General features: G+C 58.3%; 2 protein-coding genes across 3 annotated transcripts; one reads left to right on the top strand and one right to left on the bottom strand.

Moving 5' to 3' along the window:
- The first annotated feature begins 2,073 nt into the window (after window positions 1-2,073).
- On the top strand, window positions 2,074-16,771 carry GTPBP6 (GTP binding protein 6). Its single transcript, XM_087427888.1, has 10 exons — window positions 2,074-2,482; window positions 7,715-7,852; window positions 8,461-8,531; window positions 8,699-8,829; window positions 9,207-9,277; window positions 9,617-9,775; window positions 11,325-11,533; window positions 14,552-14,700; window positions 15,123-15,275; window positions 15,628-16,771. Exons 1-10 carry the CDS (start codon window positions 2,104-2,106, stop codon window positions 15,749-15,751), a joined length of 1,584 nt encoding a protein of 527 aa, XP_087284014.1. The 5' UTR covers window positions 2,074-2,103; the 3' UTR covers window positions 15,752-16,771.
- Window positions 16,772-19,157: 2,386 nt separating this feature from the next.
- Window positions 19,158-41,650, bottom strand: LOC147911590 (PI-PLC X domain-containing protein 1-like). Of its 2 annotated transcripts, none has more exons than XM_087427889.1 (7): window positions 41,597-41,650; window positions 34,980-35,138; window positions 31,121-31,257; window positions 28,051-28,179; window positions 27,207-27,362; window positions 25,549-25,732; window positions 19,158-21,490 (listed from the first exon to the last, which is right to left on the bottom strand). In XM_087427889.1, the coding sequence occupies exons 2-7, from the start codon at window positions 35,113-35,115 to the stop codon at window positions 21,252-21,254; spliced, it is 981 nt and encodes a 326-aa protein (XP_087284015.1). In that variant the 5' UTR covers window positions 35,116-35,138; window positions 41,597-41,650; the 3' UTR covers window positions 19,158-21,251. The 2 variants fall into 2 exon arrangements, with proteins under 2 accessions (XP_087284015.1, XP_087284016.1); XM_087427890.1 differs by lacking the exon at window positions 19,158-21,490 and adding an exon at window positions 21,497-21,831.
- Window positions 41,651-60,948: the final 19,298 nt, after the last annotated feature.

Below are 60,948 nucleotides of genomic sequence, written 5' to 3'. Positions count from 1 at the left end.
GCTGAGGCTGCATCCTACATACAGCAACTAGAAGGATGTGCAGCTATGACATACAACTATCTACTGGGGCTTTGCGGGGAAAAAAAAAAAAGGAACATTTCAATTAACATTGTTCTCCCGTGAAAACAAGAAGGCTCTAGTGAGGCTGGGATTCCTGTGACCTTTCAACACTGTACTTTCTGAATGTTGTCTGGAGAATACAACTGCCAGTCCCAATGGGAGGACGCTCCTCAGAACCAGCCTACCCTCGCTTTCTGATGGACCCAGAGGGCTCTGCTACCATTTCCCAAGCCACATCCACCAGGCATTGGAACTCCAAGGTAGAGCCTGGGACCCCAGGGGCTGCACTCAGGCTACCAATGCAGACTTCGGAGCCCCCAGGGCAGGACAGGAGACTCCAATGCAGGGTTCAGGACCCTGGGGGCCACACTCAGGCTAGCAGCAGATTGCAGAATCCCCCAGGGCCAGATTCGGAACCCCCAAGCAGAGTTCAGGACCCCTGAAGACCACATTGAATACCCAAGGCAAGGTCTGGGACCCTAGGAACAGGCTCAGACCCCCAAGAAAGGGTTCAGGACTCCCGGGGCCACACTCAAGCTATCAATGCAGATTTCAGAACCCCTGGGGCCAGGCAGGAGACTCCAAGGCAGAGTTCTGGACCCCAGCAACTGGCTCGGACCCCTGGGGCCACACTCAGACCCTCTAAGGAAGAGTCTGGGACCCCTGGGCCACACTCGGACCCACAAGGCAGGATCAGGGGCCCCCAGGGCCGCACTCAGACCCCCAAGGCAGGATCTGGGCCCCCGAGACCACACTAGGACCCACAAGGCAGGATCTGGGCCCCCCGGGGCTGCGATCAGACCCCCAAGGCAGGATCTGGGCCCCCGGGGCCGCACTAGGACCCACAAGGCAGGATCTGGGGTCCCCAGGGCTGCACTCGGAGGCCCCCCCAGGCAGGATCTGGGACCCCCGAGGCCACACTTGGACCCACAAGGTAGGATCTGGGACCCCGGGGCCGGGCTCAGACCCCCAAGGCAGGATCTGGGCCCCCGAGACCACACTAGGACCCACAAGGCAGGATCTGGGCCCCCGGGGCCGCACTAGGACCCACAAGGCAGGATCTGGGGTCCCCAGGGCTGCACTCGGAGCCCCCCCCAGGCAGGATCTGGGACCCCCGAGGCCACACTTGGACCCACAAGGTAGAATCTGGGACCCCGGGGCCAGGCTCAGACCCCCAAGGCAGGATCTGGGCCCCCGAGACCACACTAGGACCCACAAGGCAGGATCTGGGCCCCCGGGGCCGCACTAGGACCCACAAGGCAGGATCTGGGGTCCCCAGGGCTGCACTCGGAGCCCCCCCCAGGCAGAATCTGGGACCCCCGAGGCCACACTTGGACCCACAAGGTAGAATCTGGGACCCCGGGGCCAGGCTCAGACCCCCAAGGCAGGATCTGGGCCCCCGAGACCACACTAGGACCCCCAAGGCAGGATCTGGGCCCCCGGGGCCGCACTAGGACCCACAAGGCAGGATCTGGGGTCCCCAGGGCTGCACTCGGAGGCCCCCCCAGGCAGGATCTGGGACCCCCGAGGCCACACTTGGACCCACAAGGTAGGATCTGGGACCCCGGGGCCGGGCTCAGACCCCCAAGGCTGGATCTGGGGCCCCCAGGGCCGCACTCGGATCCCCAAGGGCGGATCTGGGATCCCGGGGCCGCGCTCAAACCCCCAAGTCAGGATCTGCAGCCCCCGGGGCCGCACTCGGACCCCCAAGGCAGAGTTCGCGACCCCGGGAACGGGATTGGACCCCCAGGACCGGACCCCGGCCTGCGCGGTGGCCGGAGCGGACCGCGGGGAGGCGCGGGGTGGGGCGCGCCCGCGGAGGTGGGGTGCGGGGCCCTCTCGCAGCGCTACCTGGCGCGGGGTCCGCCCGGATCACCCCGCCGAAGCGGAGCGCATCCCCGACGGCGGCATCCGGAGACCAGCCTCCCCGGCGGACCGCGCGCCAATCAGGCGGCGGCGAGCACGTGACGCGGGCGGCCAATGGGGAGCCCGCACGGGAGCACGCCCCCGGGGCCCCGCCCACTGCGTTCCGGCGGACGAGGAATGTGGGCCGTGCGGGCCGCCGTCCGCCCGGGGCCATGGCTCTCCCGCGTGGTCCGCCGCTGCCCGGCTCTCAGGGCCGCCGTGTCGCTGCCGCCGTTCCCGGGGCGGGCGCTCGCCGCCTTCGGCCCGGGGGGGCCCGGGACCCTGGAGGGGCGAGGGGGCGGCGGGCGGGGCCAACGGGCGGATGGCTGGAGAAGCCGAGCGGGAGAGCAGGAGGAGGAGGAGGAGGAGGAGGAGGAGCCAGAAGATGCGGAGGAGGAGGAAGAGGAGGAGGAGGAGCTGCTGAGGAGGGACCCTCTGCTGCCGGCGGGGGCCCAGCGCGTGTGCTTGGTTCACCCTGAGGTCAAGTGGGGACCCGGGAAGCCGCAGCTGACCCGAGGTGACCGGGAGCGGGGCCGCGGGGCCCGGAGCACGGAGCCTTGGGGGCGGAGACTTAGATGGGCGGGGCTGTGGGCGGGACTCCGAGGGCTGGCACTCATAGGGAGGGGAGGCTCCGGGGGCGGGGCTTATGGGGGCGGAGACACCCCCCCGAGGGCTGGCACTCATAGGGCGCGGTGGCTGAGGGGCGGGGCTTCTGGGGGCGGAGAGTCCGAGTGCTGGCACTCATAGGGCGGGGAGGCTCCGGAGGCGGGGCTTATGGGGGCGGAGACACCCCCCCCCGAGGGCTGGCACTCATAGGGCGCGGTGGCTGAGGGGCGGGGCTTCTGGGGGCGGAGAGTCCGAGTGCTGGCACTCATAGGGCAGGGAGGCCGAGGGGGCGGGGATTCGGGGCGGAGACTTCGAGGGGCGGGGCTTCGAGGGCTGGAACTCATTGAGCGAGGATTGAGGCTGTGGCGGCGGAGACTCCTGGGGGCGGGACTCTTAGGGCGGGGGCCTATGGGGGCGGAGTCTCTGGGGCGGGACTCCGAGGGCTGAAAGGCGTAGGGCGGAAACCCCGAGGGGCGGGGCTTCGAGGGCTGGAACTCGCACCGGGGACCCGGGGGCTGGGCTTTGGGGCGGGGCTCGGAGGGCTGAGCAGAACCCACTGCGTCCCGGTTCCCCCCAAACCTGCCCCCGGGCCAGCGTGAAGCAGCCTCAGCCCCTGCTGCCTCGTCTTGAAGTTCTTCCTGATTTGGGTGGGGGCGCGCCTTCCCCTTGCGCGCAGCAGCTCCTGGGCCCTCTCCGCTTTCCGCCTGCGCTCCTGGTCCAGCCCCCTCTCCTCTCCCTCTCCTCCGGCCTGTAGTGTTGTCTCCTCGTCCCCATCTTCGAAGGAAGAGAATCTCACAAAACTCCAAAACCTCTGTGCACGGTGTGTGTCACAAGCCTTAGTCTTTTATGGGCGAGCATTTTCATTCTGTCGTCACTGAACTCTAAACAAAGATCGTGCCCAAAAACGTTCAACGTACTCTTTATGCAAACTGTGAAGAAACAGCAGACCCTTGGCAGCTGCCCCTGAGAAGCTGCCTCCCCTGAGAAGCTGCCTCCCCAGGACATTCATCGTCAGCCATTCAGTGGCAGCCCGCTGGGCCTGCACCGTCAAGGCGGGGGGACAGCAGACACACCGGGCAGAAGCCCCGCTGGGGCCTAAGCGCTGAGGGCGGGCAGAGAGAGGAAGGTGGTCAGGAGCTTGCCCCCTCTCAGCAGGGTGGTCCTGCCTGACCCGGGAAGACCAGACCCCGAGGTGGAGGGAGCAGCAAACAAGTGGCTGGGGGCAGTGTGCAGAGGCGGGGCCTCGTGGGAGCACATCCCGGGGTCCCCCAGGACCCCTGACAGCTGGCTGCTGGGGGGCGGTTGGAGCCGAGTCACTCCCGATCCTGTAGGCCACGTCAGGACGTGGGTTTTGACGAGTGCACTGGGTGTTGAGCAGAGGAGGCACCCGATGGGGTGGGGTTCTATTTATTCTCTTCCTCTTCTCCCTTTTGTTAGAGCTTTACTGAGATGCGGTTCACACGCCATACAATTAACCATTCTGAAGGCACAGTCCAGCAGCAGCACATCAGTCTTGTGCAGCCACGCCTCTGTCTAGTTCCAGAACACTTTCCACACTCCAGAAGCAGACCCTGTGCCCTTAGTAGCAGACCCTGCCCACGCTCCCCCACCCAGGCCCTGGCAGCCACTGGTCTGCCTGCTGCCCCTGTGGATTTGCCGTGCTGGACGTTTCATCTCAGTGCAGTCAGATGGGCTGTGGTCTTTTGTGTCTGGCTTCTCTCTGACATGTTTTCGAGGTTCATCTATGTTCTAGCTGTGTCAGTGCTTCGTTCTTTTTTTTCTTAGAGACTTTTTTAAGAGCAGTTTTAGTTTCACAGCAAAATTGAGAGGAAGGTACAGAGACTTCCCATAGACCTTCTGCCCCCCACACAGCCTCCCCCATGATCAATATCGCCCACCACACGGTGGATTTGTCACAATTGATGAACCTCCATTGACACATCATGGTCACCCAGAGTCCGTAGTTTCCCTTAGGGCTCACTCTTGGTGCTGTACATTCTGGGGGTTTGGACAGATGTGTGATAACATGCATCCACCATTAGCATACCACACAGAATAGTCTCACTGCCCTAAAAGTCCTCTGTGCTCCTCCTCCTCATCCTTCACCGCCCCCCTCCCTCCCCCAACCCCTGGCAACCATGGATCTTTGTAATGTTTCCATAGTTTTGCCTTTGTTCAGAGTGCATACAGTTGGAATCATATACTATGCAGCCTTTTCAGATTGGCTCTTTCCACTTAGTAACGTGCATTTAAGTTCCTGCACATCTTTTCATGGCTTGATAGCTCTTTTTTTTTTTTAGTGCTAATAATATTCCATTGTCTGGATGGACCGTGGTTTGCTTACCCATTCACCCACTGCAGAACACTGTGGTTGCTTCTGAGCTGCTATAAACATCCCTGTGCAGGTTTTCGTGTGGACACAAGGTTTCAGCTCGTTTGGGTAAATCCCAGGATCGTACGGTGAGAGTATGTGTAGTTTTGTACGAGACTGCCAAACTGTCTTCCAGACTGGCTGAGCCATCTTGTGTTCCCACCAGCAAAGAATAAGAGTTCCTGTCGCTCCACATCCTCACCAGCATTTGGTGTTCTCAGTGTTCTGGATTTTGGCCACTCTAATAGGTGTGTGGTGGTGTCTCATCGTTGTTTTAATTTGCATTTCCCTGACGACGACATAAGATGAGGAGCGTCTTTTCACGTGCTTAGTTTCCATCAGTATGTCTTGTTTGGTGAGGTGTCTGTTCAGCTCTTTGGCCCATTGTTTAATCAAGTTGTTTTCTTATTATTGAGTTTTGAGAGTTCCTTGTGTATTTTGGAGAAGACTCCTTTATCAGATGTGTCTGCAGATATTTTCTCCCAGTCTGTGTCTTGACTTCTCTCTCTCCACAACATCTTCCACAGACGGAAGTGTTTAGTTTTCACTACTGTCATATCCTCAAGCTCAGAGATTTTTTCCTCAGCCACGCCCAGCCTGCTAGCAAGCCCGTCAAAGGCACTCTCCATTCCTGTTGCACTGCTTTGACCTCGAGCATTTCCTTTTGGTTCTGTCTTAGGGTTTCCATCTCTCTGCTCACGTTGCCCATGTTTTCTAGCCTGCTGTCTACTTTATCACGCATATCAGTCACAGTTGTGTTAATTCCCAGTCTGATAGTTCCCACATGCCTGCCACGTCTGAGTGTGGTTCTCACGCTCGCCTCTGTCTGCACATTGCGTCTTTTGCTTTCTGGTGGGACTAATTTTTTCTTGATAGCTGGGCGCGATGAACCAGGTAAAAGGAACTGCAGTACATGGGCCTTAGTGATGTGGTGAGCGGGGAGGGGAAGGATTCTCTAGTCCTGTTTAGGTCTCAGTCTTGCAGTGGCCTGAGCCGCTGGGCTGTGAAACTCACAGTGCTTCTCGATTTTCTTTTCCACGGAGCGGGTGCCCAGGGTGAGGAGGTGGGGTCTGACGCAGCCTTTTGACCAGACCCCAGGCAGGTGGCTGTGGGAGTGGCCTGAAGGAGCAGGGAGGGTGCTCAGTGACCCCCAGTGGAGCTGGGACGTGGCCCCATGGAGGTCGGGAAAGACAGCACCTGCAGGGTTTGCTGATGGGCCATGGGGGACGTCAGGGATGACCCCAAGGGCCTGACATGAGCGACCAGGAGGGTGGAGGTGGGGAAGACCGGCGGGGCCCATCAGGAGTCAAACCCCAGAAGATCATACCTCCCCTCAGCCCAGAGGATGGGGGACCCTGCCTCCCCACAGCCAAGGGGCTGGGGGACCCCGCTTCCCCATGGCACAGAGAATGGAGGACTCCCCCCACAGCATAGAGGATGGGGGACCCCACAGCCCAGGGGATGGGGGACCCTGCCTCCCACTGAGCAGAGCTTGAGGACCCCGCCCCGTGGTCTTGGATCCTGGCCTGGAGGCTGGCTCGTACTCACCAGCCTTGTCACTCCCATCCTCCTCTCCTGCCTCAGTTTCCTCATTGTGCCGTGAGCTCTGAGGAGGGTGAAGTGACCTAGCATTCACAAGGCTGCCCCAAAGACAGCAGCACCCAGAGTTGCTGAGTGGGGATAACGGAGCAGGAGGCACAGGAATGACAGGGCGGCTCCTCTGTGAGCTTCTGCTGCAAGGGGCAGCCTTATGGACGGGGCTGGGGGCGGTGGGGAGAGGGCCGTCTGGTTGTGAAGTGGGAGGGGTTAGGGTGGGAACGGCTCAGGATGGAGGCCCACCTCACTCGGGGCTCAGGGAGCACCAACTACGCGTCTAATGAGAAAACTCACCTGGAGGCCTGCTGAGCTATCCTCCCCGGTCACAGCCCCCAGGCTCCCATCCCCTCTAGACCCCGTCTCAGCCCCGTCCCCCACAGTGAGGGCTCAAAACCCCAGGACACGTTGGTGCCTGTTGTCCCTGAGCACAGCGTCTTGGGCTGCCCTGCACCATCTTCCTCCTCAGGAGTGACTGTCAGAAGGAGAACCTGTGATCGGGCAGCTCTTATGTGATTGGTCCTCAACCCCACGGCCCGGCCCAGGCCCCCTAGTGCCCTCGGCTCCTGTCACTGGGCACCTCCTGTCACCGCCTGGGCCGCTCCTGGAGCCTTCCCCATGCCCCTTGCCCCGTCCCACACTTCATCCTGTCTGTTCGTGGCTGTGGGCCCTGCGTGGATACTGTCTTCCCCGTGCCAGGCTCAGCAAAGGCAACCTCTGGGGCCAGGCTGGCACCAGTCTCTGGGAACTCCTGCTCCTCACCCACGGGGGCTCACAGCCACCCTCGGGGAGTCTGGCAGCTTCCCTGGGCCCTCAGGGGCCACCTCACAGGAGATGCCATGGAGTGGGTCACAGCAGACCACGGGCTCACTGAGCAGACGTCTGTCACCAAGCATGATGCCAACGTGAGGAGGGGCTGTCCTTGCATCCCGCTCGGCTCCGGCGCCCCCTCCCGCTCCCCTCGCCTCTGTCCTCCCCTGCCTACCACTTGTGCCTAGAAGAATAGTTGTCTTTCAGAACAAATGCCGATGTGGTGCTGTCGCAGAGGACCTCCACACAAGCATAGGCAGCCATCCCGGCCTGGCGATCTGGCCAGGGTGCACCAGGCAGGGCCGGACAGGGCCCGGGGCCGACCCCACAGGGACACGTCCCTCACACTGTCCCCATCTCTCCCCAAAGCCGAGTGGCAAGTGGCGGAGGCAAAAGCGCTGGTCCACACGCTGGACAACTGGTCGGTGGTGGAGACGATGGTGGTGCCCACGAAGACGCCCGACAGGAAGCTCATTTTCGGCAAAGGGACCTTGGAGCACCTGACAGGTGGGTCCAGCACACGTGTTCCCGTCCCCTCCTGTCCTCTCTTCCTCCCCGGAGTAACGGAACGACAGTGGGGCTGTCTGGGGCAGATGGAGGCAGCCTCACGGGAACCTGGGGAAAGCCGCCACCTGGATCAGAACCTCAGTGAGGCCCTGGGGGCACCGTCGGGACAGTTTAGAGGAGGGTGGAAGCTGCCTTGTGGCCCGCAGCCCAGCCCACCCTCCTTCCAGGCTGCACGCCACCTGCTCTCAGCGCCCCGTGCTGTGGGGCCTGCGTGTAAATCAAGCCCTCCATGGCCCCCCGACAGTCCCCACCCTAAACCCCTGTCGGCTCGAGTTCAGAGCAGCGAGCCCTGCAGACGTGCAGAGGGGGCATGCTCACCGCCCGTCTGTGTCACCCCGAGTCTTAGATGCAGGGTTGTGTGACCTCCGTGTGCGTGGCCCCACACCCCTGAAGATGGACCCTGGCCGACCCCTCTCCCACCTCCCGACCTCCCAAGTACTGTGCCCAGACTCGGGGATGTCCGTGAACACAGCCAATGACATGCAGGTTGGTCCCGTGACACGTCCGTGGGAGGGCAGACCTGTGATGGGTCCTTCTCTTTCCCCTAGAGAGAATTAGAGGATCGCCTGAGATCACAGCCGTCTTTCTGAACGTGGAGAGGATGGGCACGCCCACCAAGGTAGCTTGTGATCTCAGCGGGCTGAGGGAGTCGGGTCAGCCTCCCGCCACGCGGGGCAGACAAGGGCACAGGATCTGGGGACAGCGTCATGTCCGCCCAAGCCTGAGGTCCCGCAATGGGCCTGGCGTCCCATGCAGATCCCTCGCTCGCGCTCCCTCCTTTTCCAGAAAGAACTGGAAGCCACCTGGGGCGTGCAGGTGTTCGACCGGTTCACGGTGGTTCTCCACATCTTCCGCTGCAACGCCCGGACCAAGGAGGCCCGGCTTCAGGTGGCGCTGGCCGAGCTCCCCCTCCTCAGGTACTCAGAGGGCACCGGGTCTTGGGACAGACATGGGACCCCCTTCTCGTGTTCGTGAGTTTGACCGGTGCCCGGGTGCAGTAAGGACAGAGCGTGGCCGGCTGCGCCCGCCTGGACATTGTAGCTTGTCAGGTGTCCGAGCAGCACCCCCGCCAGGCGCGTGCCCCCCATGAGGACCTGCATTCCATTGTGGGACCTCCGTCCCCGACGGTGAAGGCCCGTGTGGAGGGAGGACCCCGGTGCGCTCAGTGTCCCCACACAGAAGCCCCACCCGAGTTGTGTCCTGCCCTCACCTCGGTCGTGTCGGGCCTGCTCCGCTTCAGCTGGATGGGCAGGTGCGTCGGCCCCGTCTACTGACCTGCCCCCTTCCACGTCAGGTCCAGCCTGAGAAACGACACTGCCAGCCTGGACGGACGAGCAGGGGGCTCGCGCTACATCATGGGGTCAGGTAATGTGTCCCCGGTCTTGTCACGGGTTGTCACATGACAAGGGGGTTGTCACGGAAGCCGGGCGGAGCCGTCTCTCAGAGGGGGAAGGTGTCGGGGTGGCAGCAGCCAGGGGGAGCAGGCTAGGAGGGTCGCCACGGCCCAAGTGTACCCCTGTCCACGTCCCCCATGCCACACCCCCGTGGCCCAAGCGCATGCCTGTCCCCATGCCCCACGCCCCACCCCGTGGCGCAGTCTGCTCGCCTGTCCACGTCCCCCACGCCCCACCCCGTGGTGCATTTGCTCTTGTGTCTTCTTCCTCCCATGTCTGCGCACTGACTCACCACCATGGGTGTTTTTAGGAGAATCCTTCGTGCAGGTGCAACAGCGTCTCTTCAAGGAGAAGGAGATGAAGATCCGGAAGGCCCTGGAGAGACTCAGGAAGAAGCGGCACCTCCTGGGGACACAGCGCAGGCGGCGGGAGTTCCCCGTGATCTCCGTGGTGGGCTACACCAACTGCGGTGAGCACAGGTCCAGGGTGGGACGCGGGCCCTCCCGCCCCGGTGCCGGGCTGCTGTATTTGAGGGGAATCTGCAAACGCGACAACCTGCAGGGTCCACCGAGAGAGAGCCGATAATGAGAACACACCACAAAGTGTGAACCACGTGTCCACAGCTTTTCGGGGTCCACGGCCCCCTGTCAAGTCACTAGTGTGTCCATTGAGTGTCAGACAATGGCCAGACACCCTTTTGTTATGGATGCTTCCCAACTCTGAGCAATAGAAAAAAATTGACATTTTCAGTCCATTTACAGTAGACGTGCTCTTAGAAGATAAAGGCAATTCAGATTTTATAGACTGTCACTTTCACGTACATTTTAAGGTTTATCTGAACACGCCTGTGAAGTGGAGTCTTACGGAGGAGACAGAACCTTGGGTTTCTTTCCGAGTCACAAAGCCTTGGGGTGACAGGCACCCTTAGAGGAATGAAGAGCACCCCAAGTTCACCTCTTCACCTTCGTTATTCACTCAGCAAGTGTTTGCTGAGCTCCTGTGCGGTCCAGCCCCCTCCGTGAGCTTGGAAAATACCGACACGATGCGACCAGCTCCACATCCTCAAGGAGCTTATGGTCTGCATCCAAAAGAGGAGGGTAACTTCCCACAAAACCTGGAACAAGCGGCTGTGGGTACATGTAGGCTTAAAACAATCATAAATGTGTAAATTCATACCTTTAGGAAATCTAGAATACTCCTGCCTGGCTGTGCCAGACAAATAGCTGTGGGCGTCTTCGTCATGGGCAAAGCCATTCTCTATTTCTGAGATGAGATGACGTGTCACCCAGCCAGGGTGCTTGGTGTCCTGTGACGTGTGTGGTGAACGTGCCCATGTGTCGAGGCTGAGCCGTCCGAGCTGGTCAGCCCAGGACAGAAATCACCCCCACCTTCTGGTCGACCTTTGGCAGGATTGAAGCCAGTGGCCACCAATAGGCCCCCGCTGGGCAGCCAGTTACTGGTGTGGGCCCTGAACACTGGGGTCAGGTGGACAGAGACGTCCATTTTGTCAGGAAGGCCGAGCAGAGGGGATGTCCTCTGGGGCCACCTGAGGCACACAGCCCCTGCCTGTCTACACCACCCCGCTCCATCTACACCAGCGCCCTCCGTCTACACGGACACCCAGCCCAGCTCATGCACACACTGTTCACGCCCTGACTCGGTCATCACCCTTCATCTCCGCCATCGCTCTCCCCCTCCGTCTACACCAGTGCCCTCCGTCTACACGGACACCCAGCCCAGCTCACGCACACACTGTTCACGCCCTGACTCGGTCGTCACCCTTCATCTCCGCCATCACTCTCCCCCTCCGTCTACACCAGTGCCCTCCGTCTACACGGACACCCAGCCCAGCTCACACACACACTGTTCACGCCCTGACTCGGTCATCACCCTTCATCTCCTCCATCACTCTCCCCCTGCGTCTACACCGTTGGACCAGCCTGGGGCCAGCAGTGGGCGGGGGGAGCCGTGTGAGGAGGGCTCTCGTGTAGCGTGTCCCCTTGGGACCCGACTTCCAGGAAAAACCACGTTGGTGAAGGCGCTCACGGGCGACGCCGCCATCCAGCCCCGGGACCAGCTGTTCGCCACCCTGGATGTCACGGCCCACGCGGGGTTGCTGCCCTGCCACATGACTGTCATCTACATGGACACCATCGGCTTCCTCTCCCAGCTGCCCCACGGCCTGATCGAGTCCTTCTCCGCCACCCTGCAAGACGTGGCCCACTCGGTGAGTGCGCGGTGGTCCGGGGCCAGGTTACCCTGATGACAAGCATAGTGGGGGGCCAGGTCCCCTCAAACACTATGTAACCGGGGACCAAGTTCCCTCAACATCAAACTACCCAGAGCCGGGTCTCCTCCAACACGACATCACTGGGGGCTGGGTCCCCCAGTGCAGGACACAACCAGGGCCTGAGTCCCCTTGCTCAGAGCACAACCAGGGGCCAGGTCCCCTCACACAGGACACACCGGGGGCCGGGTCCCCCAGTGCAGGACACAACCAGGGGCCGGGTCCTCTACCCAGGACACAACCGGGGGCCGGGTCCCCTCACACAGGACACACCGGGGACCGGGTCCCCCAGTGCAGGACACAACCAGGGCCCGGGTCCCCTCACACAGGACACACTGGGGGCCGGGTCCCCCAGTGCAGGACACAACCAGGGGCCGGGTCCCCTCACACAGGACACACCGGGGACCGGGTCCCCCAGTGCAGGACACAACCAGGGGCTGGGTCCCCTCACACAGGACACAACCAGGGGCCGGGTCCCCCAGTGCAGGACACAACCGGGGGCCGGGTCCCCTCACACAGGACACACCGGGGGCCGGGTGCCCCAGTGCAGGACACAACCAGGGCCTGAGTCCCCCAGTGCAGGGCGCAACCAGGGTCGGGTCCCCTCACACAGGTCACACCGGGGGCCGAGTCCCCCAGTGCAGGACACAACCAGGGGCCGGGTTCCCTCACACAGGACACACCAGGGGCCGGGTCCCCTAGTGCAGGACACAACCAGGGGCCGGGTCCCCTCACACAGGACACAACCAGGGGCTGGGTCCCCCAGTGCAGGACACAACCAGGGGCCAGGTCCCCTCACACAGGACACACCGGGGGCCGGGGGCCCCAGTGCGGGACACAAGCGGGGGCCGGGTCCCCTTGCTCAGAGCACAACCAGGGGCCGGGTCCCCTCACACAGGTCACACCGGGGGCCGGGTCCCCCAGTGCAGGACACAACCAGGAGCCGGGTCCCCTCACACAGGACACAACGGGGGCCGGGTCCCCTCACACAGGACACACCGGGGGCCAGGTCCCCCAGTGCCAGACACAACCAGGGGCCGGGTCCCCTCACACGACACAACCAGGGGCCGGGTCCGCCAGTGCAGGACACAACCGGGGGCGGGGTCCCCTCACACAGGACACACCAGGGGCCGGGTCCCCTAGTGCAGGACACAAGCGGGGGCCGGGTCCCCTCACACAGGACACACCGGGGGCCGGGTCCCCCAGTGCAGGACACAACCGGTGGCCGGGTCCTCTCACACAGGACATACCGGGGGCCGGGTGCCCCAGTGCAGGACACAACCAGGGGCCGAGTCCCCTCACACAGGACACACCGGGGGCCGGGTCCCCTCACACAGTACACAACCGGGGGCCGGGTCCCCTCACACAGGACACACCGGGGGCCAGGTCCCCCAGTGCAGGACACAACCAGGGGCCGCGTCCCCTCACACAGGACACAACCAGGGGCCGGGTCCCCTCATGCAGGACATAACCCGGGCCCAGGTCTCCTCACGCGGGATGTCACCCCACAGGGGCCTGGTCCCTCAGCCCCCTCAGGAGCTGGCGCCCACCCCCCCCCTCGAGTTTGGCCCTGCCCTGTGACCCCTTCCAAGAGTAAACATGGCAGAGAGGAAGGAGCCACCGTCCAGGGCAACCTGGACCGCCCCTCAGCAGCGATCCGTCAGGTCAGCTTGTGCGTGGAGCCTCGTGAGGTGATGAGGACACATTCCCTGTGGTCTTGCACCAAAACCATAGCCCTGTGTAAATGTGAGGGAAACCCAGACAAGCCCAGCGGAGGGCATCCCGCAGAATGCCCGTCCAGCACTCAAGAGTCACCGCCCTGCGGGGCCCAGGGAGACGCGACGACCACGTGTGGTGGGATGTTGGATGGCGTCCGGGATGCAAGGCTCGTGGGGGTAGGACTAGTGAAGTCTGAACAGGGCCTGGGGTCTAGTCACGAGATGTACCCCTGTCAGCCCCTCGTTTGTGACAGGCGCCCCTGTAACGTCAGAGGCGCCAACAGCAGACGGGGCGAGGGCCGCGTGAAACCCTCTGCACCGTCTTTACAGGCTTCCTGAAATCCAAAACTCCTGACATAAAACATTCATAAGAAAAATTTAAGCTCAGCTCCCAGAAGAAAACAGAACCCAGAAGTGAATACCCCAAAAGATAAACGGCACCTTTTTCCAGCGGCAGAATCACATGCAGCTTTTTCCTTCTTCTTTTCTGTATTTTCCAAATTTCGTGGAAGGAACCTACTTCTTTTTTTTCCTGTGTGTGAGGAAGACTGGCCCTGAGCTAACATCCGTGCCCATTTTCCTCCACTTTATATGGGACGCGGCCTCAGCACGCCTGACAAGCGGTGTGTCAGTGCGCGCCCGGGATCCGAACCCGGGCCGCCAGCAGCGGAGCGCGTGCACTTACCCGCTACGCCACGGGGCCGGCCCCAGGAACCTACTTCTAAAACGTTTAAAATTAGGGAAGAAAGCATTCTTAAAAATGTGAAATAACATAAGCTTTTTCTTTTACGATTTCACAGAGGGGTGAAACAGCCCAAAGCTTTGAGTGAAGCCCCTGGTGGGTGGGGCTGGTGGCGGTTGGTCACAGCTGGGCGCAGCCTTGTTGCGAGTCTGGGGGTGCAGAGCCGGTCCCTGTGGGGCGGCGGGAGGCGGTGCGGGTGCCCGTCCAGGTGTAGGAGGAGGAGGGGCCTGGCTGGGGCGGGACCTGAGTGAGGGGCGCTGGGTGGGCCTCAGTGCACCGTGGCCCAGCTGTGGTCTCGGGGAGCCCCCGTCCTCGGGTCCCACCCACCTCCACCAGGTCGGGGGCACTGCGTGGGGGCATCTCCCATCCCCCCCGGGCACGCGGTGCCCGTCGGAGCCCCGGTCCTGGGCCTGGGCCTGGGCCTGGGCGGCGGCTCCCGTGGGGCTGGGGACCGGTGTCCGCAAAGCTGTCCGACCCCCCGGCCCGTCTGGTCCTCAGGATCTGATCGTCCACGTGAGGGACGTGAGCCACCCCGAGACCGAGCTGCAGAAGGCCAGCGTTCTGTCCACTCTGCGGGGCCTGCGCCTGCCCGCGCGGCTGCTGGACTCCGTGGTGGAGGTCCACAACAAGGCGGACCGGGTGCCCGGGTGAGTGGAGCGCGGCCGCCCCGCCCGCCGAGCCTCTCCTTCTGGGCCGGCCGCCTGGGCCTGCTGAGGAGCCGCTGCTTGGCTCCTGGGCCGGGAGCGAGGGCGTCTCCCACGGGGGGCTCGTCTCCTGCCTGCAGGAGGAAAAGGGGTCAGGGCGCCCTGTGGCACCTGCTGTCACGTGCCTTCAGCTCCATGTGCTCGCCGTGCCCCCAAGGCGGTGCATTTTGGGGTGTTCTGAGCCCTTCAGCCCCGCACCCCCATGTTTCACCCCAGCCTTCTTGTTCCTCTTCCCTTGTCTTCCCGTCGGGCGGGGCCCTGCCCTCTCCCAGGACGGACTGAGGCGCTCACAGTCAGGACCCCTGGGCGGGTGGGACCCCCTCACTCAGTGGCCCCTCGACTGAGCGGTCTGCCGGCCCCCGCAGGTACAGCCCCGCGGAGCCGCACGCCCTGGCCGTGTCCGCCCTGCTGGGCCAGGGGCTCGAGGAGCTGAAAGCCCGGCTGGAAGACGTCGTCTTGAGAGCGACGGGGAGACGGGTCCTCACGCTCCGCGTCCGGCTGGCGGGGCCGCAGCTGAGGTGTGTCAGCCCGGCAGGGGCGGGGGGCCCTTCACGTGTGGAGGAGCCGGGGAGGCGCCAGGAGCGCAGAGGGGCTGCGTGTTTCTGAGCGGCCGGCGTGGCTGCAGCCGATCGGAGTGAATTCCTCAGGCGCAGCACCAGGCCCGTGCGCACCCGTGGACATTCCAGTAACAACAACTCCCCCCCAGTAAGAGCGACTCCCCAGTATAACGACCCCCACCAGTAATGGCGAGCCCCACCAGTAATGCAGGAGCTCCGGGGGGCGGGGCGGGGGGCTGCGGCCCTCGGGGTGCAGGGTCACCGTGAGCACGTTAGGTCCTCACCAGTGTCGCATCGCGCGCCTCCCCCGCAGCTGGCTGCACCGCGAGGCCACCGTGCAGGACGTGGAGGTGCTCCCCGAGGCGGGGGCCGCCGACGTGAAGGTCATCATGAGCAGCTCCGCTTACGGCAAATTCAGGAAGCTTTTTCCAGGGTGACGGGACGCGGAGGCCGGGGGGACCGCATCGTGTCAGCCCGAGGATGAAGCGGGCACCACCTCGGGGCCTCCCCCACCTCGGGGGGCCTCCCCCCCCCACCTCGGCGGGCCCTGCGATTGCTGCTCTTGACTGCGGGGGGCTGGTGGCCGCCCGAGCCTGCCGTTGGATGGCGCGGCTCTGAGCCGTTCCAGGTCCACAGTCGTGCGGCCTGTGGACGGACCGCCCTGCCAGAATGTGCCAGCTACCAGATGTGTAAAGCTTTGCTCTTGTGTTTGTAAACCAGCCTTTCTGGCTCTTCAGTGCGCCGGCCGCCCTGCAGAAGTGCTGCAAACAGTGGCTGGTGAAGGAAGCAGGTGCAATTTCTCCATCCGCTGTGTTTCCACAGGTCCACAGCTGCCAGGTCTAGGTTTCCCCACGGCAGTGTCGTGGAAATAATTAAACTCTCCCGGCGACCTAGAAACCTCCCCACAAAGGTAGAGGAGAAAGAACACGTTTTGTCACAAACAGGCAGGAAACTAGAACGTGATGTGCGTCACAGGCAGCTGCTGTGAGATGCAGAGGCGGGAGGAACCTCACTTTTATACCACCAGGCAGATGCAGCCCGTCACATGTTCACTGTCTTTATCCAGAGGAAAAAGCTGCTCCCATCTTTTCGACAAGCGGGAGGTTCACTCTTGGAGAAAAACTCCCCCAGAGGCAGGAGGCAAGACCCCCTTCCTGACGCTCCGGGGTCCCAAGACTCACATTCCTGGGCTGCCAAACTGGTGGGACGCCCTTCAGCTTTTAAGGAGATTTGCATACATTTCAGGGAGACCAGGGAGCTACACAATTCTAAGTTTTCTGAAGGGATGCTAATGGGGGAGATCTCTTTCCCTTTGGGCAACAGGAAGATTTTTTCTTTAATTTTTTTCCTTAGATTTGTATACATCCTTAGGGTGGTGAGTGTTTTCTGAGTTGTCCCCAAATTTCAGCATTCGGAGATAACTGAAAAAAAATCTCTACCCGTCCTGGGCAAGCAGATGAATGGGTGTGTGTGAACTTTCCTAAAGACGGGAGCACTTTCCTTTATTTATATGACTTCATTATCCACACACTGTTATACACACGCGGACCCACGGGCCCCACTGCCCCCGGGCTCCTCCCTCAGTACCTGATCCCACACAGACCTTCCCAAACCTGACGTCCTAACTGTGCCATCCTGAGGATTCTGAATGTGGGTAGTGTGGTACACAAAATAATGTCCCCAAAGACGTCCACGTCGTGATCCCTGTGTGGTAGACAGAATAATGTCCCCAAAGACGTCCACGTCCTAATCCCCGTGTGGTAGAATAATGTCCCCAAAGATGTCCACGTCCTAATCCCCGTGTGGTAGAATAATGTCCCCAAAGACGTCCATGTCCTAATCCCCGTGTAGTAGAATAATGACCCCAAAGACGTCCGCGTCCTCATCTCCAGAATCTGTGAGTGGTGAAAGGAATTACAGATGTGGTGAAGTCTCGGATCCTGCGATGGAGTTGATCCTGGATGCCCCGGGTGGCCCACCCTCAGAAGGGTCCAGATAATCAGGAGGCAGAGTCCGAGTATGAGAGCACTGCACCCGAGGTTGGAGTCAGGAAGCTCTGAGGTAGCTGAGCATCTGGCTGTGCAGATGGAGGAGGGCCCTCAGACGAGGCGTGGACGCCTCCAGAAGCTGGAAGGACGAGGACACATTCCCCCCTGCAGCCCTGGAGGGACCGGCTGTGCCCACAGGGGGATTTTAGCCCCGGGAGACCCCCGTCTGCCTCCTGACCTGCAGCCCTGTCGGGATGCACGTGTGGTTTGAAGCCAGCACGGTCGTCTGTCACAGCCGCCCCGGCACACCCACGCTTGTGGGCTCGAGTGCAGAGCAGACAGGACAGGACTCCGTGAGCCGCCGAGGGAGGGAGAGACCTGCCTGTCACGCCCCGAGAGGAGGCGGGCTCCAGGCCCAGGCTGAGTGCGGAGCTGGGACGAGGCCCACTCTGGTCCGGCACGGGGGGTGGGGAGGGGCACGTGCTGGGGGCCCGGGCCTGGCCACACGGGAGCAGAGCCACGGCCTCCTCTAGGACAGGTGAGCAGGCCAGGAGACCAGCCAGCCCTGGCCTCACGCACCTGCTCCGCCAGCCTGTCTGCTTCCTTCAGCTCAGCCCCGGGGATTCGCTCCTACAGGGTCCCCGAGGCCCAGGGGGCTTTGAAGAGACCCGGTGGGCAGGGTGCATCCTGCTTGGCCCCCCAGGCTCCCGAGGTCCAGCGCAGTCCACCTGCCAGCCTGTGGCTGCCCTGGGTGTGAGCCCCGCACGGTCCCGGGGGTTCCTTCACCCGTCCCTTCTGCCCGTCCCCGTGTGCCAGGCCCCCACTTCCTCCTGGTCCAGCCTCCAGGCTCCTGTCTGCTCCACCCCCACCTCCTCCCCATCTGGGAGACGCAGGCAGGGCTCTGGGGGCGGTCCTGGCCTCTGGTCCCCTCGCTGTCCTCCCAGGACCCCCCGCCTGTTCCTGGGGTCCCTGCCTCACCCCAGAGGCCCCACCCCAGGGCCTCAGAGGGGAGGATATCTCAGCCCAGGGCTCCTCAGGCTCAGCCTGGGGTCTGCAGAGTCCAGACACCCACTGCGGGAGCTCAGAGCGGGGCCTCGAGAAGGAGGATGAGGCGGGGGTCTCGGGGGCCGCAGGAGAGGGCTGGGGCTTTTGAGGGCCCCAGGAGGGAGGGCTAGGGTCTCATGGGGGCCTGAAAAGAGGGCTTGGGGTCTCAGGGGCCCCAGGAGAGAGCCAGGAGTCACTGGGAGTCCCAAGAGAGGGCCGAGGGAGACGGGGGGCCTAGAAGAGGGCAGGTGGACTCGGGGGCACAGAAGAGGGCCTGGGGTCTTGGGGAGCCCCAGGAGAGAGCCAGTGGGGGCCTCAGGGGCCTCTGGAGAGGGATGGGGGTGTCGGGGGGCCCCAGGAGAGAGTCAGGGCACTCAGGGGGCCCAGGAGAGGGTAGGGGGTGTCAGGGGGCCCTAAGAGAGGGCCGGGGGTCTCTGGGAGCCCCAGGAGAGGGCCAGGGGTCTCAGGGGGCTCCAGAAAAGACCAGGGGTCTTGGAGAGGGGGTGTCAGGGATCACATGGAGTTGGGACAGATACAAGACCGCCCCCTACACCCACCCGTACTCCCACTCCCCCCCAGCACCCAGACTCTCCTGAGACCCCTCTGTCTGCAGACGGGCTTCTCCCCTCTCCATTCCAGGGTCCCTGTGCACAGAGGAGCCGGGGCCCCGAGAACTAACCCGTGTGGGCGTGGGGGAGGCCGCCGTCAGAGGAAGGGTTCAGGCCGGGCAGACCCCAGGGTGGCCCCCCGACGTGTGTGCCGCAGGACGGCACAGAGACGGCACAGAGAGAGCAGAGACGCAGCACCGTACTGACCAGTGCTCAGTCAGCAAACGTTTATTCCGCGGTTACACAGCCCCGCTGGGCGCTGCGAAGACGCGGACTGAGCCTGCTGGCCCCTTCCCACGGGCCGGTGGTCCACGCACGCGGCCACGAGCTCGCCCCGCCAGGAAGATCCTTCCGGTAGAACGCCCGCCTGGAATCCAAGTCTCAAACTCTCGTCTCTAAAATTAAATAGAGACTCTTTGCTCCATGTCCCTGTGGAGGAGCTACGACTATCACAAAACTCAGCACTCTGGTCCAGGCCCTGAACTCACACAGCAGAAATAAAGTGAGCAGGGAGGAGGCACAATGGGATTTTGTCGGCACGACCTGACAAAAAGTGCTCAATAAACTTAGCATTTCTAAGGATCCTTCCGGTGGATTGTCGTGGAAGGCACCCAGCACGTCTTGGTTGTTTGTATGGTAACAGAAACGCATGAATAAATGAGACTTTAAGTCTCTCACACTTCTCCAGAATTAAATGACCGCTGTTGGATTGTCCTCGCCACGACTCCAGGGCAATCAGGGTATGGCAGGAAACAGTCAACGTGACATCACCCTTAGGATCCCACACGTGCCCTCGCCTCAACGCCGTCCCGCGCGCGCCAAGCTCGGTGGGGCGCTGACCCCGCAGAGTCCAGGACTGAGGTCGCCCGCGGGATGTCCCGTGAGCGTCTCTTTCGGGATTTCAGGTCCTTCCTTAGATACTGGCATCCTGCTGCCAAAACCACAGGCAGCTTTTCTTTTGGAAAATGGCTCATTTGATCCCGAAGAGAACACCCTCCAACGAGGACTAAACGGTCGTTTTCATTCCCGTTCATTTTCAGGACGACTTAAGAAAACCTTGTGTCCAATGCCCTTGCGTTGTGGGAGGAACGTTCCAGAACACGAGCTATACGAGCGTTCCTCGGGCCCCTCTGAAGAGGGAAGGGAAGTGGACGGTGTGGTTGGCATCCAGCCTTCGGCCGAGGGCTTGAGCCACCAGCTCTGTGCGGCCACGTGGGCAGAATGAGGTGTTTCCGTGACGTCCGTGTTGGTGACACTGGATTCTGGGTCTCGGGAAGCAGAGCAAAGGCCTGGTGCACGATGCTGAGCCTCCCGCAGGCCTGGGGGCAGCAGTGGGGTCTCGTTGTCCCCGGGGGGTTTGAACGTAGGCAGGGGCCTCAGCCACCACGGGGCGGCCGAGCCCCTGAAAGAGGACCTTACAGCTTTACAGCTTCGTTTCCCCAGAGGGAGCAGCCCCATAGGGCCGCAGGGGAACCTGGGGGCAGAGAGGAGCGAGGGAGGGCGTGAGGCCACGGCAGTCCACGGGGACGGCAGACAGGTTAGCATTGCCGGTCTGGACAATTCCACGGGCCACAGGCGGCCCCTCTCACCCGGCCCTGGGTGTCCGGGGCAGGGGCGTCGGCCCGGCGTGTGAGCCGCCAATGATGGGGTGGCTGGCGTCATACGAGACGTGGCCCCAGGTACGTGGTTTCTTCTCTGGGAACCAGCCCGCCCTGGGAGGCCAGGCTCTTGGGTCTGCAGGGCCCCCAAACGCCAGAGCATCAGGAACATGGAAAATATAGTGAACATAATCATCACTGTGAACTATGGATGCCTGATAGTCAAAGATAGAAACCAGGGGTCAGGGGCGGTGGGAAAAGTGAGCACCCACTGTGGCCTCTGGAGAAAGGGCAGAGGCCAAACGCAAGAGGAAGACAGACGGCCAAATTTTGGGGAGCACCTGGGGGCAGGCCGCCTCACCCTGGGGCCTGGAGGCGGCCAGGACCTTCCCTGAGGTGGGGGCTGGAGAACAGGGGCGCAGGGCACAGGGCAGGTGCAGTACCCGCATCCCAGCACGGGCACGGGGCCACCGTCCACCCTCGTCCTCCCTTAATCATCAGCATATTCACTGAATCCGCCCCAGAGAGACAGTGCAGCCAGGGGCCACCCACGGGGGGTCCCCAAGTCAGGGAGGAGGCTGAGGGACCCCCGACGGCCCAGACCCCACTGCCCTCCCCATGTTCAGCCAAAACGCCGCCGCCAAGAAGGATGCAGGTGCATCGGGCAGCGCCCGTGTGCGGAGTGGGAGGGCGGGCCGGTCAGCCCCATAGCAGCTTCTGGTTGAGCCCTATGACGTCGCTGACGAAGGTGTCCGCCCCGATGAAGTCGCCCGCAATGACGTTGGTGCAGCGGGCGCCCGGCCCCGGGCTCTGCGCCCGGACCCACGTGCTCAGGTACGGCAGGTGGGGGAGCGTCATCTTCCTGAGGGACTCAGACGGGTGCACGAGGATGTAACCCAGGTTCTCCGTCAGGTTGATGCCTGCCACGAACAGCCCGCCTGCGACAGAAGGTGGAGAGGGGGGTGTGCGGTGCTGGATGTCCCAGCCACACGGCAGCCGCCCACCCGCTCGTCTGCCCGTTCTCATCTCAGAGTTCCAGATCTCCCCACGGAATGAGAGTCCAGACAGCAAGGCTCAACTAAGGACTCAGAGTCACTGAACATAGAGGACGTAGGGCTGAATAATGTCCCAAAGGTGTGCACGTCCTGATCCCTGGAACCTGGGAATGTGTGACTTTACGTGACAAAAGGGACTTTGAGATGTGATCACGTTAAGGCTCCTGAGACGGGGGATTATCCTGGATTATCTGGTTGGGCCTCAAGTGTCATCACGAAGGTCCCTGTGAGAGCAAAGCAGAGGAGGACTGAAGACAGAAGGGGCAGCAGATGATGTGATGATGGAATCAGAGGAGAAAAGACGATGTGATGGGGCCACGAGCCCAGGAATGAGGTGCCTCCAGAATCTGGAGACACAAGGAATTGCTTCTGCCTGGAGCCTCCGGAAGGAACTGGCCTGGCCGACACCTGGATTTCAGCCCTGGGAGACCCATTTCTTGTGCCCTCAGAATTGTAATACGTTTCTATTGTTTTAGGCCACTAGGTTAGTGGTGTTTGTCACAAAAGGAGACTCACACACAGAGTTTCAGCCAGTGGTTTTCAAGAGGGTCCCAAGAATCATCAGAAATGCGGATTCTCAGCCCCCCCGATGTGCTGAGTCAGCATCTCTGAGGGGGACGCCCAGCACCCTTCTTTCAGGAAGCCCCCCATGAAGGTGTGAGCACCCTGGGTGGCCTGAATCCACAGCAAGACAGGGATGGTCAGAGAAGTGTCCGCCATGCAAGTCTCTCCAAATAGTTCTTTATCCTCACCCCCAAAGTCCAAGCTTGTCCGTCAGAGAAACCTGAGGGAGCGAGACACTTGAGCGCAAACATCCTGCTCCCTGGGCGACCTCTGAGCTCCTCCCTTAGGATACAAATCTCATGGCTATGGAAATGCTGCTTCATGATAGCAGGGAGCCACATGAGAGTCTGAGCCACATGAAGGTTGAGAGCCACACGACAGCTGCGAGCCATGTGAGAGTCTGAGCCACATGAGAGCTGAGAGCCACGTGAGAGCTGGGAGCCACATGAGTCTGAGCCATGTGAGAGCTGAGGGCCACGTGAGAGCTGGGAGCCACATGAGAGTCTGAGCCACGTGAGGGTCTGAGCCACGAGAGAGCTAAGAGCCACATGAGAGCTGGGAGCCACGTGAGGGTCTGAGCCACGTGAGGGTCTGAGCCACGTGAGGGTCTGAGCCACGAGAGAGCTAAGAGCCACATGAGAGCTGGGAGCCACGTGAGGGTCTGAGCCACGTGAGAGCTAAGAGCCACATGAGAGCTGGGAGCCATGTGAGGGTCTGAGCCACGTGAGGGTCTGAGCCACATGAGAGGTCAGAACCACGTGAGAGCTGGGAGCCACTGAGAACTAGGAGCCATGTGGCAGCTCGGAAGCACATATGGGCAGCAGGCGAGGGGAAGCCAGCGTGAGCCTGACCCACACCGTTTGGGGAGGTCCCCCCGTGCTCCAGGGCTGGGTTTCCACCCTCGGGGGACAAAGACTGCTAGTGGCTGTCAACACTGGCTGCACGTGATGCCCCAAGCACTTTTTAAAAAATGGAGGTGAAATTCATGATTTTAAAATGAACAATTCAGAAGCATTTAGTGCATTCACAGTATTGTGCAACTGCCCCCTCTGTCTAGTTCCAGAACATTCTCATGCTCCCAAAAGGAGACCCTGCCCCATGAGCAGTCACTCCCCATCCCCCTTCCCAGCCCCTGGCACCACTAATCCACTTTCTTCTCTGGGTCCTAATCTGGCCATTCCGTATAATGGAACCACGCACCATGTGGTCTTCTGTGTCTGGCTGTTTGAACCTTGTTGAAGGTCCATCCACGCTGTAGCGTGTCAGGACCTCATTCCTATTCATGCACAATGTTCCACTGTGGATGGACCACATGGTTCATCCAACGATGGACGATCGGGTTGTCTCCACCGTGGATGTTTTTCAAGCGTCCTGGCCTCACCGACGAAGTGGGACCTGGTGAGTCCAAGGTCCAGCCAGGTTTGGCACCAGGCCCCCCTCCCCCAAATCCCACCCCCGGTGCAGCTCCCCCCAGCCGTTCTCAACAACACAGACAAAGCTGTGCCACCAAAGCAAGAGTCCTTTCTGTGAAGACACCAGGGGACAATGGAGCCAAGGGTCACCACAGGGGACAAAGGAACCAAGGGTCACCACAGGAGACAGAGGAGCCAAGGGTCACCACAGGGGACAGAGGAGCCAAGGGTCACCACAGGGGACAGAGGAGCCAAGGGTCACCACAGCGTCCAGGATGCCATTTTAGTGGGAACCGGCAGTCAGATGGAGCCGGCCGCCAGAAGCACATCTCCAAACCGTGGGAAAACGCTTCACCTCTGCAAACGTTGGCAGTGAGGGATCGGGTCGGTGAGCAGCGCTGGTTTTGTTTGTTTAAAGCATTGTTACAGATCACGTTGACGCACATAAAACAGCCACACGTAGTACCAAGCGTAACACACGACCACACTCCATCACCCACTATCGACTGATAACAGGAAATGGGACCAGGGGGCCCTGGAGGCCCCAAGCGTCCACCGACGCAGCCACGGGCCCTGACCACGAATATAAAATACGTAAAACCACGGACTCCATAACCAAGAAAAGTTCCCGTTCTTCACACCAATGATACAACAAAGCAAAACCACCACCGACCGTCAGAGCCATCACTGGGGGAGTTGTCTGTAGCCTGTTTGCCAGAAAAGGGCTGATTTCCTTCAAGAAACTAAGAAAGCACCGAGACCAAGGAGCAGAAACAGCAAGGCTGTAAACGTCCTCAGAAGGACGCACGGACACACTCGCATCCTGCGCTGCTTCTCACTGGGAGCTGGGGCAGGACACACCCTCAGAGCACACACTGTGGGACCGAGTGTGCGAGGCGTTCCCGGAAGCTTCTCTCTGAAGGGAGTGTCTGCAGAGCAGGTGGCCCAGGGGGGCCCAGTCAAATAAACCATGTTACATATGTGGGATGGAGTCCACACGGCTATTTTAGCAAGGAAGCGCAAAGCTGAATTAAGATGCTAAATTGAACAGAGAGAAAGGGACAGACAGAGGGGGACAGAGACACAGAGACAGAGATAGAGAGACGGAGACAGAGATGGAGAGACAGAGATAGAGAGGGAGGAGGTGGGGCTGCCGGGGGCCTGGGCGTGTTTCCCTTCTCCTCATCTGTAAATGGGAATAACAACCTCGCTGGATCACGGGGCTGCCAGGAAGATCAACAGGCCCGTGTACGGAAAGCCTGAGCAAGCGCCTGGATGGATGCGTGTGTGGGTACGTGTGTGCACATGTGTGTATAGTATATGCTTATCTGCATGCATATGTGTATATATGCATGCATGCACGTGTACCTGCACGTGCGCATGCACACACGCATGTGTGTATACACACATATGTTTGTACATGTGTGTGCACATGGATAGGTTGTGTGGACACATGTGTGCACATGTGTATAGTATACACATACCTGTATGCATGTGTATATATAAACACATGCACATGTACTTGTACGTGTGCATGCACATATACATGTGTGTATACACACATGTTTGTACATGTACACATGGATAGATGTGTGTGGATACGTGTGTTCACGTGTGTGCGGTATACACATACTTGTGTGCATGTGTGTATATACACATACACGCACATGTACCTGTATGTGTGCATGCACATATACATGTGTATATGCAGACACGCACATATGTTTGTACATGTACACACATGGATAGACATGTGTGTGCACATGTGTATATATATATATATACACATCTGCATGCGGATGTGTACGTAAAGATACACACATGTGAACTTGTACGTGTGAATGCACGTATACATATGTATACACACGCATGCACATATCTTTATACGTGTACACGATCAAAAGCAAACCCTTGTGCCCGACAGCACACGTGCACCGTCTCTCCACACAGAACAGCCTCACGCACCTGGGCGGCCGTCGCTCTTCATGCGCTCCAGGTAGCGCACCAGCTCCTCAGGCTTCACCTGGTCGCCCCACCAGTAGGGGATCCCCGGCCACAGCTCCGGGTGCTGGTTCACGGAGCCCTCGTCCTCGTAGGACAGGATGACCTGCTGGCCCCGTGTCCACAGCTGGCGCAGCGTCGGCACCTCCTGGAGGGAGGGAGATATCAGGGTATGGTGAGAGAGTGGTGGGGTGCAGATATTGGGGCGTCTGTGAGAGTCAGTGATGGCTGGAGATATTGGGGTATCTGTGAGAGACAGTGATGGGGTGGAGATATTGGGGTGTCTGTGAGAGACAATGATGGCTGGAGATATTGGGGTATCTGTGAGAGACAGTGATGAGGTGCAGATATTGGGGTGTCTGTGAGAGAGTGATGTGGAGATATTGGGGTGTCTATGAGACACAGTGATGGGGTGGAGATATTGGCATGTCTGGGAGAGACAGTGATGGGTGGAAATATTGAGGTGTCTGTGAGACATAGTGATGTGGCGGAGATACTAGGGTGTCTGCGAGACACGGTGATGGGGTGGAGATATTGGGGTGTCTGTGAGAGACAGTGATGAGGTGCAGATATTGGGGTGTCTGTGAGAAACAGTGATGGCTGGAGATATTGGGGCATCTGTGAGAGACAGTGATGGGATTGGGGTCAGTATTCACAACATCATCATGACGTCTGGACTTTCATGAGACCACAGACACTCATTTTCCCTGAAAGCACCCCGAGCCCACGTTGACCCACTTGGAGAGGACGCCCCCCAATAGTGATTGGTACAGAGAAGATCCATCTCTAGCACGGTTTACACGTCAAAAGACTGTGGAGTGGTCCCTCTGAGGCTGATGTCCCATGTGCCCTCCCTCCTCCTCTCCCTGTGACGTCCCCGTGGAGACTGGGGTCGGCTGGTGCATCCCCAGGCCGCGTCTCCCACGTCCCCTCTTGGGCCCAGTAACTGGATGACCCCGGCTCACAGCAGCCCTGCCATCTCTGTTTCCTCCCAAACCACTCAGGGACGGGGCCCTTCTCCTGGTTTATGGGATATAATCAGAGAAACCTGAACACAAGAGGGTTTGAAGTGAATTGATGGGACCTTGACCAAAATGGATGCGAATTTAACTTTTTGAGCCCCCTGGAGACTATGTGTGGGCACACGCCAGCCGCCACCAGGAAAACGGAGAAAATTACCTACATAATTAAGCCACAGGTTGTGTTACAGGCTGAACTGTGTCCCCCCAAATTCACATGTTGGAGTCCTGACCCCAGGACCTCAGAACGTGACTGTATGTGGAGATGGGTGTTTAAAGAGATGATGCAGGTAAAATGAGGTCATTGGGGGGCCCTGATCCAATAAGACTGGTGTCCTTATGAGAAGAGGAGATGAGGACACGGACACGCACAGAGGGACGACCACGTGAGGACACGGGGAGAAGACGGCGTCTACACGCCAAGGAGAGAGGGCTCAGGAGGAACCAGCCCTGTGACACCTGGATCTCAGACTCCAGCCTCCAGGACGGGGAGAGATAAATGTCTCCCACAGCGGACCCAAGCGAGCAGATGGAGTCTTTGCGATCATCCCGCCCCCGCAGCCCCCCTGAGGACAGACTTGGGGAGGCCGTGACCCCTCTCACCCCTCGGGGACACAGCATGTCCCCAAAGATGTTCTTGATGCAGGCCACCAGGTACTCGTGCAGGTCGTCCGTCATTCCCTCGAAGTTCCTGCACGCCAGGATGACCACCTCCCGGGGATGGCTCTCCAGCCACTCCGAGATCTCCGTGAGCGTGTCCTGGACGGGGGGGAGAGGAGCTCCGTGTGAGAGCCGAGACGATGAGGACGCTCCCGCAGCCCTTCCCCAAGCACAGCTCACGGGCCCAGGGGGTCAGGTCCTCAAGAGATTAACACATAAAGCTCGTGGAACGCAGCCTTGCCGAAGAGACAGCCGGCCCACCTGCCATTGCTCTGGGGGGAGAAGCGTGCGTGTGTGTGCACTTGTGCGTGCATATGCCTGTGCACGTGTGTGTGTGCACATGTGCATGCTCACTCCAGACAGACGACACCGAGTGTGCCAGGGTGTGAATTCTGGAAGCACCAGGGAGCCTCGGGGGCCAGCAGGTGACCTGCAAACTGAGCTCCCGGGACGGCACCTGCAGACCCGACGGTCCTGGGACTTGCAGTGGGGCCCAGGGGAGGGGGCCCGGTGTGACGCAGGACGGTGACTTCATATTCAGACTCTGGAAACACCCGTCGAGCGGCACTGAAGCGCCCACAGGGAGGCAGGAAGAGGAGACGGGGACCCACTTGTACACAAACCCAGGGGCCACGGAGGAGCCGGGGTGCAAACTCAGACGCACGTGGTCCAGACCTCCGGATGACCCATGGCCGGAGGTCAGCACAGCCCGTCTGGATGGACGTGGAGCCCATCGCCGCGTGGAGGCCTCCGCAGCCGCACCCCCGCCCCCGCTCCCGCCGCGTACCTCCACTAGCGCCGTCGTGTACACGGAGTGCACGAAGTGCAGGTTCTTGTCGGGGCCCTTGGGCATGTGCGCGATCCGCAGGTCCAGGTACCGCACCCCCGCGTCCAGCTGCTCCGTGACGGCCAGCCCCTGTGGACGGAGCTCGGTCAGCTCTGCCGGGGACGGCGGGCGGCTCCCACCCTGGCTCATATCCCCCTGGGCGCTGGGAAGTGGGCTCATTGCCCACCCGCGGGCCACCGTGTCCAGCGTTGGCCACTGTGTCCAGCGTTGGATCAACAGCTGCTGGTGCCGCCGGGGGTCGGGCAGCCACCCGGACCTTGAATTTGGGAACCCGCCGTCCAGGGGATACTGGCCACGTGCAGCCACAGACCACACTGCGGAGGCTCTGTCCTGGGAAGCGGCTACATTGGTGCCGTCCCCGCAGGGCCCCACCTCTCGCTCTTCCCTGGCGGAACCCCCTCTGGGCCCCCGCAGCCCCGGGCCGGGCTCCCGGACACCCACCTGGACCCAGGGAGGTCAGGACGCGCCAGGGAGGGTCGGCTACAGCCGGGAATGTCCCCACCCCACAAACAGCAGGGGAACGGCAAGGAGGAATCCAGAGAGAATAACGGGGAGAAGGGCCCCACCCCTCCCCACAGATCATCGCGGAGAAAGCAAAGCTAATATAAAGACAGAGGACGGTACCGTACCCTCTATCCAAAATAGTAACAGAAAAAGCACACATAACATTAACATCGCAAAGGAAAAGAGGTGGTACTGTGCTCTCTACACGAAACAATGGTGGAAACACCAAGAATTAACGGACAAATGGGGAAACTGAGGCTCGGGAGGCTACAAAGAGGCCCCTTGTGTGCACGTCGGGCAGAAGCCCAGAGCCGGGGCCCAGAGGCCGGGCCCACTGCGGCTCCCGCAGAGCTGCCCTGGAGGGGCCAGGGCAGGGGTCGGCCCGTGGTCAGCGCCGTCCCTGAGAGGCACAGAGGCCGGGGAGGGGCCGTCCCTCCCGTGGGGACCCCAGGGCACCCAGGCCGCTGCGCCCAGGCCTTTAGTCTCCGTGCTCTTCCTGAGGTTGAGGTTCCGGGTGGAGGGCTGGGGACCTAGGAAAGGGACAACTTTCCCCTAAAACGTGCTTTAGGCATTTACGGTGTATTTTCAGACTGTGAAATAGGTGCTCACTCTTTCAATATTCGGAAACAGAGCAGAGTCTAAAAAGGACAGTGAATTTATGTGGGACCCTATCGCCCGGGCTGACCCCTGCCCGGGCCTGAGGACGTGGGGCCGACCGCTGCCAGGATCTCAGACACGACCTTACAGCTGCTTCCCGCCCGTTTCCCGGAGGCGTTCATGTTCCACAGTTAGAAGGATGCCCCCTCCTCCCTGTCCCCTCCTCCTGTGGACACGCCGTATGAAGCACCTTCTGGGGACATCGGGGACTCCCCAGAAAAGTCACTGTCAGTGACCACATGACTGTCCAGTCTGTGGATGCATGAGACGCCGCACCATCATCACCTGGCAGCTGGACGTGGAGGTACAGACCCTTGTGGTTGTTCCCTCAGCTGGGTTCCTGAGACTTCCAGCCTTCTCAGCAGCCTCCCCCAACACCCTGCAGACCCCCACGTTGCTCACAGTGTAGCAGGACCCCAACACTGAGGACCCAGCAGGGAGGACACGGCACCGAGGACCCGGCACTGAGGACCTGGCACCGAGGGACCCTGGCATGGAGGACCTGGCGCTGCAGACCCGGCACTGAGGACCCGGCACTGAGGGACCCGGCACTGAGGACCTGGCACTGAGGACCCGGCACCGAGGAACCCTGGCACGGAGGACCTGGCATGGAGGACCTGGCATGGAGGACCTGGCAAGGAGGACCTGGCGCTGCGGACCCGGCACCGAGGGACCTGGCACTGAGGCACCGGCACTGAGGGATCCGGCAGCGAGGACCCGGCAGCGAGGACCCGGCATTGCAGCCCCCCACACCGCCGTGGGCCCGCCCCCATCCCCAGACCCTGGGGTGACTGCTGTGACACAGGTGGGGAATGTGGCTCCCCAACGTTCCAGAGCCGGCTCTCCGCCCTGCAGACGCCCAGACGGATTCCCACCCCGGAGATGAAACTCCCACCCGGACAAAGCCAGGACACAGGTGAGAGCCGGCGAGACCCTCAGAGCAGAAACCCGAAGCACAAGGCCCCGAGCGGAGGTAGAGCAGGGGCCTGCGGTCAGCTGCTCCCCACCTGGGCCCCGTGTGCCTTCCTGCCCCCACCTGGCCCGGCCGGCCCCCTCTCCCCGGCCCCCTGCATGTGCACGGTGACAGGGCCACAGCGAGGGGGCAGCCCCGCCCCGAGGCCTGGGCCACCCTGAGCTGCTCCGCGAGGCCTTCCTCTCCTGGGCCCACAAGGACTCCCCTCCTGCTGCTCACAGTCCCTAAATTGCCCATCCACGCGGGAGGTGGGCTGAGGGTGAAGGACGCGAGGCAGACCCGGACTGAAGCAGACGCCGCACTCTGGACGTGCGGGCAGAGATGGTGCCCACACTCCCTGTCCTCGAGCAGCGACGGGAGGAGACCTGTTAATGCAGGCTCTTTCTCCGTCTGTCTCAGATGTATGCGCAGCATTCTGCAAGCCTCTGGAACATTCCACAGCTCAGGAATGTTTCCTCCAGGACCTGGGAGCATCTCTGAAATGCAGTCAACAAAGGAAACGCCCGTCTCCTGCGAGGAGAGGGCCTGGCTCCAGGCTGCAATCCCTCCCCATCATAAAGATACAGGAAATCAGTGGCTATTTATCTGAGAACCTGGAGGGAGCGGGCGTCTCCACTTAGCTACCTGAAAGGTGAGTGTCTTCCTGCCTCTGCATCTCACAATGGCTGCCTGTGATGCAATCACATTCTGGTCCCCTCCTTGCTCAATAATGAAACTGTATTCTTTCTCTTCTACCTGTGGGAGGCTTTCTGGGGTGGAGGAGGTTTGTGTTCAATTCCACTTCCACAATGGGGATGGGGCACCCGCCCAGGGGGGCGGCCCTGGGGGCAGGTCAAGAGCCAGTTCTGGAGCCCGCCAGACGCCCGCAGAGCTCACCTGGGTGACGGACCACTTCAGCACCATGGGCTGGGTGACGCACGGCAGGAGCTTGCCCAGAAGCTGCAGCAGCCAGGACTGGCTGTGGGAAATGGGGGATTTCTTGTTCAGGCAGTAGGTCATCGTGTCGTGGCTCCCTGCATGCAGACAGCGGGGGGGGTCCACCCGTTAGCCCCCCTCCTCCCCCTGGGCTCAGAGCTGCACACGGAGCCACATGCACGGGGGCGATGGTGGCCCCGAAACCCACGTCCACCTGGATCCTCAGGACGGGACCCGTGTGGAAACAGGGTCTGTGCAGGTGTGATTGAGTGAAGGATGGAGAGGAGGGCGTCCTGGACGAGGGTGGTCCTAAATCCACTGACAGTGTCCTCATCAGAGACAGAAGAGGAGACATAGACACAGAGAAGAAGCCACGTGGAGACGGAGGCAGAGATGGAGGGAGGCGGCCACCAGCCCAGGGACGCCTGGAGCCCCAGAAGCTGGAGGAGGCAGGAAGGACCCTCCTCTGGAGCCTGTGGAGGGAGCACAGCCCTGCGACCCCTTCATCTCAGACGTCTGGTCTCCAGGACTGGAGGAGGGTGCATTCCTGTGGTTTTAAGACACTGAGTTTTGGTATTTTTTTATAGCCACTCCAAGACACTCATACACTGAGAATACGGGTTAATTGCAGGAAAATGAGAACAATATACACAACTAAAAAAATTAAAATCCCCTATTGACTTTGTCATTATATACGTTTTTATGTAATTCACATTTATATATCTTGTGTATTTATATATTTTAAATGTAATCTATACGGGTCCATCTATACATGGGGATAATCCATTTATACATATTATGTATATTTTTATACGTGTTTTAAACAGGATCAAATCATGCAATTTTTTATCTGCTTTTCCATTTCACACATATTATCAGCATTTTGTAAACCAGTAAATGCAGAGCCTGAGATGCTTTCACGACTGTGTCCACTCCGTGATGTCATCCACCTGTGCAACTGACCACGGTCCCTGGACACGAGGACGGTCACCTGCCCCTCGAGGGCAGCATCCCCGGGCACATCTGGTGTGAGTGTGTTTTGCACGCCCACCGATCGCTTCCTCCAGATTAAGTCTGGGACCTGGACCGTGGCCGGGTGGCGGGAGGGAGCCGCCTTCGCAGCCCACCGCCCTCGGCCGTGTCCTGGGTCTCCTAGCAGAGGGACCCTGTGGCCGCCTCCCCACCCTCGTCCTCGGCACCAGGAGCCCCCGACGACTGCTGCAATGCTCCCGTGACAGCTGCTTCACTGAGTTCGCTCCACGGCTCGGCCATTTCTCACGATTTCCGAGTCCTTAGGATTTCTCGTCTGAGAATCACCCGTCCCCCCGGGGCCGTTTCCCGTTGGGGAGCGCGTGCCTGTGGGGGTTTCCTAAGCACCCTCTGTGCTGACGCAGTGGCCCTGGTCTGCCGTGTGTGACGTGCGTGTGGATGTGGTTTTCAGGTTCCTCATGGCCCGGGTTTCCTGGGACGAGATCAGCACGCAGGGCGTGGGTGGGGATTGCTCTGGGAGATGAGGGGAGCACGGGCAGAGGGAGGCGCCCATCCCTGGGGGCTCCATCCTCTCCGTCCCCTCGGGGATGCGGGTGGCCCCCAGGGAGGGTGTGGGACTCAGCTATGAAGGTTGCACCATCTGGGTGGCCGTGCAAGGGTCCTGGGGCCACTGTAACAAAGGATCACAAACTGCGCTGCTTCAAACAGCAGAGATGCATTACCCCACAGTTCTGGAGGCCAGAAACCTGACACGGGTGCAAAGTCTAAGTGCCACGGGGCTGGTTCCTTGCGGAGGGCCTGAGGAGAACGTGTTCCCTGCCTTCTCCAGCTTCCTGGGCACCTGGCGTCTGCAAAGCCAGCAGCACAGCTTCTTCCTTGTCCCTCCTCTCTGACCCCCCGCCTCCCTCTTACACGGACCCTTGAGGTTACACCGTCCCCCCCAGATAAGCCAAGAAAACCTCCCGTCTCCAGACCCTTGCCCGACACCTGCACACCCCCGTTTGCCACGTGAGGTGGCGTATCAACAGGTTCTGGGGGACGAGGACGTGCCCGTCGTGGGGACGTCTTTAGGACATTATTCAGCCAACCACGGGGATGCCCCACAGCGTCTGTTACGGGCTATTTGTCATGAACTTTCGTTTAAGTTTCTTAGTGAGGGAAAATTTACATTTTTTTTACGTGCTCACGTCTATCCATCTTTTCCTTCGTAGCTTTTGCACTTGGTGTTCTCCTTAGAGAGGCTAATGTGTAGGTAATATTTACCTGTGTCTTCCAGCAGAACTTTGTGGCTTTATGTTTCCCTTAAATCTTTAAACATTCTGTAATACACTTGGGTGCAAATATGAGACGGGGTCCCACCTGATCCCCCCTCCACGTTAATAGCCACCTGTCGCTTCTTCACCGTTGGGTGGGCTATTTGTTCACTGATGGGCGGTGCCTCCTTTCAATACTTTAAATTCTCAGTATTGTACCCATTTTTGAATTTAATGTTGTGATCCATTGATCTACAGAATCATCAGCACACTGTCTGAATTATTCTGGGAGCTTTATATGTATGTTGTTTGTTCTCTGTGCACAGAACGTCCTTGGAGGGACCTCGGGCCCGGTGGCAGGAACGGGGTTCCCAAGCAGAGATGGGCCACCCAGTTTTCAGTCTGTATCTTTCTCTTGCATCATCTGTTTCAAAAAGTGCTCATAAACGTTTGCTAAAAGAGTTTGCAGAGTTTACAAGGAAAACAGCTGTTCAGACAAATATTTGAAGCATCAATCAGAATAGTGAAAAGCTGGAAACAACCCAAGTATCCATCCATAGATGAAGAGACAGACAGAATGTGGTCCATCGGTGCAGTGGAATATTACTCAGCCATGAACAGGAGTGAAGCACTGACACAGCTACAACCTGGATGGACCTTGTACACAAGATTCTCAGTGAGAGAAGCAGACACAGGAGGCCACATAGTGTGTGATTCTATTTACATGAAATGTCCAGAAGAGGCAAATCCACGGACAGAAAGTGGATTAGTGGTGCCAGGGGCTGGGGAGGGGGATTATTATTTAATGGGTACAGGGTCTCCCTTTGGGGGAATGAGAATGTTCTGGAACCCAACAGAACTGGTGGTTGCACAGCACTGTGAACAGAAGCCACTGAATTTTCGCCGTAAATGGGTGAACTGTAAGTATGTGAATTGTATCTCAATAAAAGTGTAAAACACAGAGAGTGAGCAGGTGTGTGTAAATTCTTCCTCAACCAGACCTTGAAAAACTTATTTGAGAGCGTGATTCCTTTCCTCCCTCCCTCTCGTGGTCCAGGCGCCTCTTGGGACCAGCCCCCAGGCTGAGCAGGGCAGGAGCAGGGAGGACGGGGCCTGTCCACACGGCTCCCTCCCGTCCATCGACCCGCTTTCCTCCGCTGGGTCAGCCGAGGGCCCAGCCCCAACCACCGCCGGCCACACTTGGGGCTGGGGTCTGTGGACCCGCGTCCCACCAGGGCCTGGGGGCCTGGGGGCCTTGGCCAGGAGAGGGATGAAGGCCCGACGTTCCCAGGGGCTCCCCAGAAGGAGGGACGGACGGGCTGAGGGGAGCGTCAGCCCGAGTCCCCCACACCCTCACGTCTCCCCGAGGCCACGCTCCCCTGGGTGCACCGTGGGCCTTCCGGGCCATCTCAGGATGAAGCAGACGGAGGAGAGATGCTCGCCTGTGTGTGTGTGTGTGTGTGTGTGTGTGTGCATGTGTGTACCTATGTGTGCACACGCGTGTGGTTCGTGGGGTCCACACGGCCCACACCCAGACCCCCCGCAGCCGCATCCCCGGGGGACGCAGAGGCGCTCACCCGGGATGGAGAGGTGGTGGACGGGCACGTCCCACAGCCGGGGGCACAGCGCCGACATCCAGTCTGCATTGGCGTTCATGTTCATGCTGCGGGGCAGGCTCTGGACGCCAACGGACGCGCTTACCTGCCCGCCCATCGAGGGGAACCCGCGCCACCGACCTGGGGGAGGAAAGGAGGTTTGACGCAGTTGAAAACAGGGCGCCCAGGGGCCGGCCCTGTGGCTTGGTGGTTAAGTGCGCGCGCTGCGATGCTGGTGGCCCGGGTTCGGATCCCGGGTGCGCATCGAGGCACCACTTCTCCGTTCATCCTGAGGCTGAGTCCCGCATACAGCAACTAGAGGGATGTGCAGCTACGACACACAACTATCCACTGGGGCTTTGGGGGGAAAAATAAAATAAATAAAATTTAAAAAAAAAAAAAAGAAAACAGGGCACCCAGAAAACGCTCTTCTGGTGGCACAGGGGTCCTGGCCTTGAGAAGAAAGAGCCACCAGGCTTAGTCCCGGGGAAGGAGTGTGGGGGGGCCGGTTTCCTTGTCAAATCCCCCCTTCCGAGTGTGCAAACGAGGCTGCCAGACGGGTTATGGGTCTCAACAACCTACAACCACCTAGCACCACCTAGAACCACCTGCAGTGACCCACGACGACCTTCTGCTGGGACGGTCACTCAGTCTGAATCCCGTCTGGTTTACAGCTCGAGACCTCCGACAGCGTCTCCCTCCTTGGGCTTCTTCTAGGCACACGGCCCCTTGGAAGGGCTGGAAGCGCCCCTCCAGGGCTGCACAGGACGGGGGCGTGTTATGGGCCTTCTGAGCATCGGCCGCGTTCGCCCCGGAGACGCCGCGGGGTGGGAGTTACTCTCGTCTCAGGATAAGTGGACGAGGTGGGCATGTGCGCTGAGCACACTCGTGAGGGAAGGGAGGCCGGGGGATGCATCCACGTGGTCCCGGGGGTGCAGGGGAGGACCTGACCCCACGTCCACCTGGTGCTGAAGGCCACTCGCTGTCCACCAGGCCTGGCCTCCTGGACCCACCCCCTCCGCCCAGGGGACGGCGTTGGGGCCTGAACTGTGTCCCCCAATCCACATGTTGGAGCCCCGACCCCAGGACCTCAGGATGGGGCTGTATGTGGAGATGGGTCTAAAGAGGTGATGAAGGTAAAATGAGGTCACTGGGGTAGGTCCTGATCCAACAGGACTGGTGTCCTTATGAGAAGAGGAGATGAGCACACAGACACGCACAGAGGGACGACCACGTGAGGACACGGGGAGAAGACGGCGTCTACACGTCAAGGAGAGAGGCCTCAGGAGGAACCAGCCCTGTGACACCTGGGTCTCAGAGTCCAGCCTCCAGGACGGGGAGAGATAAATTTCTGTTGTCTAAGCCGCCCCGTAGGCAGCGTTTGTTAGGGCAGCCGGAGCTGACACACACAGACGCCACCCTCCGTAGAGAAGTGGAGAAGAGCTGGGTGTGCCTCCGAGCTCCCCCACTCACGAGCCACCCTGGACAAGCTACCCACCGTCTGTGCCTCAGTTTCTCACCCGTCAAATGGGATGTAATAGTGCCCATCTTGTAGGGTTGTAGGACAGGTTCCATGAGCTACAGCCTGTGAGACGCTCAGAACCGGGGCCCATGGGAACCCCACAGCCTGCGGGCCCTCACCCCGACATTCTGGACCCGTCCGTCTAGTCTGGAGGTGGCCCGTCCCCTGGCACCATCTCTAGCTGTTAGATGCCCTTTTGAGGGGGATCAGAACTTGTCACCCCAAAATACGCCATTTGGCATAAGGATTATTTTGAGCTGAAAGCAATTGAGAAGAAGCAGAAACAAAAACTCTGCCCTCCCCCGTCTGCCTGAGAACAGGCATAAATTTCCCTTTGTGAGCATTTCTGCCCCCTCTCCTGTACCAGGAAGGGGAGAAGGAATCTGATCACCCGAGCAGACACCACTTGAGTCTGCCTAACAAACCCCACTAAATAACCCTCATCTTCCGTTAATTTGCCCCAGATCTTTACCTTCTCACAATTTACTGCCCCTAGAAGCTCAAAACCCTTTTCCTTTGTCTTGTCACTTTTCCACACTTACCACCCTTTGTTAAAATGGCATATAAGCCCTTAAGTCTAACTATCTCTTTGGGTCTCCAATTCTTTTTTGTGAAGGCATCTGTATTCCGACATAATAAATGTTTTTCTTCTCTTAATCTGTCATTTGTCAGTTCAATTTGCAGATCCCTGGTGCAGAACCTAAGAGTGTAGAGGAAAAGGTTTTCCTCACCTACCCTGTGCCGAGTACACCAACAGCCAACCTTCTCGGGTCTCGTTCTGCCTCAGCAGCAACACAGACCAATCCTCTCCCCCATCCATGAGAGTCCCCGAGATCGTCAACCAGCACTCTGACCTCCTTCTCCCCTCAGTCCGTCCCGCGGCCCTCTGTCAGCTCACGCTCCGTCTCATCAATGTCCCTCCCGGAGTGATCATGGGACCCCACACAGCCTGGGGGGTGAGTGACGTTCATGCAGCCAGCGTCCAGGGGGTCTGGGGCCAGGCTCAGCCACGCAGCACACACGGGAGCCGTTCCATCTCGTTTATGTGCAGGGCACCCATCACCCTGGGGGAGCGGGGTCACTCGAGGGACCTCAGTGTCACTCACACCCGAATGCAGGGAGGAAGGGACGAGTGGGTGACCCAGCGGGCCATCACACAGGGACCCCACGTCCTCCACAGAGGACTTCTGGGGCGGCCCCCACGGGGAGCTCGCCCCACGCGCACTTCTCCACGCTCAGCACGTGTCCGTCCAGCGAATGACCAGACCTCACCCCGGAAACACCCCGCGAGCCCCTACGTTGAAGCACGCCCCCACCACGGGCGCACGGATGTCTCCGTCCACAGCGTTCTCGTTCCCTGGGGACACCCGGCTGAAATTCGAGCTCGGGGAGGAAGGAACGGCCCCTGTCCCGGTACCTGCCCGCGGCCTCCTCGGGCCCCCACCTGCCCGCGGCCTCCTCGGGGCCCCCACCTGCCCGCGGCCTCCTCGGGGCCCCCACCTGCCCGCGGCCTCCTCGGGCCCCCACCTGCCCGCGGCCTCCAGCATGCACACCTGGTAACCAGCCGTGACAGGGCCGTTGTTGGTGGCGGTTCAGAAGGGGGTTGTGCTGGAAAGCATTCCACTATTTGCCCCTCGCTCTGCAGTTCTCACCCTTAACTGAGTTCAAGAGTTCCCGGGGCCTCGTCTGAGACAGAACAGAAACCTTCCGTCAACGTGCGGATGAGATGGCAAAACGGGTGTGGGAACGTCGGCCGGCCGGCCCTCAGCCCCCGTCCTGGGCTCGTACTTAGCAGATTAAGGGCAGATCCAGGTTCAGACCACGAGGCTGAATCCTCCCCCTTCCCTTTTCTCAGGAGCATTTATTTGAGAAAACTCGTGAGTCCTTTCTCCGTCTCTTTGAGGTGTGTCTAAATCTTTCTAATGGCTAAATAGGGCTCTGGACCGTTCCACAGCTCACACATGCTTCCTCCAGGACCCGGGAGCGTCTTGAAATGCAGTCAACGAAGGAAACGCCTGTCTCCTGGGAGGAGGGGGCCTGGCTCCAAGCTGCAAACCCCCGTCATCATAAAGATACGGGAAATCAGGGACTGTTTATCTCAGAACGTGGGTGGAGTGGCTGTTTCTGTTTAGCTACACTAAAGGTAAGGTCCTTCTGCCTCTGCATCTCATAGCTGCTGCCTGTGACGCACATCACATTCTGTTCCCCGCCTTGTTCAATAGTGAAACCGAGGTCTTTCTCTCCTGCCTGTGGAGGCGTTCTGGGGTGGCCGAGGTCTGTCCTGAATTACATCCTCCAACAGTACTTCCCCCCTTGGACCCTAAGCCTCCAGGGACCCCAGGCCCAAGCCCACCAGCTGTCAGCATCGGGGCTCCTGGGCCCCGGGAATGACTGCAGGCTCCTTCTGTGAGAAGATCGACCGCTCCTGAGGCCCCGGCAGAAAGCCGTCCCTTCTGATTTGCACAGGTGACCCGAGGCCCCGGCCTGTGGGGTTCTGCCGTTCTGTCCCATCACTGGGCAGCGATGCCCGGACACGTCCAGCGGATGGAGGGGCAGCCATGGGCCGTCCGCATGCCTCTTCCCTCCTGCAGGGGCTGAGGGTCCTCGGGGGGTAAACAGGCCGGTGCGCTGACCACGGCGGGACCTCGGATGGCCACCCCAGCGTGGGGCACGGCCCCTTCCTGAACCCCAATCACCGAGTGCAAGGGGTCAACCCGAGGAGGGAGCAGAGCTGGACCCCCACGGCACCGACGACACCGTGGTTCAGAAGCCCCTCCCCAGTCTGCACCGGCCCCAGGACCCTGAGCTCACGCCCCAGCCCGCGCCTCTGTCTCCCTGACTGCAAGGCGGGACGATGGCCCCTTGACCACGTGAAGGGCACCTGAGGGGTCAGCACACCCTCCCACGTCTGTGTCCGGGACGCAGCTTCCCGCCAGGACCCTCCCCGGAGAGACTCAGATAAGATCGCGAAGCCCCCCGCCCACCGACGAGGCCACGCGGACCCCAGTCCCTCCTGGCTCAGGAACCGTGAGCTGAACCCCACAAGCCACAACGTGAGTGAGCGGCTCCCGCGATCGCTCAGAGCAGGTGCAGGTCACCACAGCGCCCTCTCCTCCCCAGGACTGACCCGGCCAGCAGAGCCTCCTTGGGGCGCCCCAGAATCGGTGGGCCCCTCTGCTCCACGGGCCAGGCAGGCCACCCTCTGTCCCACCCACGCCTGCGGGACAGTTTACTCCTCTCCATAAGAAACCCCGTTACCCCACCTCTCCAGATGCCAGCAGACCTGGGCCGTGGAGTTGTCCCTATTGTATAGTCCCCCCTCCACAGTAATAGTCCCCCTGTGTTGTCACAGTCTCCCTCTACAGTAATAGTCCCCTTCTAGTGTCGCAGTCCTCCTCTACAGTAATAGTCCCCCTCTATTGTCACAGTCCTCTCTACAGTAATAGTCCCCCTACACAGTAATAGTCCCCCCTCTACAGCAATAGTCCCCCTCTATTGTCACAGTCCCCCTCTACAGTAATAGTCCCCCTACACAGTAATAGTCCCCCACTATTGTCACAGTCCCCCTTTACAGTAATAGTCCTCCTACACAGTAATAGTCTCCCTACACAGTATTAGTTCCCCTACACAGTAATAGTCCCCCTCTGTTTTCACAGTCTCCCTTTACAGTAATAGTCCTCCTACACAGTAATAGTATCCCTACACAGTATTAGTCCCCCTACACAGTAATGGTCCCCGTCTATTGTCACAGTCCCCTCTACAGTAATAGTCCCCCTACACAGTAATAGTCCCCCCCTACAGCAATAGTCCCCCTCTATTGTCACAGTCCCCCTCTACAGTAATAGTCCCCCTACACAGTAATAGTCCCCCACTATTGTCACAGTCCTCCTTTACCGTAATAGTCCTCCTACACAGTAATAGTCTCCCTACACAGTATTAGTCCCCCTCTACAGTAATAGTCCCCCTCTATTGTCACAGTCCCCCTTTACAGTAATAGTCCTCCTACACAGTAATAGTCTCCCTACACAGTAATAGTCCCCCTACACAGTAATAGTCCCCCTCTATTGTCACAGTCCCCCTTTACAGTAATAGTCCTCCTACACAGTAATAGTCCCCCTCTATTGTCACAGTCCCCCTTTACAGTAATAGTCCTCCTACACAGTAATAGTCTCCCTACACAGTATTAGTCCCCCTCTACAGTAATAGTCCCCCTCTATTGTCACAGTCCCCTTCTACCGTAACAATTTACTGTTTGTGAGTTAACAATACAATCTACAATTGTATAACTGTATTGCACAATTGTCCTGTCACACTCCCTTCTCCTGTCCCCATGTCCCCAGACATTTCCTCATGACACAAGGTCACCTGACCACTGAGGGGACCCTGCTGAGGACTGGATGAGGACTCCAGGGGGATTCCACAGGACGCGGTGGCTGCAGGCTGGCTGAGGTCTGTCCCAGACCCGCCTGGCGGTGAGACAGGAGCATCCACCCGTGACCACACAGGGCGGCTCTCTGTCCCCACGGCATCCGCATGTGGTGACACCATGTCCAGACACTCAGGAAATCGCTCTCGGGTGAGTAGATGGATGGACCGGCCACTCCACCCGAACCCCGACCTTCCCTCCTCCTCACCCGGCTCCCCAGACGCTCACCAGCACCGGCCAGCCGGAGGCCCAGCTGTGGCAGAGTGAGGACGGGACGGGAGACCTTGGTCAGCAAGTCCTCCCCTGCCTGGTCAACACGTCCTGCCCGGCGACGTGGTCAGCGGCACAGGGACCAGCGGGCTGTCCCCACCTCGTGGGCCGAACCCCGGGATCCGGCAGCTCAGCCGTTCTGAACCCGGAGGCTCCCACCCCTCCGGCCGGGGCGCGGAGCCTGTGAGCGGACCGCGCACTTCCCCCGTGACCCCAGCCCCCCAGCACCTCCTGCTGCCCCTCCAGCCGCTGGTCCCGGGGGAAGCAGGAGCCAGGCCGAGGGACAGGAGCAGGGGGCCGCCCCCTTGTGGGGACCACGTCCCTGGGACCTGGTGTCCCCGGGCTCTGAGTTCAGATAGGCAGACGGACGATGGCACTCACCCCTCCGAGCCGCGGTGTCGCCAGCAGAGTCTCCAGCAGCAGCTCTCGCCTCCTCTGTCCTCTCCCTCCCTCCCTCCCTCCTGGACACCCGGGCACTTCACTTCCGAGAACGCCCCGCGGCCATGCGATTGGACGCCCGCACACCCCTCCTGCCAGGGGAGGAGCCGCCCAGACCATCTCCACCCACCAACTACAGAGCTGGAGGCGCTGTGGGGACTACTGAGCTGGAGGCGCTGTGGGGACCACACTGCCGGCCGGGGCGGGGTGTCCACGGGTCCTCACACCGCCAGTCTGCTGGGACCAGGCCCTCACGGGGACGTGGCATGCCCTGACCACGACCACGGGGTGTAATGATCAGAGGACGAGCACATGAGGACGTCCTGAGTGTGACCACGGGGTCCGTGGTCAGAAGACGAGGACGTGACAATGACTCCACCGCCCTACTCTGCTCTGGCCGCCGTCCATTCCTGTGGTCACTCTGGACCCAGGTCTGGAGCAAACAAGACGGCACCCGTGCTGTGACCTCTGGGCACACGGGTCAGCCTCTACTGGAGTGTCTGGCCCTCCTGGTCCTGAGTGGCCCTTGACCTGGCCCTGACCAGGGTCAGGGTGTAAGTGGGTTTCTAGGACACGTCCACACCTGCAGACACATCCACCCCGACACTGACCCCAAGCTGACCAGGAGCCCAGGAGGGTCAGTCCCTCGCCCTCCTCCCTCCCCATCTGCTCCGTCGTCCACTCAGCAAAGTGCCTTGTGCACCCTCAGTTCCCACGTTGGCTGGAGACCACACACAACCTAAGAGTGGACAAGAGTGGACAGACATCTGGGGTGGCTCAGAGCGCTGGTGGGATCGGACTTTGGGATTGAATTCTCCATGGTGGCCTCCGTCTCCCTCTGTTCTGGGCACCCCCTCCTCCGTCTCTCAGTCACCGGCTGCAGGTGGCCTGGAGGACAGCTGTTGTCTGATGGGGACGTCCACTCAGCTGCCCACAGCTTCCCACTGGCTCCTCTCACACTCCCTCCCCCTCACTCAGGCCATCCCCTCCTCCCTTCACCACCCTCCTCCCTCCTCCCCTCCTCCCTCCACCTCCCTCCTCCTCCCTCCTCCCCTCCTCCCTTCACCTCCCTCCTCCCCTCCTCCCTTCACCTCCCTCCTTCCTCCACCTCCCTCCTCCTCCCTCCTCCCCTCCTCCCTCCACCTCCCTCCTCCTCCCTCATCCCTCCCCTTCCCTCTCTCTCCCTCTCCTCCTCCCTGTCTCTCCCCCTCCCTCCCTCTCCCTTCCTCTCCGTCTCTCCTCCTCTCTCATCCTCCTTGCCCTCTCCCCCCAAGAAGACCCAGCTCCCTGTCCGCAGCCCCTCACTGGCCCCTGTTCTCCCCTCTGTGTCCCCTCCACCAATGGCCCCAGGTGGACCCTGTAAAAATGGGTGCTGAGCTCCTGTGACCTTGACAGCCCCCCTGGTTCCCCATCCCCCCCAGATGCCCTGGTGCCTGCGGAATCGTCCCTCCCCCTCCCCCACCTCCCCTCTGGGCGTCCTGGGCTGCCTCCACTCCCTTCCCACACTGAGGTCTCCTCCCTGCCTCTGGTGGGCAGGACAATGGCCTAAGGGCGTCCAGATCCTGGAGCCTGGTGACAAGAGAGTCTCACATATTGAGGTGTGTGGGGTGACCACTCAGGTTCACAACTGATTCGGCTTGAACTAAAAAGCCAGACTTGTGGCCTGTCAAACACACACTACATCTACTTAACCTTTAAGTAAGGAATGTGCTCTCTTAAGAGAACAATGCACACTTCCCCTCCTGCCCTATTGGTAACGCCCGGATTAGTCCCTTTCCAAACACCAGGGTCGCGTGACCTGCTAATTTGCGACTGAATACCTCTTTGAAATTTTGATGAAAATGTGTCCTGGGTGTGTTTAATGTATGTTCTTTCTCCTAAAAACATGTAAGACTTTACTGAAAACCACGCTTCTCTGGAACACATTCTAAAGCCTTCCCGGGTTATACTCCTCACTCTGGCTCAGGTAAACTCACCGCAGTTCTCTTATCTATAGAATGGTTATTGGTTGTTTTGTGTGGACACTGTGATTACGTGGGCTGCATTGCAGACGGGAACCGATGCTGCTGCACAGCTGACCTTACAGCGGGGGTGACCCTGCCTTCCCAGGGCAGGCGCAACCACAGAGGCGTGGACGTGGACTAGGGGCTGGGCGGGCAAGGGTGATCCTGTGTGTGAGGACGCTGTGGCCACTGCTGGCTTCAGATGGAGGAAGGGCTGCCGCTGAGGAATCCAGGCCAGGGAATCCGGGGGCTGCAGAGGCTGGAGAAGCCCAGGGACCTGGTCCTCCCTGGAGGCCCCGGAAGGAGCCTCACTGCCGACCTGCGTGGAGCCCATGAGGCCAGCGCTGGACTCCTGACCTCCTGGCCTGTAAGAGCGTGAGCTTCTGCTGTCTTAGACGGGATATTTGTGGAACTGGTTACAGCGGTGTCGGTGGAAGAGGGAGAAGCTCCCTCTGCCCTTTCCCTTAAGGTTCTTATGGTTGGCCAAATAATCAACAAGACAGGTTAGCAGGAGAAAATAATACCAAGTTTAATAACATGTATACATGGGAGAAGCTCAGAAATGAGCAACTCGTCCCTCTGTCTAAGCTGCTTGCTTAAGTATTGCAGCTAAAGGCGAGGAACGTGTTGGGGGTGGGTAGTGGCCTGGGACTTCAGAGGGCAGGAGGACAATTCTTTTCAGGGTCATCTATAGATAATGTGGTCAGGGAGAGACAGAGTTTTTGATAAAAGGGGCTTGGTGCCCCTCCCATTGTAACATCTATTTTACATTATCTTTATAGCCATCATGATAGAAGATCTGTTCCAGGAATGAGCCACCATGCCAGATTCTCTAGGCAGTTAGTGGGGGAGGTCAAATATCCTTATTGTCTTCAGCTCGAAATAATCCGCATACCAGAGTGGTGCTTCCTGGGGCAGCTTGCCCTGAGCACCATCAGCGGCCTCAGACCAGCGCAGGGTCTCTCTCCTGAAGCTGCTTCCTCCGTGCGACCTCGCCCTCCACTTCCTTCCTCCAGGCCCAGCCTAGGGGCGCCTGCTCCACGTGGCCTCCCAGAGGATCCTCCTCCGTGCGGCCTCCACGCAGCCCTCGTGGGGGATCCGTCCTCTATGCGGTGACCCCAGGGGACCCCTCCTCCACCTCCCAGAGGACCCCCCCCCACCTTCCAGAGGATCCTCCTCTACGCGGACATCCCAGGGGACCCCTCCTCCACCTCCCAGGGGACCCCCTCCTCCACCTCCCAGAGGAGCCCCCCCCACCTCCCAGAGGACTCTCCTCCACACAGCCCTCCCAGAGGATCCTCCTCTACACAGACATCCCAGAGGATCCTGCACGCAGCCAACCCAGGGGACCCCTCCTCCACCTCCCAGAGGACCCCCCTCCACACAGATCTCCCAGAGGACCCTCCTCCTCACAGCCCTCCCCGCTGCACCGAGGCCAGAGGCTCTCTCCAAGCTCCCAGCATCCAGGCCCCAATCCCACTGTCCCCAACACTGTTGGGGAAGAAAGCTATTGCCGTTTTGTTTCCACCATAAGGGAGCAGGGAGGGGCCCACGTGTCCTCGTGGGCCCGGACACTCAGCACAATGCCTTCTCCACAGGGCAGTAAATACGTCTCGGGGAGCAAAGACCCACGTGAAGGGCACTGCGATTTCCCAGCACCAGGAAGACCCCTGGTGCAGGTGTTTATTGTAAAACTATTGGCTTTGTGTTAAGTGGAGCATGCCGGAGCATTTGGTGCCTTCACATTGCCGTGCAGACACCACCTCTGTCCACGCCCAGAGGAAACCCCGTCCCACTGGTCACCCCCGTGCCCCTCCCCTGGCCCCTGGAAAACAGCAGGTTACTTCTGCCTCCCTGGACAGGCCTGCTCTGGACATTTCACATACGGGAATCACACGCTCTGTGGCCTCTTGTGTCCTGCGTCTCCCACTCAGCGTCCTGTTTCCAGGTTCATCCATGTTGTCCTGTGTCGGTGCTTCACGGCTTTTTCAGGCTAAAATGTCCCCTAGAGGGATGAGAGTAATGTCTAAAGGTTCAGCCCGGTGGCAATCTGGACACCCTATTCTCACAGAGCAGTCTCAGGAAGGATAACATAACGTCACACATTCTGGCGTCCTATTGGGTCCTGGGCAATGAGACGTCCTGTCCCCTCCTAACACCATCACCTGGAGGAGAGTGGACCCAGGGAAAGGTGATGGGGGGGGCATGAGGCAGGACCCGGGGATGGAGACTAGGGAAACCCACATCAGCCCACCCAACCCACATCCCAGGGGAGCCCTGACCCCACCTTGGGCGTCCCTCCGTCCTGCCCCGACCCCCTCGTGGGCGTCCCTCCGTCCGGCCCCGACCCCGCCGTGGGCGTCCCTCCATCTGTGTCCCAACCCCACTGTGGGCGTCCCTCCGTCCGGCCCCGACCCCACCGTGGGCGTCCTTCCATCCAGGTCCCCCGGTCCCTTGGTTCCACCCTGGCAGCCCCCAGTTCTCAGCACCCCGGCCATCTACCAGTAACCCTCTCCCATCACTTCTATCCCTCCAGCCTTCAGCTCATCCCCTGAGACATTGGTCCCGCACTCTGAAGCAGCTGACCTGCTCTCCTCCCTCCCTGACCTCTGGCCTTTGTCATGACCCTTGTCCCTTCCATGCCTCGGTTCCTGCAAGGAAAATCCAGGGTTTCATTAAGGGGTCTTCTTTACTGTTCTCCCACATGACTCACCCCGGAGCCCCAGCCTCGGGTCCAATGACATGACCTGTTGGTGACCAGTGCCCTGGCTCCTCCCTCGTCTGTGGTCTGGGCAGCTCGGTGTCCACCAGACACGTCTGTGTGTGCAGCACGTCAAGTGCAGTGGAAGAGCCAGTGCCCGTGTCTCGGGCACCTGCTCTCGGTCGGAAGGGCCAGAGTTAGGTAACCGTGCTTGAATGAAGTGGCTGAATTTGCTTGGACTTCCCTGCGGTCGTGCTGTTGTGCTCAGCACAGAACATCCGAAAACCCTACAAAGCTGGCGATGGAAGAGGCCGGTACTGGCTTCAGGATCCACACCGTGGAGGGCTCTCTTCTCCCGCTCAGGGCGTTCCCGTGACCACCAACAGCCCTCAGTGCCCTGGCTGCCCGCCTGCCAGCCCTGCCCTGCCCTGGAGAGCACTTGGGCAATTCCACCCTTGAGTGGGCAGGAGGCCTGTGGGCGTCTACACAGGCAACCATCACCCACATCAGGTGCCCTGTGTGAGCGTCTACACGGGCAACAGTCGCCCACATCAGGTCACTGTGTGAGCGTCTACACGGGCAACCGTCACACACATCAGGTGCCCTGTGTGAGCATCTACACAAGCAACCGTCACACACATCAGGTGCCCTGTGTGAGCATCTACACAAGCAACAGTTGCCCACATCAGGTCACTGTGTGAGCGTCTACACAAGCAACAGTCGCCCACACCAGGTGAACGGTGTGAGCCTCTACATGGGCACACAGTCGCCCACATCAGGTGCACTGTGTGAGCCTCTACATGGGCACACAGTCGCCCACATCAGGTGCACTGTGTGAGCGTCTACACGGGCACACAGTTGCCCACATCAGGTCCACTATGTCCAGTGTCAGTCCATGTCAGCTGTGAACATTCCTGAGGCTGTGGCTCCAAGTTTTGGAAAACCTTCAAAGATGCCCTCATGCTGGGGAGGAGGGCAGACAGCACAGCTCATGGGGCCTGCTGTTAACCCCACAGACCATGTCCTGGGGGCCGAGGGGAGGCCGGCTGACCCCTGCGCCCAGGGGAAGTTCCTCAGGTGTTGGGTTCTGAGCTGGCTCTTCTTTGTGAAGTTGCTCAATTCTAGTCTCTCATCGGCTTGTCGAGGACCAGAACGAAGCCCACAGGGAGCTATCTGGTCCGTGCTGTGTCTTGTCTTTCTCCTTTACCCAAGAAAGAAGACAGGAATCGCCTCTCTTTTTCCCTTGGGGTCTTCCTACCCACCTCCCACCCCCTCGCCCTCCCACCTCTCAGAGGCAGCCCCCCGGAGCCCGCTCCTGGTGGGCTCTGAGCCAGGCAGCCCAGAGCCGTGGGCCCAGACGGAGACCCTGGCACTCTCTCCAGCCGACGTTCTTTAGCTCTTCGTGGATGTCTATTCAGCAGGGGACTGGGAGAGACCGACGCTCACGATCACTGCTAAGTCCACCACGGGATCAAGTTTCCTGCGTCTGTAGTTCTCTCCTCAGGTTTGGGGCAGGTAGCGACTGTGCCCAGCAGACAAGGTCTTTGTGACGTGGTAGAAGGTTGAAAGGGGGATGATGGTAAGAGCTCTGGGCCAGGCTGGACTGGCTTTCGAATTCCAGCTGACGGCAGTGTGTGCAATGTGAACAGACCACTGAATAGCATCGCTGAGAGCCCACTGGTTTTCAGAGCCCCTGAGGGGTTGTAATCAGTGGTCACTTTGCTGGTTTATTTTTTAATTTTTACCATCTCTTCTAGGCTGGGTCCCTGGGTTCAGCCGACACCATCTCTTTGTCCTGCGTTCTCCTTGATTTCTGGGCGGGTCTGGTACTTCTGCAGTCGGGTCCTTGACATTCCAGTCAAAGCCCTGGTAATATAGCCAATATTTCCAATTGTGTCCTGTTACAAGGAGAACAGATTCCCATTGAATTTGTGCAAATATGTATATTGTCACGAAAAGGATACTTAAGAGTTTCCAACTTCTGGAGAGATCAAGTAGGGAGAAAAAGGTAAATGTTTAACCTTGTTGTAAAGATACATTTTATCGAAGGAGAGAAGAAAGGGGTCCCTTAAATCCAGTTCAGTGTGACGATCTTAAAGTTATCAAAAGCCTGCGTTCTAGAGTATTTCTCAGGATCTTTTCTGTGAATTTCTCTGAAGATAAAATATATCTGTAAAAGCACCAGAGTAAAGCAATAACTGTAAGTGACAAGAAACTTAAAATAGCAATGGTTCAAGATCTGATGAAGGTTCATTGTAACATAATTGACAAGTCAACTTGTTTCTTTTTGTGACATATATTTTATTTTATTTTTTTTTAATTTTTTTTTTTTTTAAGATTTTATTTATTTATTTTCCCCCCAAAGCCCCAGTAGATAGTTGTATGTCATAGCTGCACATCCTTCTAGCTGCTGTATGTGGGACCCGGCCCCAGCATGGCCGGAGAAGTGGCGCGTCGGCGCGCACCCGGGATCCGAACCCGGGCCGCCAGCAGCGGAGCGCACGCACTTAACCGCCAAGCCACGGGGCCGGCCCTCTTTTTGTGACATATATTTTAAAATTATGACTGATAACATCAGACCAGGACATATCAGAATTTTAGGAGTTCTCATACAATCTCTAGAACATTTATTTTAATAACACTTGCTATATAATATAACCTAAGGTTTATCACCATTTATTTGACAGTGCTTCCCATGTAATTTGACATATCAAATAAGCCTAATTAGTTGAATCTCTCCCTTTTCACAGGAAGAGAGAACAAATCCTTTGAGAAGTTCCAGGGTCCCTCTGGAAATTCCCAAAGTTATTTGCAGGTCAAGAAGACTTTATTTAGAATTTGATTTGGGGGAAGTTTGTCAAAAATGCCCAAAAGTTTAGGACATTTGATCAAATAGGATCACATAAAATTACAAAACAATATTTAATTATCCATTTAATCAAAATTACAAAGAGATTTCAAAGACATACAGAAAGTTACATGGCTGCAAAAACCTTAGCTCTTTTTAATAGAAAAGATTCAGCTTTTAACATAAAAACACAGGGAATTATTTTCACAATCTCTTATCAGGAGCAGATCAATAGCCCAAGCTAACTTTGTCGTTTTAACATGTGAAAGAAAATTAAGTTCCAGATTCACATAAGCACACTATTAAAGCTTATTTTAAAACTCTTATAGAAATTTTGTTTACTCTTATCCAGCTTGATCACATATAAAATTTCTTTCCAAAGATTCCTGTTTCACAAGCCTTCTACGACTTTCTTTTCACATCAGGGTTTATCCTATCCTTTCCTTTCTTATTCTGGCAAACATTTTACTTTAGGACAAAATTACTTTCCTTTTCTTCAACAAAAATGTATCTCCATACTTCGTTATCTTTTTCTAACCAAAAATACACATCCTACTTTCCCTGCATCTGGCAGCTTTAATCACGCCTGTTAAGTAGAATTCTTAACCCTTAGAACCCTTGATTCCTAGTGAAAATTAAGAAGTAAGCAATTGTGGACTAGCAAATGTATACATACATTTTATAATCTCTAGAAGCATATGCCCTTTTAAATAGTGCAATATTTCAATGTGGCACAAGATCTGGTCACTAACAGACTCAAATTTATCTTTAGCATCTTTGCAATAGGGAGGCTAAAGTAGATAAACCTATGTTCAGTAATTAATGTTTTAGTATTTTATCTTGTTTGGAAAATGATCCAAATATTCAATGAAATTCCATCATTTGATTTAACTTTTAGTAAAAACTTGAAAGTTTTAAGTTACCCAAAAAGATTTGAGGATGTTATTTTTAAGCATACACACCATAAAACATAATTACTGCACGTAAAAATATTAATCCCATTTTCATCTCTCTAAATAATTTGTTCCCAACAATTATGTTTAGATTACTCTCAAAAACTTTACAAGATATTAGAGAAAGTCAGCCATCATCTCAAGCGAATTATCTTGTTGACAAATTTTGCAACAGAGATGATATGAACTTATTTGGCCAATAAACTACATAGGATAAAAGTATTATATTTAATGTTGATAACTTGAAAGACATGCCTGTTTCAACTAAACCAACAAACTTAAACTAGCTTTAATTTTGACTATTTTTCCAGATCACATTGACCTGAAAAGCATTGGGTTACTTTTTATATTTCTGAGAATTTTTAGGAATGATTTATATAAGGACTTGATTTTCCTTAAGACAATTAAATATAGCCTTTCACAAATTAATTTTGGCAGTACCATCAGAGGTAGAAAAATATCACATACATACACAGACATACGTAAGGTATAGACAGACACAGAGACCTTACAGCTTTTGTTTTAAAAACTTCAGCCATGTCTCAGGTACAAAGTTCACAGGCACAGCTGGATCCACAGTGTGTTTCTGGCCGATGGACTCAGTTAAGGTTCAGTTTCAGCACCAGAGACGGTGTGTGTGTGGGGCAGGGGGGAGACGGCCCCAGAGGTGGGACCTGAGCATAAGAAAAGAAAAGGGGTGGGGAAAGAGAGGCCTCTGAAGTCATTTTGTTTCCCTCAGGTCTTTAGTAGTTTTGGCTCATTTAGACACAGTATCTTGTAGTGAGGTGATTTTAGAGTTTTGTGCTCATTTGGAAGCCTCTAGATACTAATTAAAATAAACATAACACTCATTTTGCTTAATGTTAGAACTGCAGTCTTTCAATTTTAAGAGAAACGAGTTGGGGAGATCGCAAGCTCTCCACAATGGCCACTGTAAGTCCAGTCGACTCTTGGTCAGTTTGCCCACTTAGTTAAAAACACACATGCAGGGGCCCAGAGTTCTCAAACATAAACCCGGCCGGGGTCCCTGAAGGAGGGTTTCCTCAGAACATTTAGACGACTGGGGTCTCGTTTCCTATCTCCAGAAAGCCCAAGTTGATTCCTGGAGGAATCCAAAACCAAAGAAAGTCCCCACTAAGTGGATCCCCAAAGGGAAAGTTGCTGCCTCAGGAGACAGCCGAGTACCCACCGGGAGGGGCTGCAACCCTCCCCTGAGAGGAGGGAGACTTTCTCTTCGAGGACGGATCCTGAGACGAACCCTCTCCTGAAGGCGCTCTGACCCGTCTCTGAGAGGAAAAACCCCTCTCCCCTTCCCGAATAAAGTTGGAGAGCTCAAAACTCACAACAAAGCGGAGCTCAGAATCCCAGAGAAGGCGCACCAAACCAAAGGCTGGCAGTGACTCAGGGAAGCCATGAGCACTAGGGGCCCGGTGTGGGCACCTCACCTGATTCTGGGGGCTGCCATCACTCGGGGGGCGCCGCCTTCAGATCCCACTGTGGACACTGTGTATGTCAACCTTAACAATAAAACAGCCGGTTATCTTACCAGTAAAATGAGTTCATTCAGGAATAACCAAAGAATTGCAATTTGGGACCTGCACACTATGGTGGACCACAGGCAAATCCACCAAGCAAAGGAGGGGAACGTCATTTTATATGGAAAAAGGAGGAAGCTGGGAGGGGTTGTCTGCAATGAAAGTCCACTGGAGAGAAGCAGGAGGTCAGCGTGGTGCTGGTTCCTCAGTGGGTGAGCTGCTGGGGTCATCGATTTCTGTGTGGAGGCAGTGTCCATCTCTTCCTGCTGGGGGCTGTAATGGATGGTTCCTCCTGTTGAGACTTCTGTCTGCTGGGCTCTGCCACTGTCTTCCCTGTAACCGGCCTTGAGTGGTGCTGCATGCGAGCTCCCCCTTCCGGCCTCTTGACTTCATGTTCAATGAGATTCCCCCGTATTGATTTTCATCACAGAGCTCCCAGTACTCTCTAACCGCCCCCACCCCCAATGTCGTCGTCGTCGTCGTCGTCCACCCCCCACCACTCGTATTAACATCCTGCGTCAGTGTGGTTCATCTGTAACAACTGATGAGCCAACGTGGACACAGTTACTAACTGAGGCCTACAGTTTCCACGAGGGCTCATCCTGGTGTTGCACACTCTGTGGGTTTGGACAGGTGCGTAATGACGTGTATCCACCACTATGGTCTCGTACAGAGTCCTTTCACTGCCCTAAAATCCCCTGTGCTCCGTCTCTTCCCCCACCCTTCCCCCGCCCGGCCCCACAACGCTCGTCCTCTCCCTGTACCCCAGCTCTTCCTCTCCAGCATGTCATCTGTGGGGTCACACAGCACAGAGACTTTCAGATTGGCTTCCTGATGTTCGTTTTCTATTTGAAATGGTATTTTCACTCCAGATTACTCAGAGAATGTTATTTCAATGCAGTGGACTTTTATGCCTGAAAGTCTTTTATCGATCACTGTAGCATAGCCATACTTATAAATAATTAAAAATTTGTTGCATTTACTATGACCTTCAAGCTTAAGGAGATACATTTTTCAGAATTAACATTATAATTGTGAGTATTCCAACTCATTAAAACACTATATATGATTGCACATTTTTATAATTTTATAATTATGAAACAAAAATAAAAATTTATTTGAATTGCATCTTTTAATAGGATGAATGCAGCTTTTCCCTTTTTTCTTGGATGTATTCCAGGGTGACCATGACTTACGGCTAGGAAGAGAAAAGACTCAATAGTTAGATGTATTCCTAGTGTCTGCTCTTCAGATGTCAGCACTGAGACGTCTTCTTTAGGTGAGTGGACGTTTTGTTACAAAAGTGTCACTGATTCTTTCAATTCCCTCCCAATAACACGTCCAAATACTACACAAAAGGTTTGGTCATCTCTCAGCTGACAATTTGATTAGCTTCTCTTTCAATCTTGTCGAAAGCAAATAATGGGAAGCTTTCGAAGGATTTATGACCCGCTTGTTATCACATTCCTTTCTTAGCTCCTGGCAGTTCAGCCACTGTTAACATCACCAGCTACTCTCCCTCTTAGAAAGGCTTATTTAGGCAGATGTGCTGTGAAGGCTCAGGAGAGTGCGAGATCGTCCACCTCGTGGCCCACATGGTGTCTCATTTTAATGAAGGGCTCTCACTCGTAGGATGTGCTCTAAGTGCATTCTCTCCAAATCTGTGTATGTAGCTGATTCCACTTGTGGAACATGATTCGTGTGTCCTTCCCTCCCTACCTGACCAACCAGCCCGGTCAGATTCTCGGAGGGTCACAGGCCCATTTCGATTTTCCCTTCAAGAAAAATGTGTGTGTTTGTGTTGAGACGCAGCTCACAAAATCGATGAGAGGCAAGATAGATACAGGATGCATCCTAAAAGTAACCCCGGGCGAGATCAAATGATACAGAGCTGATACAAACACTCTGCTTGTTCTAAGTTACAAAAACAGGAGAGATCAAAATGCTACTTCTCATTAACCTGCTGAAACTGGAATGATGCATCATTAGTCAAAACTCTGGGTTATTAACAGGTTTATGGAGCAGTAATTGATGTACAATAAAATGCATGTGTAAACTGTACACTTTGATACATTTTGAAACATGTGCTCATTGTGACACTGTTACCACCATCAAGATAATGATACATCCTCATCCTTGAGCTCTCCTCCGGCCCTCCCCGTCTCCAGGCAAACATGGGTCTGCTGTCACTACAGGTTACTCTGCGTTGGTATAGTAACGTACGTGTAACCCAGAAATGTATACGCAAGTGTACGTGTGTGTGTCTAACTTTGGTTTTCAGCTGTTGGAATAAGTAAATAAGACAACATAAAAATTAAAAATGCCTTCAATGATTTTATCATGGTCAAACTTGAATGCAATAGAAAGGAATTTACTGGGGGCGAGGTGAGAGGAGATCGGACCAGCAGGTGGAATATATGGTATTAGTAGAAAAATATACACGTAGATTCTTTATTAATAGACAAATAGAAACGTTTCATGAGGTTGAATGAGGACCCACTGCAGCTGGAGTAGGGATTCAACCGTAGGAGAAAGAGAAGAAGCGTGAGTACTCCAGTGAAGCGGCCCATCGGGAAGAAGTCACAGCGAGTTCACTCTGTGGCTCTTACCCAGAGCGTCCCCGAGAGTGACCATTGACGACCATCCTGACTTTCTTGAGGCTGCTCCCTTTCCAGCTGAGAACCGCACAAAGGCGAGTGTTGAGAAAAGCTGAAGAGTTTCTCCTGTTCACAGCTGTGAAACATTTCCAGCGCTCACTGCTTCTCACCAACACTGCAACGCGGGCCCTCGGAGCTCTCGCTCAGGCGCACCGGTTCTTGATGTGGAGGACAGAAGGGGCACCCTTGTCAGACAATCGTCCTGGCTCCCCCGCACGGCTGATTTCACGACGGTGAAGCCCACCCGCACCACCTGTGCCCTCGCCCTTAACAGAAACGTCTCTGGGCCGGACGCCTGTGTTCTGGGCTGAACTGTGTGCCCAAAATTCACATGTTGCAGCCCTGACCGCCAGGACCTCAGAACGTGGCTGTATGTGGAGATGGGTCTTTAAGGAGGGGATGAAGGTAAAATGAGGTCACTAGGGTGGGTCCTGATCCAACAGGACTGGTGTCCTTATGAGAAGAGGAGATGAGGACACAGACACACACAGAGGAACGACCACGTGAGGACACGGGGAGAAGACGGCGTCTACACGCCAAGGAGAGAGGCCTCAGGAGGAACCAGCCCTGTGACACCTGGATCTCAGAGTCCAGCCTCCAGAACCGGGAGAAATAAATGTCTGTTGTCTAAGCTGCCCCATTGGTGGTCCTTTGTTACGGCGGTCTGAGCTAAGACATCTTATGTCTACAGGGCCTTGAGGACTGTACAGTCCCGGGAAGAGGGGCTGCACGAGGAGTTTGCTCTGCAAATGAGGTCCCAGGCAGGCTATTTCAGCAGCGCCCACGATCGGCGGCTCTGCAAAGATTCCCTCCAGACCACCGCACGGTCCCACACCCTGCAGAGGGGCATGCACGCCCGTTTGGAGGCCTGTGGTCCCCGCTGAGTGCTCCCAGGGCGGACACGGAACTGCAGATTTGTGGTTGGCACAAAGGTTGGGGCTCTCCGGGCGTACAGCAGTGCCCTGCACGGCCAGGTGTCCTGCAGGATGGAGAACTGCTGTGTGTCCGGCTCACTTTTTCCGGGGAAGGACCTGCCTATGATGGTCTGAGCTGAGAATGTAACTGTGTTCTGCTTATAAACACAGAGTGTGTTTGTATGGCTTAAGATACACTAAAATTTGCAGGAATTAACTGCGATGTGATTCTAGGAAAGGTTGTTCTCATTTTTATTTAGAACTTTACAGAGAATCTCTTTTTCAACAGTTTGGACGTCCAAGCTGCTTCCCAGTGTGGAGTGGGAAGAGGGTTATCGGCCCCTGCTCGGCATGGGACCACAGAGGTGCCACCCTCTGGCATCCCCCGCTGACCCCAGCCTCGGGGCCGAGGCCACCCTGCCCTTTTGGAAGGCCACCCACAACCAACCTCCTGGTGGGGTCCTCCTTCCGTCATTAAAGCTGTTGTGGGGCTCGTCCAGTCAAGCCGGGCCGCCCACTGCCCCTGCTGCGTCTCCCAGCCCAGGAAGCCCGTGCAGGGTACCTGAGGCCCCCACATAGGTCCCTTCTGGTGCAGAGCCACGGAGCCGACATGGTTTCCTGGGGGAAGTTGGAGGAACAAGGAAGGGTGGCGTGGCTGCCCCACCTCCACGAGGAGTCCCCCTAACAGCAAACAGCCACCCACCGCACCCCCAGGCCGTCACTGAACCCCAGCCTGCTGGCCACCACGAATTCGGGCACAGAGGGGTGCGGGCCCCGCCCTGTCCTCATCCTCCAGCCTGGTCCTCGGGCCAGCACACACAACGGTTAGTGCCCTGGGTGGGCCTCTGATGGCCGGCAATGGAGATGTGGCTCCTACTCCTACGATGGGCCGGCAGGTGGCAGACCCCCCGTCCCAGCCTCCTCGTCTGTAAGGGGACGGTGGTCTCTGCCCGTGGGACTGAGTGGAAGGCACACCTCCTGGTATGGCTCCGAGGAGGGTGAGGGCCCCACACGGGCCAGGACCATCTGCCTTCATCCCGCCACGCCCGACACTGCCGGACACACAGTAATGACGCAGACACGGTGACCGCTGGCGGGCAGGCGTCTGAGTCAGGAGAGGGGCCCACAGGCAGCGCCTGGCATCAGCTCAGATGCACCTTTCTGTGGGCAGCGGGCACGTGGGAGGTCAGGTGTTTGCCTCTTGTCTAGAAAATAATCCACGTCCGCTGGGAGTTGACAGGAGCTCACAGACTCATAAACTCTGCGGTGCAGGCCCATGTGCACGGTGAGCTCCCGCTGGAGACGGGCTCGGAAGCTTCCGGCACAGGTGCTCACCCCACCGTGGCCTCCTGCTGGACCTCCGCAGCCCCCTCCCTGGTGGCCACTGCTGGACCCACACTCCGAGGGCTCCCCGACCCCAGAGCCTTGGGGGCCACGCCGGCCAGGACAAGAGCGTTCACTGGACCAACGCTCATGGTCCCTGACGACCACAAAGCTTGTTGAGTGAGGAGCTGGACACCCCCCACCCCGCCAGGGACCCCCCCCGAGCCCCACCCCTGCTTCCTGAGGCCCACCGTCTGCCCCTCCCTGGTCTGTGGCAGATGTTTCTGCCACTGATGTCCACGTGCACAGGCTGCCCCATCTCCTCGTCCCACAGGGGACAGTCCCCCATCCCGTGCCTCTCCCTCACCACAGCCTCGACCTCGAGGGATGCCACAGCCCGCAAAGGAAGAGGGCCTTGGAGGAGGCCAGGCTGGTCCTCCCACCTCCCGGGGACCCAGACGCGGCACTGGGGTGCTGGGCCCCGAGATCCTGAGGCTGCAGTGTAGACAACACATCCGCCCCACGTTCTGGCAAGAAACTGCTCTGCCCCCTGAAGCCTCACCCGCTCCCCGATTCAGGGAGCAGGAGGACCCGCTCAAACTGAGGCCATCCCCTGCCACTGCGGGAATCATGCTCTCCCGAACCTGAAGTGAGATCCGCGGGGGACACCGGGCTGCAGGCCCCTCGAAGACGATGTTCTCAAAGCTTCCACAAGACTCTTTTCAGTGCTGTCCTCAGCAGGTTAGTCCACCCAGGCTGTCATCACCGCAGCACAGCCTGGGACGCCAAGGCTCCGAGAAGCTGAGAAACTGCCCAGATAGCATAGTGTGCGGCCACGGAGCGGGTCGGCACCGGGGGCTCCAGAGCAAGTGCGCTCCTCCACACCGTCCACGTCCACCCTCTGACGGATCTGTCTCACAAACCTCCCTCTGAGTAGGATTCGCTCTGCAGAAGCCTTCCTTCCACGGGATTCATCTTACAAAAGCCCTCCTTGAACAAGACTCGTTTCACAACCCTGTTATTGGGGTCACCCCTCGAGGTTCCGTCACCCTGAAGCAGGTTCAACGTCATGTTACCAGGGCAGCGTCTCTGGGGCGCACTCACCCACCTGCTCATCTGGCTCTGGCTCAGGAAGGCCACACGGGGCCCCAGCAGGGCCCACGGCTGCACCCCAGTGTCAGCTCCCCTCCTCCTGGTCCCTCCCGGGTCCTGCCAAGTCATCATGAGCTCAGGCAGAGCCCCAGGCAGCCTCTGTCTGCTCTGTCCCAGGGAGGCCTCCGCGATGGAGGGGCTGCGTGTCAGGTTTGCGTCAGGGGGGAAGAGAGGCACCCACGGGGCCTCCCTCACACAGGAGCCCCTCCGGCACATCAGCCAGCTTCCTGTGCCAGCACATCCAAGGGACGTCCTTGCTCGGGCCATGCCCAGGGAGGGGGTTCAGGGGGCTCACGGCATCTCCTGGGTTCTCATCTCCTCCCAGTGCCGCCCTCAGGCGAGTCGGTAACAACCCTGTACCAGCAGCAGAGAGGACGCTTCCTCACATGCAGCTCCCAGGACACGGGGCCCTCCTGAGTGGGCACCTCCCAGAACACGGGAGTCCCCTGGGCAGACGCCACCCAGGACACAATGGTCCCCTGGGCAGACGCCACCCAGGACACAATGGTCACCTGGGCAGACGCCACCCAGGACACAATGGTCACCTGGGCAGACGCCACCCAGGACACAATGGTCACCTGGGCAGACGCCACCCAGGACACAATGGTCACCTGGGCAGACGCCACCCAGGACACAATGGTCACCTGGGCAGACGCCACCCAGGACACAATGGTCACCTGGGCAGACGCCACCCAGGACACAATGGTCACCTGGGCAGACGCCACCCAGGACACAATGGTCACCTGGGCAGGTGCCTCCCAGGACACGGGGCCCCCCAGGCAGGGCTCCACACACAGGAGACGAGCAGAGAGCCCTCGTTGCTGAGCAGCCCAGCCTCACCTCTTGGCCTGAGCTGACCCCGAGACCTCTGAGCAGGACTCAAACTAACAAACAGCAGCTCTGGGCGCGCCTGTCACCCCCACTGTGCGGACGGCCCTGGGCTTCCCTCTGCTGGCCTCCCTTCTGCCGCACTTCCACTGCACAGAGGATGGGCCGCTGCGGCCGTGCCCGCTGCATTGGGGTGCCCGGGCGTCTGTCTCCCTCCACCCCTCCTCTGCTCGATTCCCGTGGCTCCTGAGGAGAGGGTCTTCCTGGAGTTTCCTCTCACTCGCGGGCTGGTTAAGATGATGTAGGAAACAAACCATGTCCACCTGGCCCCTCATGACCCCCACCTGTTCCTGGCTGGCTGCAGCAACGCCAATTTCTGCAACTCCGAGCCCCAGACGGTGAGGATGGGCCCACCTGGGCAGCCTGACCTGGGCGTGGGGCCGGGAGCATGGAGGTCTGTACCAACACCCCTCCTGGGAGCAGGAGCCCCTGCAGTGCACCTCAAGCCACATGTCCTGCCCCTGAGCGTGTGGGGTGGCCCAGGGGAGGGAGTGGGGGCCACACGGACCTCTGCTGGAAACTTCCACAGGAATTGCTGTGCCGCGACCTGCTAAGGAAGAGGACGCATTGCCCACACTGCTGTTTGAGGTTCTCCCCAGGCAGAGGCAGGGAACAGGAAAAAGGCCGGGGGGTCAGGACAGCAGGGTGACTCAGGTAAACCAAAGCTCCCAGAAGAGCAGGGGTGAAACCATCCCGTGTGGTCTCAAGGCGCCAGCGCTGGCTGCTGTGTATCCCGACTGGCACGGCAGCGAGCCGTCTCCTCCAGCAGTTAAGGTCTCTGCACGCGTTCTGCGTGGTGTCACCCACAGGGACGGAGAGACTGCAGCAGGACCAGCTGGCCTGGGGCCAGCTCACAGCTGGTCAGACGCTCCTCAGGGCCCACCAGCTTTCCAGGCAGGATGGTCTGGCAGGGGCATCATAGGAGAACGTCCCTTCCCTCACTGCCTCCCTCCCCACCTCGGGTCAGTGTCAGAATTCTCACTAGCACGGCAAATGTCCCAAGTGGGTGCTCACTGCTGCAACTGGCGGTTCTTTTTTTATATAATTTTATTTATTTATTTTTTCCCCCAAAGCCCCAGTAGATAGCTGTCTGTCGTAGCCGCACATCCTTCAAGCCGCTACATGTGGGACGCGGCCTCAGCATGGCCAGAGAAGCGGCACCTCGGTGCACGCCCGGGATCCGAACCCGGGCTGCCAGCAGCGGAGCGCACGCACTCAACCGCTAAGCCACGGGGCCGGCCCTGGCGGGTTCTTGATTAGTGATGTGAATGCTGACACTGAAGGTCCTCAACGAGGAGACCGCCTGAAATGCTTCAGAGCACCCCCCACCCTGCACATACAGGGCGTGAGAACCTGGGGAGGCCGGCTCGCAGCCTGCACCCTCAGCGATGGGCTCGAGACTTGACCCTTCAACAGTCTGGTGTCCACCGCCGTGTTAGCCTTTCTGGTGGCCCAGCACTGACTCTAAGGGCTCTGTAACCCAGCCTCTACCTGCCTTTAATGAGCCTACAGAACAGGGTCTGTGTGAGCTTCCTGCGGCTGCTGTAACAAATGACCACATACTGGGGGCTTAAAACCACAGGAATCCGTCCTCCCCCAGTCCTAGAGACCAGACGTCTGAGATGAAGGGGTCGCAGGGCCGTGCTCCCTCCAGAGGCTCCAGGGGAGGGTCCTTCCTGCCTCTTCCAGCTTCTGGGGCTCCAGGCGTCCCTGGGCTGGTGGCCGCCTCCCTCCATCTCTGCCTCCGTCTCCACGTGGCTTCTCTTCTGTGTCTGTGTCTCCTCTTCTGTCTCTGATAAGGACACTGTCAGTGGATTTAGGGCCACCCTCATCCACAATGACCTCCTCTCACATCCTTCACTTAATCACATTTGCAAAGACCCTATTCCCAAATGAGGTCACTTTCACACATTCTGGGGGACACGTCTTTTGGGGGCCACCATTCAACCCACTATCTGTGTATAAAATAACAATTTCATCTTAGGAGATGGCTAAGGTCCTATACAGACTGGTACCGACAGCAATTATGTGGGGGTGGGCATCTGGGGAGGATGAGGAACTGGAAGCACCTTCAATGGAAAGGACCCTGCCTCCGTCGGAACATGAGCTCTTCCCCCACGAGGCCTGTGGGGACAGTTCCACCGCCCTTTCTGGGAAAGAGGCCCAGTGCCAAGTCCAGAACTGGTCACCCTGGGGAATTCTGTCATTAGTAACGTCACGTAAGCAATACCTACAGGTCTAGAGGAGTGGATCGCTGGCCCATCAGGACAGCACTGTGACCTCAGGCTCTGCGAGACTAAAAGAGGAATGTTTGAAGGCGG

Source organism: Ceratotherium simum, chromosome Y (genome assembly GCF_057802395.1).
Source record: "Ceratotherium simum simum isolate JZ-2026a chromosome Y, ASM5780239v1, whole genome shotgun sequence".
NCBI classification, from domain to species: domain Eukaryota; kingdom Metazoa; phylum Chordata; class Mammalia; order Perissodactyla; family Rhinocerotidae; genus Ceratotherium; species Ceratotherium simum.
The sequence above is the reverse complement of the archived record's forward strand: the minus strand, read 5'-3'. Positions and strand labels throughout refer to the sequence as shown.

Excerpts from the sequence above, each read along its gene's own strand:
- GTPBP6 (XM_087427888.1), top strand. The coding sequence starts at position 2,104 with ATGTGGGCCGTGCGGGCCGCCGTCCGCCCGGGGCCATGGCTCTCCCGC. Across the intron at positions 7,853-8,460 it reads GACCTTGGAGCACCTGACAG|AGAGAATTAGAGGATCGCCT; the intron begins GTGGGTCCAGCA and ends TCTTTCCCCTAG. Across the intron at positions 8,532-8,698 it reads GGATGGGCACGCCCACCAAG|AAAGAACTGGAAGCCACCTG; the intron begins GTAGCTTGTGAT and ends CTCCTTTTCCAG.
- LOC147911590 (XM_087427889.1), bottom strand. The coding sequence starts at position 35,115 with ATGGGCGGGCAGGTAAGCGCGTCCGTTGGCGTCCAGAGCCTGCCCCGC. Across the intron at positions 25,733-27,206 it reads ACATGCTGTGTCCCCGAGGG|GAGGTGCCGACGCTGCGCCA; the intron begins GTGAGAGGGGTC and ends CCCTCCCTCCAG. Across the intron at positions 21,491-25,548 it reads GAAGAGCGACGGCCGCCCAG|GCGGGCTGTTCGTGGCAGGC; the intron begins GTGCGTGAGGCT and ends CTTCTGTCGCAG.